This window comes from Eleutherodactylus coqui, chromosome 1 (assembly GCF_035609145.1).
Source record: "Eleutherodactylus coqui strain aEleCoq1 chromosome 1, aEleCoq1.hap1, whole genome shotgun sequence".
In the NCBI taxonomy this organism is placed as follows: domain Eukaryota; kingdom Metazoa; phylum Chordata; class Amphibia; order Anura; family Eleutherodactylidae; genus Eleutherodactylus; species Eleutherodactylus coqui.
Genome location: NC_089837.1, coordinates 520,329,058 through 520,401,146, shown reverse-complemented (window position 1 = coordinate 520,401,146; position 72,089 = coordinate 520,329,058).

Genomic DNA, 72,089 nt, shown 5'->3' with positions numbered 1-72,089 from the left:
GTCTGACCACTGGCACTCCCACCGATCATGTGAGGTCCTGAGCATCCTCAGCTGCTGCTCCATTCATTTCAATGGGACTGTCAGTGATAGCTGAATTCAAGTGTTTGCCTGTGTCCAGCAGTCGCGTAGAGATGAATGAAATGGAAGCCCATGCACTTGACCACTTGTCGGTTCATTCAGAGATGTGCAGGGCTCCCATTCTCATGAATAGGGGACTCCTAGCGGTCAGACCCCACCGATCACCTACTTATCTATCCTGTGGGGGAACCCAAGCGTCCCTGAATAAATTGACCGATGGTCATGTGGGTGGCCTAACGTACCATTAATTTCTGTGGGTCTGCTAGAGATAAGCGAGCACTTGAACTCCGTTATGTCTGGCACTTCCATTGAAATGAATAGTGTGGCAGCGCACTTGCTTGACAGCAGCTTCATTCAATCCGGGAAGCCTGGGACCCTCATTCTCGCAAATGGTGGGGGTTGCAGTGGTCAGATCCCTACTGATCAAACACTTATCCGTTACCGTGTGGCTACGGCAAAGGTTCTTCACATGGGACAATCCCTTTAAAGGGGGTTGGGCCAAGTTATAAAGTTATCCCCTAACCATATTGGATTGGTGGGGGTAACTTTATGATTGGTGGGGGTCTGCCACTGCTGGGACCCCCACTGATCTTAAGAATGGGAGTCCATTCAGTCCCGAGTGAATGGAGTGGAAGTTGCACAGGCGTGCCGCTACTCCTTTAATTTCAATGGCAGCGCCGAATACTGGTGAAACACTTAAGTTTGGTAATCTCCGGCACTGTCATTGAAGAGAAAGGAGTGGCGGCGCACTTGCTCTACCTCTTGGGATCATTGGGGCTCCCAGTGGTTGGACACCCACCAATTGCTAAGATTTTTTTTTACCCCTTTAAGTCCCATTTTCTCTCAGCAGACAACATGGCGGCCTCCGTCACTATGAAGACACTTAAAGGCGCAGATCCTAAAAGGCTAAGAACTGCAGGAAATTTGTCCGTTACATTATTAATGGGTACAAACAGAGAAGCAATTAGTAAAATTATACCGCGGTGACACGCGATCCGCCCTGGCGCTCTCCCCACAAACCGTCTCGCTTACTTCTGTTAGCTGACTCTCGCTTCTCGTCTCTTTCTCGAGAACTTTGTTATATCTGACCGCAGAGCTATCCGGTTACTTGCCAATTGATTCTGCTACCTCAAAGAGATTCAGGGAGAGCGAGAGAACCGACAACACTTGAAAAAGAATCTGGCGGGATGGAAAGCGAGCGATCGCAACGCGGAGTAAAGAGCGTTCCCACATGCAGGATAAAAGTCACCACGAAATATACATTTTCCTCTTCTGTCAAGTTCTTAAAAAAAGTTCCTTTCAAGTATTTCTTAGTCCTACGAAATCTAGGTGGCAACCATTATGGCCACCATTACAGCTCTTATGGGTTGTCACCCAGCTTCCCCAGACCCTAGCATGGTAAATCTTATGTATTGTAACTCTTGAAACCTTACCTAACAAGGCAGGATGGCCAATCAGGGGTCTTGAAAAGCTTAGTGTCCGATGTAATGGCGACCATATTGCTTGTTACCCAGCATTCCCAATAACGGATATACATAAGGGGGGGCAGGGGAGAGAATATTTTACCTGTTGTTTTCTGTTGAGTTGTTTTTAGGAAAAGCTATATGACCCCCACTGAATACCCCTTTGGGTCCCCGAACAGCAAATATGACCCAATAGGTAGTTTTACAAAGGTGAAAAATGTATCAGGTGATTTTTCAGATTTCCGAAGTCTGGGAAAGCGGGGTTTGAAGCCATCAGAACTCTAACTGTGGTTGTATTAGTAGTCACCCAGCTTTCCCAGAAATAGATTGACTTTATCACTTCTGCCAAGTTGTTAAAATCTATCCATTTCTTAGTCCTATCTGGAAAAGCAGGGTGACAACCAATATGGCCACCATTAAGCTTTTTAATACTCCTGAATAGTAAATCTGCATTGTTACAGTAAGTATAGTATATCACTCAACCATCCCAGATTCAGTGGGACAGTCCTGGATTTTGGGGGCAGTGCCAGCACCCTCCGAGGTAAGAGACGTCTGGGAATGGAATAAAATAATAAGCAGCCTGCCGCTCCCCCCTGCTCTGATCCTTGCCACCCGCTCACCTACTCACTTCCAAAGTGCTGTCTAGCTTGTGATTGCTGTGGCCAATCACTGGCCTCAGCTGTAATGTACCAATTATGTGTTGCACTAGTTGGAGGTGAAGAGGGGCCCGCAGCGGACCCCACTGCAGCAGGGGAGGGAAAGAGGTGAGTATGTTCTGTTTTTCTATTCTCCTGCATAAAAGGGGGCATTGTTGAGCAGGAGCAATTATTACTGAATGGGGCATACAGAGGCATCATTACTGACAAGGGACTTGAGGTGGCATGCAAAGTATTCCTGCTGAGCGGAGCATGTGGGGTCGTTATCGGGGGGGGGGGGCATTATTTCTGAATAAGGCAGGACTACTGGTGTATCTTGTCTCCACCGGAAGAATGGGTGGAGACAAAATGCACGCCCACAACTTCATTGTCTGGGCAGGAGAATGGGTGCCCATCTTCCCGGCTGCAACATCCCATCTCTGCTACTGCCGACCCTGTCACTCTCCCCACGCCGGGGTGTCATGTGTGCTCTTGCTGCTCACGACCCTGTAAGTGACTTTTCTTGCTGCTCTCCCATTATTCCCTTGCCAGCTTCAGCTCTCCCGTACGCTCTACCATCTCCCCTCCTGCCTCCGGTGCCCTACCATTCTCCCCCCTTCCCTCGCCATTCCATCTCTGCCGCTGTAACATCATCTCCCCTTCTGGAAGTTGTCGCCTACTGACTCCGGCGCAGTGCGTTCCCAGTGGAGACTCTCCCCGCCAGCCTCCCATCAGGGCTGCAATGTGTCCGCCGCTTACATACTTCCATCCCTTCCACCTGTCACTGACCCCGGAGCTCTGCCTTTCCCCTCCCTGCTCTGGCGCAGTCGGTCAGCCGCTGTCAGTCTCCTCGCCGGCCAGCCGGCCTCGCATTATGGCTGCACTATGTGACGGCAGCAAGGAGACTGACAGCACAGGACCTGGGAAGCATATATTGTATTTCAGACGCACTTCAGTAGCGGTGAGCGATTCCAGCAACCTCATTGGGGGGTTAGGCTTTGCGGTTAGGGTTAGGTTTAGGGTTAGGTTTGGGTTTAGGGTTAGGTTTAGCGGTTATGGTTTAGGGTTGGGTTAGTTGCCGACCCTCCTACGGCCCTGCTGCTGCTTATTTAACGGGCGGCCCCCTCGTGCATATCTCCAAAGGAGGGGGGGGGGGTGTCCCCAACAACCAATGAGGTCGCTGGAATCGCTCACCGGCTGAAATACAAAATATGCACCCGGAAAGGGGAAAAGGGAGAACAGGGGAGGGGTGAGTGACAGGAGGCAGGAGGGCAGATGATGGGCACCCATACCCCTGCCCAGCCAATCAAGTTGTGGGTGTTGGTTGTGGGCATGCATTTAGTCTCCACCCATTCTTCTGCTTTTATTGCTCAGGGGGCATTTGGGGGGCCTTATTCCTTGCGTGGGTATGCAAGGGCATTCTTTATTCAGCAGATGACGGAGTCTTATACCCTGGTGGCCATGCAGGGAATTATTACTACGGGGGACATGTTGGAGCAGCACACAGGGGGCATTATAACTGAGGGAGACATGGGGGGACATTATTACTGAGGGGCGTGCGGTGCATTATTGTTGGGGGGCATGTGTCGGCATCATTATTATTGCTGGTGTTATGAGGTATATTGTTACTATGGGGCATTATTACTTGATCACTGAGGGGGGTGCAGGAGTAGATTTCTACAAGGTACTATTACTGTAAGTGGACATAAAGGGCGGGGCTTACCTTTAGTGGGTGTGGCCTAACATTTCTAAAATTTCATATTGAGCCCTGCACGTGCTGCAAGAATCCCCCCCTCTTCATTGTTAGGCCGCTGTGAGGTGCTACACAATGGGGGCAGATTGATGTCCGTGGCCATCACACAGCTGTCCTATAATCATTCACTCTTTTCCTTGTCTAATAACTAGAGACATTTTCCATTCAGGAGTCAAGAAAAGCTGAGTTCTGTCTCGTTCTTCAGTAATGCACAGCCTGCTATAGTAATACTACATGACAAGACATTCAGGGGTCTAGAATCGTTAGCTGACAACTCCTGAGAGCTGTAATGGAGGCCCTCTTGGTTGTCACCCAGCTTTCCCAGGATAATGAACGTCATTGCTTGTGTTATAATGCTGTATTTTCCCTTCATGCTGGATAATAAGTGTAAGATTAATGGCGCGGCTGGAGCCCTCGGAGCCGTCTCTAAGGGAGTGTGAAATGAAATGAGGGATGTCAGGTGTGTAGGCAGCGGTGACGACATTTGCCCTCTGTGCCGAGTGTCTGCGCCACCTCTGCTTATTAATATAGGAATGCCCGGGTAGGTGACAATCCACACTTCAAATACATGGTGACATGGAGGCGGAAAAAAGCTAATTTTCTCCTGGCATTTAGCGGGACTGAGAAGTGGCGGAGAGCAGAAAATGATTTAAAGGAACAGTGGCCCTTATTTATGGTTGGCTTTCCAACAGATTTGTGTCTAACACAGTGGCTGAATTAAGGCGCCCAGCATTCTAGATAGATTTACAAATAGCTGTTGCCAAAAAGAAGAAAAAGATCCGACACGCTCGACACCGGGGCTCTTCTTCTCCCCCTATACTGAATGTATGGTCCAATGAGAACCACATACCCAAGGACCCCACTGCTATACTGGATGGATACCTAGATAATCAAGAAAAACTATGTTGTTGGATTTGTGCAAAAAAGTGAGTCAAAATGAGCGTGTGCCAAAAAGTTGCCCTAAATGCCTTTTCATTCACACCCACTTTCATTAGGTTTAATTAGCGCCAGTTTTTACTAAGACTTTCTTGTAGAATTTAGCTCTGCTAAACTGTCTCTCCCTTTCCACTGGCTGAGCAACTAGCTCCTGTCCCGCCTCCTCCCATTGCAAACAGCTGGTAAGGGGCGGAAAGGAGGGAAGGGGGTAGCAGTTTAGCAGACACACTGCTTAACTCCTTCCCACCTCCCTTCTCCAGCAGCTCCCATAGGCTCCCATAGGAGTCTATGGCAACCGCTGCAGGAATTTAGTTCCAGAACTATCTTTCCTGGCCATTGTAAAAGCACCCGGCCGAAATGAGCTATCTTGGCCGACCGGGCGCTTTTATGCTGCAGGAATACGCCCATCTGAACTGATGCGTTGTAAAACAAGCATCAGCTGGGAGCGTATATCGATCGGCGTGAAAGCGCGACTGATATATGCTCGTGTGAATGAAGCCGTGGGCTGGATTCCCACGAACGTATATCGGCTCGGTTTTCACGCCGAGCCGATATACGTCATCCTCCTCTGCGGGGGGGGGGGGAGGATGGAAGAGCCAGGAGCAGGAACTGAGCTCCCGCCCCCACTCTGCCTCCTCTCCACCCCCTCTCTGCCCCTCTGCACTATTTGCAATGAAAGGAGGCTGGACGGGGGCGGGGCTAAGTTTAGCAAATTAGCCCCACCCACCTCTCCCCATTGCAAATAGTGCAGAGGGGCGGGAGCTCAGTTCCTGCTCCTTGCTCTTACATCCTTCCCCCCCCCCCCCTGCAGATGAGGACAACGTATATCGGCTCGGCGTGAAAACCGAGCCGATATACAGTCGTGTGAACGCACCCTTAGATTGATTCTTATTGTATTTTTTAAAAGGCAGATAAAAGAAAAATAGCGATTCTGGCGTTAGTTTTTAAAATGATTATTACGGCGTTCAGCATGTGCAATAATTAACAAACTATTTTAATTTTTAAGACTCATTACCAATGCGGCAAAACCGATTATGTGTTGGTTTTTTTTTTTTAAATATTTTTCAGGGTATTTTATCCATTTTAAAAAGTTTTTTTCACGGTGGAAAAATATATGTATTTTTTCTTAAAACTGGACTTTTTTTTCCTTTCAGTTAAGCTTTATTGCACTTTTTTTTAATGTTATGTTTCAGTCCCTTAAACGAACTTGAAGATGTGATCGTTTGATCACTAGAATAGTACACTGCATTACTTATGTAGTGCATTCTACTAAGCACGTGACAGCAGCCTATCAGACTCTGCCGGGGGATTCTGGTACTTTAGAATCGCATTGTGTGCTGCCAATGGGTGACAGGAGGTGCCCTTTCGCCCTGCTATTTGTTTACATGCTGTAGTTGCTATTGATGGTGGCATGTAAGGGGTTAAACTGCCAGGTCCTGAGGTTCTTCTCCTACTGGTGGTTACAGCAGGAGTTTGCCTGTAAGTAGTCAGCCAAGCCACCGCCTTAACAGATGTATGTGCGGGTTTAAAGTCCGGTAGTGAAGTCTGAAAAGTTTGCCGTATTGCACTAATATTCTCTCTCCGCGATCATGTGATCAGAAAGGGTTCGCGCAATTTTTTTCCGAAATAAATGCCTCTTAAAGGGGTTGTCCCGCGGCAGCAAGTGGGTCTGTACACTTCTGTATGGCCATATTAATGCACTTTGTAATGTACATTGTGCATTAATTATGAGCCATACAGAAGTTATCAGAAATTTTTCACTTACCTGTTCCGTTGCTAGCGTCCTCGTTTCCATGGAGCCGTCTAATTTTCAGCGTCTAATCGCCAAATTAGACGCGCTTGCGCAGTCCGGGTTTTCTTCTTTTCTCAATGGGGCTCCGTGTAGCTCCGTGTAGCTCCGCCCCGTCACGTGCGGATTCCAGCCAATCAGGAGGCTGGAATCGGCAATGGACCGCACAGAAGCCCTGCGGTCCACCAAGTGAGAAGATCCCGGCGGCCATCTTCACCGGGTAAGTAAGAAGTCACCGGAGCGTGGGGATTCAGGTAAGCGCTGTCCGGTGTTCTTGTTTAACCCCTGCATCGGGTTTGTCTCGCGCCGAACGGGGGGGCTGTTGAAAAAAAAAAAAAACGTTTCGGCGCGGGACAACCCCTTTAAGTGAATCAGTAAGAAAAAGTTTGTCCGCAGCCAAAACACCGGAGCCCTGAGCTCCATTTCACATAATACATCCAGACAGAGGAGATAAAGAAAGTTGCCGTTACTCAGAGTGTTCTTTGTTCTTTTCAACTTTTTCCCAACATGCTCTCTTTTTTCACTTTTCAACTCTTGTATTACAGGCTGAGAGGATTCATCATAGTCACACAGGGAAGGCCTGTGCACAGAGATGGGCGGACGCAACGTTCACAGGCCGATTCATCAAAGGCAAAGCAACGAAGCAAGTCGCCATTTAGCTCATTAGCATTCTGGGAGAGGACTGCGCTACAGACGCCGGAGACGGTGCACAAATCAGTGCGATCGGAGGTGAAGCATATGATATCCCAGCCGTTTGTGGGTGGTTATAGATAATATAGAACTGATGTAGTTGGAGTCATTGAATTCTACAGCACCAGAGGAGGACAGCCATGCAGCTGCTACGGGCCCTGCTGGCTGGGTTCAGCCGCAGTCATGTTAGTGTTGACAGCAGATGGGAGGGAGTAAGGCATGATTGCAGGTTCAGACTACACAGGGTTGTCTTTAATGGGGTTGTCCCACTTCTAACTGTTTTGTTGCAGAAAGCAGACAGCTCTGTACACTGCGCAGTGGCCCGGGTTGGTACTGCAGGCACTGCTATTTAAGATAGGACTCAGCCTGCAGAACCAACTCGGGCCACTGCATAATGTACGGAGCTGTCTGCTTCCTGCTGCAAAACATACAGAAGTAAGAAAACTCCTTTAACCATGGAGACACATAGCTCTGCTTAAGAGTTGTAAACAAAAAACAAAAATCAAAGAAATTGCAAAAAATAGCCTCATTTTAGCGTCTGTTGTTAAGAGACACCGGACAAAATAATTTGGCCGTGTTCTTTTTTGCAGAAGTGAAAAATGGCTGCAACATAAAAGTAAAAAAAAGGGCATGTAGACATCATATGAAACTACATATAAAAAAACCTCTGGTTTGGTGGATGAATTATTATACGCTTGTGTGACTTCACACTCATCATCATCTCTTCAGTAATTGCTCTCTGATAATATACTGCAGGACTTCTCTTTGTCATTATAATCCATGGCAACCCATTGGTCCTCTGTGATTGGATGGTGGAGGGACAATGACGTCACAGGGGGGATTCACTCCCAATGCTAACTGATTGCATTCTGTGATCAACATTATGGCATGTAGAGGATTAAAGGCGGGGATCAGAGTTCTCTTGAATCCCCGCTGCTGCAGCGGGACCATGGCTGTCAGTTACAGCCGACTCCACTGCAGATAGCACCAGCTTATCTCCTAAGCCTGCACTATCTATATAGTACCCGTGATGTACATGTATGTCATGGGGGTAGAAGAGGTTACAGGGGTTGTGCCATGATTACAAGTAATGCCCTATTAATAGCATAGGGAATCACTTGAGGATCAGTGGGGGACGACCAGTAACATCCCCACTAAATCTGAGAACGGGACCGCAGTATGTCCCGATGTTGGATACCAATTGAAAAATCCGGAACCGGGGTTTATGCAGAGGATCCGCAGCAAATCGTCCCCATTGATAGGCATGTAAAATCGTTTTTTCCGCTCACATTCGCTAATATGAATTGCGTTTTCTGAGAGCGGAGGAAAAATCACAACATGCTTTATTTTGCTGCGGACTCAGCACTGATGGCTTCCATTGAAGTAAATGGAGGCTGTCTGACCTAGAGCCCATATGCAATTAACTTTGGCGTATGGGTCACGGGTACCCGCAGCATTGCTAAGCGACGACGTGAGAAATAAAAACAGTAAAAAAAAAAAAAGAAGCTGTACAGTACATGACCGACGGCGAGCCGCCACGGTCATCCGCAGTACAGAAGTCACGGGTATGCAGGGGCGCTGGCCGGGCTCACAGCCGGAATCTGCTGCCGGCCTCCTGCATGCGTAATCCGGCACGCCCGTCTGAAGCCGGCCTGACATTGTTCTGTAGCCAACTGTTCGGTAGGGTTATTTTGCTAATCCATGACCCATACAGTAGTTGCCCAATAGATGCCCACCCTGCTGCAACCTACAATATGGCTGTCAGCGATGCAAGGACATTTGTAACTCATTCATAGTTAGGTACCAACTCAAGAATCTAAGTCAGCAGCATACTGAGGATCCAAATCCACTGAAAACCTGATTTTCTGCATGAAGCTCATGAGCTAATAGTAAATAATTACTATTTCTTAGGATAAAATATTTCTTTCTTCTCTGCAACAGAAGCAAACACCTGTAAAAATAGATCTCCTGCTGGGTGTTTGGACATATTGCTGAAGAACTGACTCATGTTCGGTCTTAGAAAAACATCATTTATTTTTAACTTGACGCTGTGTGATCGGCAGGGGTGGATGAAATGCAGCTTTGCAGTAATTCATTCACTCTACTAATGCGAGCAAAATCAAACGGGGCGACGGCTCGCAGTTACGAGACGTTTTCTGAGAAAACACATAAAATATTTTACCGAGTACTTTAATCTCCTCGCTGCTTATAATAATAAGAAAGTGACAGAAAAAGACAAAAAATCTCTGAACCTACAATGCTATTTACATAGTAATACGGCAGGCAGTCCTTTGTTTCAACACAACTCCAGTCACAAATACAGATTCCTTTGTTAAAATCCACATACACAGAGACTGTACAGCAGTAAAGGGACTATAATACCGCCTCATATGTACAAGAATATAACTACTATAATGCTGCCCCCTATGTACAAGAATATAACTACTATAATACTGCCCCCTATGTACAAGAATATAACTAATATAATACTGCCTCCTATATACAAGAATATAACTACCATAATACTGCCCCCTGTGTACAAGAATATAACTACTATAATACTGCCCCCTATGTACAAGAATATAACTACTATAATACTGCCCCATGTACAAGAATATAACTACTATAATACTGCCCCCTATGTACAAGAATATAACTACTATAATACTGCCCCCTATGTACAAGAATATAACTACTATAATACTGCCTCCTATGTACAAGAATATAACTACTATAATACTGCCTCCTATGTACAAGAATATAACTACTATAATACTGCCCTCCTATGTACAAGAATATAACTACTATAATACTGCCCCTATGTACAAGAATATAACTACTATAATACTGCCCCTATGTACAAGAATATAACTACTATAATACTGCCCCTATGTACAAGAATATAACTACTATAATACTGCCCCATGTACAAGAATATAACTACTACAATACTGTCTCCTGTGTACAAGAATATAACTACTTTAATACTGCCTCCTATGTACAAGAATATAACTACTATAATACTGCCTCCTATGTACAAGAATATAACTACTATAATACTGCCCCCTATGTACAAGAATATAACTACTATAATACTGCCTCCTATGTACAAGAATATAACTACTATGATACTGCCCCCGTGTACAAGAATATAACTACTACAATACTGTCCTCTATGTACAAGAATATAACTACTATAATACTGCCCCATGTACAAGAATATAACTACTACAATACTGCCTCCTATGTACAAGAATATAACTACTATAATACTGCCCCCTATGTACAAGAATATTACTACTATAATACTGCCCCATGTACAAGAATATAACTACTACAATACTGCCTCCTATGTACAAGAATATAACTACTATAATACTGCCCCCTATGTACAAGAATATTACTACTATAATACTGCCTCCTATGTACAAGAATATAACTACTATAATACTGCTCTCTATGTACAAGAATATAACTACTATAATACTACCCTCTATGTACAAGAATAGAACTAATATAATACTGCCTCCTATGTACAAGAATATAACTACTATAATACTACCCTCTATGTACAAGAATATAACTACTATAATACTACCCTCTATGTACAAGAATATAACTACTATAATACTGCCTCCCATGTACATGAATATAACTACTATAATACTGACCCCTAGGTACAAGAATATAACTACTATAATACTGCCCCCTATGTACATGAATATAACTACTATAATACTGACCCCTAGGTACAAGAATATAACTACTATAATACTACCCCCTATGTACAAGAATATAACTACTATAATACTACTCCCTATGTACAAGAATATAACTACTATAATGCTGCCCCTATGTACAAGAATATAGCTACTATAATACTGACCCCTAGGTACAAGAATATAACTACTATAATACTACCCCCTATGTACAAGAATATAGCTACTATAATACTGCCGCCTATGTACAAGAATATAACTACTATAATACTGCCCCCTATGTACATGAATATAACTACTATAATTCTGCCCGCTATGTACAAGAATATAACTACTATAATACTGCCCCCTATGTACAAGAATATAACTACTATAATACTGCCTCCTATGTACAAGAATATAACTACTATAATGCTGCCCCCTATGTACAAGAATATAACTACTATAATACTGCCCCCTATGTACAAGAATATAACTACTATAATACTCCCCCCTATGTACAAGAATATAACTACTATAATACTGCCTCCTATGTACAAGAATATAACTACTATAATACTGCCCCCTATGTACAAGAATATAGCTACTATAATACTGCCGCCTATGTACAAGAATATAACTACTATAATACTGCCCCCTATGTACATGAATATAACTACTATAATTCTGCCCGCTATGTACAAGAATATAACTACTATAATGCTGCCCCCTATGTACAAGAATATAACTACTATAATACTGCCCCCTATGTACAAGAATATAACTACTATAATACTGCCCCCTATGTACAAGAATATAACTACTATAATACTGCCCTAGCGCCCTCACATAGTAATACTGCCTCATAATTGAGCCCCACCACAGTAATCATGACCCATGAGATACCGAGGAAATAATACATTCACCATTTTGCATGGTTCTTTGGGTTACCCAGGAAACACCATGTGGAGGTAACCATGCGACGTTTCCTTCATATAAAAATGACGTCAGGAAGTGAGAGAATTAGATTCCGTATGTAGATTTGGACGCTAATTCTTTTGCACTTAGAATTGAATAATTGAGTTGCGGCCCCCGTTACTTATCCTATTTATGACATAATCAATGCTCGTGCCAAATTTCAAGTTTTTATGACATTGAGAAGTGAGAGAATTAGATTCCGTACATAAAATTTGGACGCTAGTTCTTTTGCGCTTAGAATTGAATAATCGAGTTGCGGCCCCCTTTACTTTTCCTATTTTGGACATAATCTATGCTTGTGCCAAATTTCATGTTTCTACGACATCAGGAAGTTGGAAGATTAGCGGCGAGTCAGTCAGTGAGTCAGTAAGGCTTTCGTCTTTATATATATATAGATTGCCCCCTAAGCCCCAACACAGTAAACACATCACCTTCTGTGATGCATTTATATTAGTGTAGGGACCCACTACAACGCAAGGAACCGTGAAGTGGTTAGTGGGCTCATGTATCTTGGCCAACATCCAACCAATTCCTTGCATTTATAATCTATCATTCACATGCAGCGTGGCATTAAGACTCCAGGGGGAGCCCAGGCAGTACCAATGTGGTTCACTGATGGATATGCAGGGCAACCCGCCGAATTATCATGGCGTCATTAATAGGTTGCTGGTCTGCATGGTGAACTACATATATCAGAATGGTCTGTCACCCTGTATCCACTATGTGTGGGAGTGTACACCAAGCATCCATCCCCCTCATTATCAAGAGGCAGTGTGAGTGGTTGTCTTATCGGTGTCTTGCACAGGTGTTATTGGCTCCTCCATTTGGTAGTCAGCTACCTGCATGGTGAGAGGAGGATGCATCTATATGCACTCCTCAGTCAGTAAGTAACGGCCATTTTTTGTGATTGCCAACACAGTAAACATGCCCTGCTAGTATCCTCACATAGTAATACTGCCCCCTAATTAAGCCTCCAAACAGTGAACATGATGCATTAGCACCCTCACATAGTAATACTGCCCCCTAATTGAGACCCAGCAAAGTAAACTTGCCCTGTTGGCACCCTCACATAGTAATACTGCCCCCTAATTGACCCCCACCACAGTAAACATGACCCATTTGTGCCCTCACATAGTAATACTGCCCCCTAGTTAAGACCGAACACAGTAAACATGCCCTATTAGTATCCTTACATAGTAATACTGCCCCCTAATTAAGCCCCAACACAGTAAACATACCCTGTTAGCACCCTCACATAGTAATATTGCCTCCTAATTAAAACCTAACACAGTAAACATGCCCTGTTAGCACCCTCACGTAGTAATATTGCCTCCTAATTAAAACCCAACACCGTAAACATGCCCTGTTGGCACCCTCACATAGTAATACTGCCCCCTAATTGACCCCCACCACAGTAAACATGACCCATTTGTGCCCTCAGATAGTAATGCTGCCCTCTAATTTAGACCCAACAAAGTAAACATGCCCTGTTAGTACCTTCACATAGTAATACTGCCCCCTAGTTAAGACCAAACACAGTAAACATGCCCTATTAGTATCCTCACATAGTAATACTGCCCCCTAATTGACCCCCACCACAGTAAACATGACCCATTTGTGCCCTCAGATAGTAATACTGCCCCCTAATTTAGACCCAACAAAGTAAACATGCCCTATTAGTATCCTTACATAGTAATATTGCCTCCTAATTAAAACCCAACACAGTAAACATGCCCTGTTAGTACCTTCACATAGTAATACTGCCTCCTAATTAAGCCCCAACACAGTAAACATGCCCTGCCAGTACCCTCACATAGTAATACTGCCCCCTAATTGACCCCCACCACAGTAAACATGACCCATTTGTGCCCTCACATAGTAATACTGCCCCCTAGTTAAGACCGAACACAGTAAACATGCCCTATTAGTATCCTTACATAGTAATACTGCCCCCTAATTAAGCCCCAACACAGTAAACATACCCTGTTAGCACCCTCACATAGTAATATTGCCTCCTAATTAAAACCTAACACAGTAAACATGCCCTGTTAGCACCCTCACGTAGTAATATTGCCTCCTAATTAAAACCCAACACCGTAAACATGCCCTGTTGGCACCCTCACATAGTAATACTGCCCCCTAATTGACCCCCACCACAGTAAACATGACCCATTTGTGCCCTCAGATAGTAATGCTGCCCTCTAATTTAGACCCAACAAAGTAAACATGCCCTGTTAGTACCTTCACATAGTAATACTGCCCCCTAGTTAAGACCAAACACAGTAAACATGCCCTATTAGTATCCTCACATAGTAATACTGCCCCCTAATTGACCCCCACCACAGTAAACATGACCCATTTGTGCCCTCAGATAGTAATACTGCCCCCTAATTTAGACCCAACAAAGTAAACATGCCCTATTAGTATCCTTACATAGTAATATTGCCTCCTAATTAAAACCCAACACAGTAAACATGCCCTGTTAGTACCTTCACATAGTAATACTGCCTCCTAATTAAGCCCCAACACAGTAAACATGCCCTGCCAGTACCCTCACATAGTAATACTGCCTCATTTAAGAATGCCCTGCTACCTAAAAAGAAGTGAAGGGATAGACTGGGAGGAAGGCTGGGTGTTATCCCCCTTCTGCCAGTGAGGACCTGGCCTGGCTGGTGATATGGGCCATGACGCTTTATTGAAAAATTCAAACCCTACGGTCTTTACTGGTACCTGAACCATTACTGGAGTCATCGTTGCCTTGTCACTGTACATCGACAGTGGCATGAGGTGACTTTTATGTCCAGTTTCCGGCCACTCCAAGTTAGGCCTCAGCCAATGCTGATACTCTTTGAAATACAAGGACTGTGGGGATACAAAATAAAGGTGGTCTTCTCCGGCATTGTGCTCAGAAAACTTTAACCCTTTCCAATCCACTGTCTGACCTCTGAAGACAACATTTAAGGCTGTACAGCTCCGATGTTGGAAGACGTCCGTCGGGGTTCTCTTACTGTATATTGCCAGCCTCTCTGCTGTCGGAGCCTATCCTGCGAGTCACCTCATGCAGTACTGGCTTTAGCCAGCAGATAGCGCCGTTGTATAATGGCAGAAAAAGAGTAAGCTCCCTAGGAAAACCAGGATACAAATTAGATTGGAAAGGGTTAATACATAAATTCAAATGCAATGGGCTGTAATAGGCCGCAACAACAAGACCGTAACTCCCAGGAACTGAGTTGGTGGGTATAGTCCAAGCTCTTTAGCAAGTCCGGTTAACCTGGATTAATAAGAGTATTAGGAAAAGAAGGTATTCAACTCTGCCCAGAGACAGGTATACTGAAGGCCGTACATCTTAGGGTTGCACCCACGGTTGACTGTACTTTGGGTGGGCACAGAAGGAAGAACTCTGAAAGGAAGTAGGCTTTGGCGTAAATTAGGATGGGTAATTATCTGCCCTTTGGCTGTCTGTGATCTGTAGGACCATCCTGCTTCCTCATTTCTCCTAGCTTCTCTTAGATCAAAATCCTATACCCCGCTCTACCACTTCCAGGTTCTGGAAACATGGAGTCCTGCTAGAAACAGCCCCTCCCAGAGTCCTTCACACCACCCCTAGGCCTTATTCACACAAGCATGTGAAGCATTGGATTCCAATGCATGCATTCACATGGGCGATTATGAGTCACGTAAAAGAATCTGGCCAGCAAAGATAGGACATCGCTGGCCAAACACGCCTGCCGATGTTTTGATGCGTCCGTCTTGCCCTATCTTTCAGCCACGATCAGCTGGCAGCTCCCGTAGGCTTCTATGGGAACTGCCGACAAAGGGAAGGGGAGGGAGTTTAGCAGCGGCTGGCGCTGCTAAACCATGTCCGCTGGCTCTATTTAAATAATAAAAGCCATGCTGACCATTTATGCCAGCCGAAGGAATGCCAGGGTGCGGTGTATCTACACCACACCCGCCCGTGTGAATGGACAAGAAAACGCAAGATTTAGCGGCACCTTGGTTGTGGCCTTTTCTCGTTCATGCAATTTTCGGCTGTGATGAGCCCGGCATAAAATCGCAACGCTCGTGGGAGTGAGGCCTTAAAATAATAGTCCCACAGAACTAAGTGAAGAACAAAACAATAGCGCCCCCTTACAGAGGTATCAGGACTTTACCTGTGTGGGATGGCACCCATCCATATGTACAGTACCATTTAGAATGTACCAACTAAGTAGCACACAACTTCTATTTTTCCCGAATGGTCCTAAAACCGTATCTGAAGCTAGACGCGCGCCGTATCTTACAATCTATGGTTTCTGCTGAGCGCGGTTTTCCTTTAAGCTAAAAGAACATCTTTTTCTGCTGTAAGATTTGATCTCTGTGCTAAGAAGATTGTCCTAAACTCCGGGGAATAAGATGACCAGAAGTCATAAACATTATGGTCTTAGTCAGTTCCTGCCTATCTGGAAGGTATATCACAAAATCAATAGTAGATGGGGTGCTCAGGCAACGGTTACAGCGGAATGCTCCAGCCATAAAGTGAGTCGTTAAAAAACAATTATTACAGCAACAATTAACTTTTAATGATGTTTGATATTTAGTTTTATTGCATAATGCAGTGGTAATAAATATAGGTGCTATAAATGCCCACAGTAAGTATGTGCCCCCCTGAATACATTATCAGACTGCTGGACCTAGAGTAGCTGGGGTTATGAACGTCTAAGAGGCTGGGAGACATTGAGTTATGTGAGACGTCCCGCAAATCACATGGGAAAGCGGAAGGAAGAAGTCTACAGTCTGCGAAAAACTAGGCATTGCCCGCCTCCGGGTGGCGTCATTTCATACAGGGGATTCTGTTGCTTGAAAACCCAAGCGTTCTTCAACAAGTTTGTAATTTTTGGATTGATTTGTGTTTACTTTGCATGTTGGAAAACGAGGATTGCCACTCCAGCATCCCAACACTTATGTATGTGAGTCTGCATGTTGGAGAAGATATGTTAATGGGACATTGGTAATGGCAGCGACATCCCGCCATGTTGCGTCTTTAACCCCCTAAGGACCAAACGCGGTAAATACACAGTGCTTAGTCCAGGGCTTTAATCTTAGCAAGATGGCAAAAATATGGCACGGAATTAAAGCCTCTTCTCCTGCAATCAAGCAGTTGCAAGTTCTCAGCTGTTAGCCACAGCTGAGAACCCTGAGGAGAAGGGAGAAGCTTTTTTTTAAGACTTCTGCCTTCTCCTTTCTCTACCCTTTAATGCTATAGAATGTAAGTTTATGTCCTGGCTGCCTGGTACTTAAAGGGGTTTTCTGTGGAAAATACAATTGATTACCTATCCTCATCGCCTTGTTGGACTTGTGTTCATTCCAGGGATTCTCAACGTGGATCAGTACCTGAATCTCCTGTAGACCACCGTGGATGACGTCCTCGATGACCGGCCCCTATCGTACCAGAAGGAGGCCAGTTCAAGTATGCTTCACTTCAGTCATAGCAGCAGTCCCACGGGACATACAGAGATGCGGAAGGCGGATTCCTGCTTCTCACATGCTACTCTTCAACTTTACAATTGGGTTTTACTCTTTATCTCTTACAGGAGCCACAACACAAAACTGAGATCCATGTTCAGTGGCCCCCTAGGATCTGTGTGCCGTACCATCATGTAGCGCATCCATGCCTTCCTAATCAAGTGCCCTATTGTTATCTCATTGACTGCCTCTATATAAAAGTTACTTCTGTTTCAAGTAACGTCAGTAACTCAGGAAATCTTTCAAACTGCAATAACACCACTCTTATCCACTGCAGACATGGAGGAGCTGCTGACCAGGGTACATCTATGCCCAAACTTCCGGTTACCCATGTACACGTGTGCTGCTTTCCGAGAACAGCGAAAGTGCAGTAAGCTGTATGCCTATGCACGGACCTTGTGTTCTAAGTAGCTGCTCTCACCAGTAGTTATATGACTCTGTATAAGGCGCTAATCTGTACAGTGCAACAAACTTGAGTCGGCAGAGAGTAACTTGTAACTGGTTATGCTAATCCTGTCCTTATCATGATGGTTGCTACTCTGCCCAGAAATAGCGTCTCGTGCAGTCAGCAGATTGCAAAAGGGCCTTCGTTGGGGCAATCGGTAGTTAGGGTACGTCCAATGTGACGCCAGTGCCTCTTAGTGTTGTGCGACAATGAAATAAACAGTCCCAAGTGCTTTAGTGGAACTGGAGACACACAGTTTACTTGTAGCTTGGAAAACAGGTCAAAGTCCCATACAGGTTGGGATGATTGACAAGACAGAGTGGGTTAGGGTGAATTGTGCTCAGTCATACCCAGATTAGACAGAGAAGGCACCAGACATTGTACTTTGAGTGACCCAGACAAGGCCAATGGACACAAGTTAATACAATTAACAATACACCCAGACATACATATACACTATGTGAGGTAGCTAATACAGTGCGGTGGGGGCCCTAACTCAGGGCCACTATACCAGCAGATGAAGAATTAAAGATGTTCTCTGACCAGGGTCCTTTAAGAAGATCTCAGAAGACAGGAGGGGATGTGACTATGTTGTTTTATTACACTTAGTCAGTCTAGTTGCAAAAGCCTGTAACAGAAGATGTGCAGGCACTGATATTTGATAGTTGATATGATACAGCTATCAAGACGATAAAGACCAGACCACAATGTCCTAATACTAATAATAAATGAATGACATGGTTCAGCCTTCGCCTTATACTCTTAGCGCCGCTCTAGATGTTCTGCAGTTATTTACAGTATATGGCAAATCTTGCATCCTAGGGAGTACATTCACAGATGATGAGCAGCGATTGTCACAATATATTTTTGCTGGTACTATAAAAAGGTGTCATGCTGAGGCAGATTTTCTCTTTTATATCCGAGTGTACTAACAAGCATCTGTAACGTAAGGTTCCTCAACTTCGCCAAACTATTTAATGTAAAAAGTTTTCACATTTTACTTTCCTACAATAAAGAGGCTGATGGAAAGTTTTAAAAGAGGTTCCATTTTTCATGAGTACTAAAATGCCAAGTCATGCAGCATAATGCAGGTTGGGTTCTCGGTAGCACTGGGCATGACCCATGGAAAAATGCCCTCAACTTCAGCCATATCTGTTGGCTTTTCAGTGGTTGGTTGGAAATAATACTTATGGGGTTGCCAAGTTTAGAAAACCCTTGTCATTTGGATTGGGATTCAATGCTTCTCATCATGCAGGTTGGGTTCTGGGTTGAACTAGCCTGTCCATGACTCACTGATTATTAGGTAACCTAATACCAGAAGATGCCAGCCTATTTGGGCTGGAGGTCAGTTTTTATAGAAAACGGTAGTTCTCTATCAGCCGGCACCTCAGGAAGATTACCATTCTCCATCGTATCACCATTGGCGAGTCAGAACTGAAAGCTCTCCATCAGTTCAGCTACTTGGGGTATATCATCTCCTCAGATGCTGAGATTGATAAAGAGATTGATAATAGGTTGGCAAAGGCAAGCGGCGCAGACTATACAAAAGAGTATGGTGCAATAAACACTTGAAGACAAGTACAAAGATCAGTTCATAAAAAGCTGTCATATTGACAACTCTTTTATATGGCTCAGAGGCATGGCTCATCTCTAGACGGAAATTGCCAGTATTGAAGCCGTGCCATGGAAGGTGTGATTATGCCAGGCTGGACATATTTCCAGGATGGAGAATCACCATCTGCCCAAGATTGTGCTGAATGGCAAGCTCAGAACTGGTCACTGAAACAGAGCGGCATCAAAGAAGAGGTATAAGGATTCTCTGAAGAAGCTGCTTGAAACCTATTATATTGATAGGAATGGATTGCAGAGCTTGGAGGCACATCATATACCGAGCTTCTTCCTCTTTTGAGAATACTCATTAGACTGCTCTCGAAGACCAGAGGAGACAGAACCAGATCGCTGCAGTACTGAATTCACCACAAACCTTGGCCCGTATGTGCTTTGGACAGATCTGCCTATTTTGTATTGGACTCGTCAGCCACCAAAAAGCCTGTAGTAGACATGGACAGCCCTCTACCTAAAAGTTCATTCGCAAAGCCAAACCATACATAAAAAAGTGCCACGCTAAGACACATTTTCTCTTTTATACCCAAGTGTAACATAAGGTTTCTCAACTTTACCAAACTATTTAATGTTAAAAGTTTTGACTTTCCACTTTCCTATATTTATACAAGCTCCTAATGGAAAGTTTTAAAAAAAGTTTTATTTTTCCTGAATATTAAGGAGCAAGTTGTAAAATGTAGTGCAGGTTGGGTTCTGGAGTCACTGTCTATAACCCATGGCTTAATGAAGTAATGTTTTAAAAATTCACCCAACTTATCAGTTGGCTTGTCGGTGGTTGGTAGGAAATTACAGTTATGGGGTCTAATTTGGAGAACCATTGTAATTTGAGTTGGTATTGAATGCTTCTCATCATGCAGATTGAGTTCTGGGCTGCACTGGCCTAGTTGTGACCCATGGATAATGAGGTGACATAATAAAAAAAATTCAATTTCAACCTCTTGTCATGATGGTTGGGACTCAAAAGTCCTTATCTTGCACGTTGGGCTTTTCGGATTCATTGGCTATCACCCCTGGTTTGATGAGGTAAAAATTCGCTCAACTTCAAAAATATGCACAGCAAACTTTCTTTCACTTGTCAGTAGTTAGGCGTAAATTATAGTCATACGGTTTTCTAGTTTGGAGAACACCCTTTTCATAAAGGTTTTGTTATGCACTTTGGGGTTATGGTGTGCATTTTCCAGGACCAATGGCTAAACGAGGAAACCTTAAAGGGGTTGTCCCGCGGCAGCAAGTGGGTCTATACACTTCTGTATGGCCATATTAATGCACTTTGTAATGTACATCGTGCATTAATTATGAGCCATACAGAAGTTATAAGAAATTTTTCACTTACCTGCTCCGTTGCTAGCGTCCTCGTTGCCATGGAGCCGACTAATTTTCGCCGTCTAATGGCCAAATTAGCCGCGCTTGCGCAGTCCGGGTCTTCTTCTGTTCTCAATGGGGCTCTGTGTAGCTCCGCCCCGTCACGTGCCGATTCCAGCCAATCAGGAGGCTGGAATCGGCAATGGACCGCACAGAAGCCCTGCGGTCCACGGAGGTCCCTGCATCGGGGTTGTCTCGCGCCGAACGGGGAGGAGGGCGGGGGGGGTTGAAAAAAAAAAAAAAACGTTTTGGCGCGGGACAACCCCTTTAAGAAAATAACCCAGTCTCAAGTATATCCACAGCAACGTTCACTTGACTTGTCATTAGTTAGACAGAAATTACATCAATGGAGCTCTCTAGTTTTGAGAACCCCTTCTCATAAGATTTAGAGGTCTTTACAGTGCATGTTGGGGTTCTTGGGTACATTGGCCATGACTGATGGCTTGATGAGGTAACTGTTGCGTTCACGAACGTGCAACCACAATAACATAAATCAAAGGCACAACTGTGCAAAAGGAAAACAGAAACTAAAGGGGAATGCTCTCCCTATCGTCCCCTAACCCGGGAGGGGACCCTGCCTACTTGGCAGACTAACCGCGCTGAGAAGTGCGCGCCCACACTCGAACCTGGGCTACTGACCAGTCCCTAACTGGGAGCCCTAGCGCAAAACAAAAGGAGAACAAAACCAAACAAAACAGCAAAGAACTTAGCTTATCCAGCAGAGCTTCCACCACACTATGTTGCTCTGTCGCTGTCCAACATGGAACTGCAGAGAATCATTGATCAGCACAGGAGTAACCGTTAGCCCTGCTTAAATAGCAGCAGAGCTACTTAACACCAGGTGCTGACTGACATTAATCTTATCACTACCACACCTCTCAGCTCCAGGAGAGGTAGGAATGCAACTAAACCCTGGTTTGGCCTGACAGCAAGGTGGGAACCTCAGGACGGCTGCAACAGTAACATTATAAAAAATTCACCGAAGTTCAACTATATTACTTCTATCCAATAACACTTATTTGATTTGTCATTAGTTGGTCGGAAACTATTGTTATAGGGTTGTCTGGTTGTCTAGTTTGGAAAGCCCCTCATCACAAGGTTTGGGATTTAACCCTTTCCAGTCCAATTTGTATCCGGGTTTTCCTAGGGGGCTTACTCTTTTTCTGCCGTTATACAACAGCACTATATGCTGGCTAAAGCCAGTACTGCATGAGATGACACGTTGGATAGACTCCGACAGCAGAGAGGCTGGCAATATACAGTAAGAGAACCCTCATGGACGTCTTCCAACATCGGAGCTGTACAGCCTTAAATCATAATGTCTTCACAAGTCAGACAGTGGATTGGAAAGGGTTAAGGGTACTTAATATGTACGTTGGGAATTTGGCTTAACTAACAATTTCCCATGGCTTATTTAGGTACCCTTATTGAAGTACGTATCCAAGTCCAACCATATCCACATGACATTACCCATCACTTGACTTGTCATTAGTTGCTAGATAGTTCTAGTTATTGGGAGGTCTAGTTTGGGGAACATCTTGTGATGAGGAGTTCTTCTCATGCACATCGTGGTTCTGCTGCGCACTGGCCATGACCCATGGTTTTGATGAGTTAACATAAAACATTCGCACAACTTCAACCATATTGACAGTAACACGCAATTAGTCATTAGTTGGTCGGAAATGCTCTTCTGTTCTAATACTAAAAAATAGAAATTCCCATTTCACTTACATGAAACTCGCATTTACATGGGAGTGCGATACAATTTTTTTTTTGCTCCTCTAGTGAATAGTGGGTGATTTTTGAACAGAATCGCCAAAAAATGATATGCAGAGATTTTTTTGATCTCCCACTATCAGTACAAACAAAAAATCGCTCATGTAAATTAACGTATTGAGATCGATGGGTTATTTTCCAGTGCGAGTTCCACCCATATCGCAATCGGACTAAACTTGCAATCGCTCGTATGAATGGACACTCAATAGAGCAGCAGTTTGTACTCCAGAGCTGTTATCTCTACCAGAGCTGTGGAGAGGGAAATGGTAACCTGGATGAAAACTCCATATGGAGTATCTCCTTTCACTTTTCACTAACTCTGTATCGAGGGACCAGTGGGCGACGGAGAGCGGCATTTTACCTTCTTGAAGTTTTTCCTTTATGTTTCCGGTCTAGTCAAGCTGGGCAAACCCGCTTAATTGTAAGAGTACGGTACGAAAGGGCTGCATATTATCTCAATAAATAGGCTTAATATAAAAGGATTGACAAGCTGTGATTTCCTGTTCAATCATCTTACAATTCAGCAAAATGAATCTGCTGATCTGTCATAATGCAAGAGAAACAATCTTAATTCTCTCGGTTTCATTTGCATCCGACACAACGTAGCAGCTCTGAGATCATCCGGCTATACCCCAATGTCTGCGGCGCAGTCCTAATTGGAAGCAGAGGCTGTTGTAAAGTAGGGAGTGAGGAATACTTGATTTATTGAGACACAGATAGATACTTAAACATTCATTAACAATCACCTTTATCTATATAGCATATGCATATTTCATCACTTGACATTGGACTCTGTCCCCATTGGGGCTCACAATTTATGTTCACTTGTTTGTATGTTTTTAGAATGTGGGAGGAAACACATGCAAACATCATACAAACTCCATGCAGATGTTGTCCTTGGCAAGATTTGAACTTAAGACACCAGAAGTGCCAACGACCGAGCCATCATATATGACAAGACCTATGGATGCAATTGAAACTGGACTTCTGGTCAGGCATCGCATTGAAGATCACTACAGTCAACCTCTCCCCAGCCTAGAATGGCTGATATCAGGGAACAATAAATTGCTTTCAAATATGGGAGAAATGCAAATGTAGGTGTAGTGCTCCTTTAAGAATACATTGTGTATGGAGGGCATAGTATGTGGTCTTACCAAAACAATGGGGAGGTGTGTAGGCAAGACAAGAGCAGCCTATGACGTAAGCACAAAGAAGCTTGGAACAATAATAAAGAAGAGCACACTTCCGTAGCCGAGATCTGCATAAAGGACCCTAAAACTGGCACCTGGGAGCTTACTGGGAACACATATCATGGATGTATGCATTTAGACAAAATTGATATCATGGTCAGAAAACCCCTTTTATGATCCTGGTTGAGAAGTTCAACTATTTTCCTGTTCTTTACCAACAGTCCTCTAAGGAAGTTTGGACTCTTCTACAGTGAAGACCCCCAGCATAGCCCCTCTGAAAGAATACTGGAATAAGAGCAGGAGTGAGTACAAAGAAATGTGACTACAGCTCAACATAATGGACAAGGTCAAAGCCTAAAACATGTCAAGGTCAACCGATCATTATTATTCAGACCAAACTAAAGCCAAGGAATCAAAAAGTGACGCTTTAAGAACAAGCAAGACAACAACCCTCAAACTATGTTACAGGACTACTGCTGCCTATTAAATGGCCCATAATTGGAGGGTTCTAGTTCTATATAATATCAATAGGGGGTTTATGGACAAAATTGCACTTCCTAAATTTTCAGTTTGAGACCACGATATTCTATAATACCTAATTTTATGTATTATATATGCCTTTGGTCTCACGCATCTTTTCCTTGCAAACGTCTCTGGCCATTTAGTAGCAAGATGGTTTTTGAGCCCTTTGATGCTTTGGGAGTACTTCAAGAAAGCGGAAAGATTCGAGTAATAAGTGGAACACTTTTTCTGACCCCATCAAGCAAATGTGGAGAACACAAGAGCTGGACAGTAAGATGATCTAAAGACCCTACTTTATTCCCAAACAGTAGACTGGAAACTAACAGCTGGTCAATTAAATAAGTGACTCACTATAATGGGGTTGCATCATGAAGAAACATGTGAATGTCACGGGGAGGGGTGTCCTTTGTGCGAGAAAATCTTGTGGCCTTTCATGGGCAAAGTCATTTGTTTGCCAAGGGATGCCAGGAGTGGAACTTTGGGTGATCATTTAATCGCCATATGTAACTGTATTCTGGGAGTGGTTGTGTCTAATGAGACAAGATCATTAAATCATGTCAACATGGCAGTGATAATATCACCAATCCAGGAGAGCAGGGGGGTCTTGGTTCATGCTACGAAATCCAGCACCCAATTGAAGACCAGCAAAGTTCATTAAAAGGTTTGTTGAAGTTATTTTTTATTTTAAATGTCTCCCCCTCCCACCCCCCCCCCCCCCCGCCCTAAACTGTGCTTTATTAATATACTTATCATGGCACCTCTTGGGTGCATCTGTGCCACGGCATTTGACAGGTGATGTCTTTGGGTCTTCTGGCCTGTTGACGCCCTGTAAACATGTCACTTGGACTTCTAATGTAGAAACCCGGGCCTGTTCACAGGATGTAACTGATGACGTCCTGTTGCAGGCCTACTATTGGCTGCAGTGGTCACATGGCAAAACAACCATGTGACCACTATGGAGAAAGAGTTAACAAAGCTACAGTAGTTAAAGGGGTTGTCCCGCGCCGAAACGGGTTTTTTTTTTTTCAAACCCCCCCCCGTTCGGCGCGAGACAACCCCGATGCAGGGACGTACAGAAAGCTTACCGGAGCGCTTACCTTAATCCCCGCGCTCCGGTGACTTCTATACTTACCTGTGAAGATGGCCGCCGGAATCCTCTTCCTCCGTGGACCGCAGCTCTTCTGTGCGGTCCATTGCCGATTCCAGCCTCCTGATTGGCTGGAATCGGCACGTGACGGGGCGGAGCTACACGGAGCCTGCATTCTGCACGAGCGGCTCCATTGAAGAGAGCAGAAGACCAGGACTGCGCAAGCGCGGCTAATTTGGCCATCGGAGGGCGAAAATTAGTCGGCACCATGGAGACGAGGACGCCAGCAACGGAGCAGGTAAGTATAAAACTTTTTATAACTTCTGTATGGCTCATAATTAATGCACAATGTATATTACAAAGTGCATTATTATGGCCATACAGAAGTGTATAGACCCACTTGCTGCCGCGGGACAACCCCTTTAAGGCTACCATTAAGGCCACCATATCTAGTGCAAGTTTTGGGTGTTTGAGCGCAGCTAATAGAGTATTCTTTAATGGGACATTGTGAAGATAAACCGTATTAGAGTGCTCAACCATGAGTTACATGATGCATCTGCGTCCCAGTGCAATGGGACTGAACGATGTATAGTTTCCTTGTTACTATTCTGCTTGTTACCGCTGTTGCTTCATTCAAAATACTATGCCGCCCTTATACATGGCGGAAGCGCTGCAGAAATTCCGTAGCATTTACAATACAGGCCATGTGGGGGGGATTTAAAAAATCTCCTCTAAGTGATGTGGATGTTTTCCATCACAAATCTGTAGTGTTTTAAAAAAAAACACTGCATGTCCTAAATCTGCGGAATGTCTATTTGAAATACAGGGGTTGAATTCCACAGCTGTTCCGCAAGTAAAAACGCGGCCAAAACTGCACCATTTAGGTCACTGCGGAATTTTTCCGGAATTACTGCAAGTATTCCATTGCAGAATGCCCGCAACGATTCTACTATGTGGGAATGCGGTCTTCGTAATCTTAGGATCTGGTCATCCGTAGTTAATATTACGTAAGGGCTCTTTCACATGAGCGTATATCGGCCATCGTTTTCACGGCCGGACGATATATGCTACAGTGTGAGGTGTAAAAACTTGTGCATGGGCGCACAAATCTAACGTTTGTTCACCCGTTCAGACGGCATGGGTCCCGGCGCATGTACGCAGCCATGCTATTGCCCCTTCGCTCCCCCTTGCCGTTTCACCTCCTCTCTTCTCCTCTCCGGCTGATTGCAATGGGAGGGGGCAGGACAGGTGCATAGCTAAGCGCTGGCCTGTCCCGCCTCCTCCCATTGCTGGCTGCAGACCAGGGGCGGGGAGGGGATGGGAGCTCAGCTGCTAAACTCCCTCCCACCTCCCTTCTCTCGCCGCTGTCATTGGCTCCCACAGGAGCCCATGCATCGGCCGATGTATTGTGGCCCAAAAGATAGTTCCAGGACTATCTTTTGGGTCCAACATGAAAATGCCCGGCGCTATATTTTTACGGTTTTACGTTGCGGGAATACGGCCATGTGGAATCCAATGCATCAGATCATAGCGTATATCGGCCAACCGTGAAAACGGCGTCCGAAACACGCTCGTGTGAAAGAGCCCTAAATCTATGGTAAAAGATAATTGCTCATTTGTTATTATACCTGTAGTCACATGCATCATTTATAAATAAATATGAAGTATTATTGTAACTCCTTCTGCTGCATCGTACCTTGATTCTGAGCCACGATACCACCACCTGCGGCACTATGATAGTCTTGTACTGTATAACCCTTTTTTATCCAGAAGGCTCCTGTATACGTCACCTATAGCAAACACTGACCATTAACCAACACAAACCTGTTGTATCCCTCCATGCCAAGATCAGATAAGAAGACAAACTCCATTGTGGACTCCACTTTCCAGTAGCCATAGAAACCTGCATCATTATTGGAGAAAAATCGAGAGACCCACGAGGAGACGGTTTTGCCGAACAGAATCCTTCATCATGCATTCAGCCTCTGGGTCTCTGTAGCTAAAGTTCATGATCCTGCACTTTTAACTGCTGAATTGTACTTGCCAATCCATCCTTCTAGATTACAAAGGACGGATTTTCCACCCCCCTCGTTCTCTCCAACCCTTTTGCAGCTCTTTGTTATAATCTGCAAATTTGCAACCTCTCGAGAAGAAAAAAACATCGCTATTGAATTTCCGCTATCTTCTATTTTTACAGCATTTTCCACAATGCAAAAAAAAAAAATCATCAGTATCCTGTCGAGTGCATCCAAAGCTAGCCGGCCCGGCGTGAATAATAATCTGTGTGCATCCTACTATTGTGAAGGCAGCAAAATCAATTAGAAAACTATTTTGCCAATAAAAGGTAGCGCCTTCCCATTCAGATGACGGCGAATGCGAGATTATCAATGTTTAATGGATTTCTTGAAGACAATATTGCACAAACATTACCATCAGATGCATGCTTAATTAAGCTCAATTATTACATGCAAAGGGCAGGGAACAAGTGAACTGAAAGGACTCCCGTGGGACTGCATTCATACTTAAAGTGGCTTTCTTAATTGCACGGCTTCAGTAACAGAACTGCAAGGCTCTTTTCTTGTTTGAACCGCAAATCAATGGATGTTTATCTCGTACATACCAAGGGGCAGGCCAGGCATTATGGTTGCTGCAGCAACTACACCGCATGTGTCTGACTAGTATAATATAACCTCACATGTGAGAATACAACGACTAGTATACCACGTCCTATGTACAAGAATACAACTACTATAATAGTGCCCCCCTATGTACAAGAATATAACTACTATAATACTGCCCCCTATGTACAAGAATATAACTACTATAATACTGCTCCTATGTACAAGAATATAACTACTATAATACTGCCCCCTATGTACAGGAATATAACTACTATAATACTGCTCCTATGTACAAGAATATAACTACTATAATACTACCCTCTATGTACAGGAATATAACTACTATAATACTGCTCCCTATGTACAAGAATATAACTACTATAATACTGCCCCCTATGTACAAGAATATAACTGCTATAATACTGCCCCCTATGTACAAGAATATAACTACTATAATACTGCCTCCTATGTACAATAATATAACTGCTATAATACTGCTCTTATGTACAAGAATATAACTACTATAATACTGCCTCCTATGTACAAGACTATAACTACTGTAATACTGCCCCCTATGTACAAGAATATAACTACTATAATACTGCCTCCTATGTACAAGAATATAACTACTATAATAATGCCTCCTATGTACAAGAATATAACTACTATAATACTGCCCCCTATGTACAAGAATATAACTACTATAATACTGCCTCCTATGTACAAGAATATAACTACTATAATACTGCCCCCTATGTACAAGAATATAACTACTATAATACTGCCCCCTATGTACAAGAATATAACTACTATAATACTGCCCCCTATGTACAAGAATATAACTACGATAATACTGCCTCCTTTGTACAATAATATAACTGCTATAATACTGCCTCCTATGTACAATAATATAACTGCTATAATACTGCCTCCTATGTACAATAATATAACTGCTATAATACTGCTCTTATGTACAAGAATATATCTACTATAATACTGCCCCCTAGGTACAAGAATATAACTACTATAATACTGCCCCTTATGTACAAGAATATAACTACTATAATACTGCCTCCTATGTACAAGAATATAACTACTATAATACTGCTCCTATGTATAAGAATATAACTACTATAATACTGCCTCCTATGTACAAGAATATAACTACTATAATACTGCCTCCTATGCACAAGAATATAACTACTATAATACTGCTCCTATGTACAAGAATATAAGTACTATAATACTGCCTCCTATGTACAAGAATATAACTACTATAATACTGCCCCCATGTACAAGAATATAACTACTATAATACTGCCTCCTATGTACAAGAATATAACTACTATAATACTGCTCCTATGTATAAGAATATACAGTAACTACAATAATACTTCCTCCTATGTACAAGAATATAACTACTATAATACTGCCTCCTATGTACAAGAATATAACTACTATAATACTGCCTCCTATGTACAAGAATATAACTACTATAATACTGCCCCCTATGTACAAGAATATAACTACTATAATACTGCCCCCTATGTACAAGAATATAACTACTATAATACTGCCTCCTATGTACAAGAATATAACTACTATAATACTGCCCCTATGTACAAGAATATAACTACTATAATACTGCCCCTATGTACAAGAATATAACCACTATAATACTGCCCCCTATGTACAAGAATATAACTACTATAATACTGCCCCCTATGTACAAGAATATAACTACTATAATACTGCCTCCTATGTACAAGAATATACCCACTATAATACTGCCTCCTATGTACAAGAATATAACTACTATAATACTGCCTCCTATGTACAAGAATATAACTACTATAATACTGCCCCCTATGTACAAGAATATAACTACGATAATACTGCCTCCTTTGTACAATAATATAACTGCTATAATACTGCCTCCTATGTACAATAATATAACTGCTATAATACTGCCCCAATGTACAATAATATAACTGCTATAATACTGCCTCCTATGTACAATAATCTAACTGCTATAATACTGCCTCCCATGTACAAGAATATAACTACTATAATACTGCTCCCTATGTACAAGAATATAACTACTATAATACTGCCCCCTATGTGCAAGAATATAACTACTATAATACTGCCCTCTATGTACAAGAATATAACTACTATAATACTGCCTGCTATGTACCAGAATATAACTACTATAATACTGCCTCCTATGTACAAGAATATAACTACTATAATACTGCCTCCTATGTACAAGAATATAACTACTATAATACTGCCCCCTATGTACAAGAATATAACTACGATAATACTGCCTCCTTTGTACAATAATATAACTGCTATAATACTGCCTCCTATGTACAATAATATAACTGCTATAATACTGCCCCAATGTACAATAATATAACTGCTTTAATACTGCCTCCTATGTACAAAAATCTAACTGCTATAATACTGCCTCCCATGTACAAGAATATAACTACTATAATACTGCTCCCTATGTACAAGAATATAACTACTATAATACTGCCCCCTATGTGCAAGAATATAACTACTATAATACTGCCCCCTATGTACAAGAATATAACTACTATAATACTGCCTGCTATGTACCAGAATATAACTACTATAATACTGCTCCTATGTACAAGAATATATTAAATACTGCCCCCTATGTACAAGACTATAACTATTATAATACTGCTCCCCTATGTACAACAATATAACTACTATAATACTGCCCCCTATGTACAAGAATATAACTACTATAATACTGCTCCTATGTACAAGAATATAACTACTATAATACTGCCCCCTATGTACAAGAATATAGCTACTATAATACTGCCTCCTATGTACAAGAATATAACTACTATAATACTGCCTCCTATGTACCAGAATATAACTACTATAATACTGCTCCTATGTACAAGAATATATTAAATACTGCCCCCTATGTACAAGAATGTAACTATTATAATACTGCTCCCCTATGTACAACAATATAACTACTATAATACTGCCCCCTATGTACAAGAATATAACTACTATAATACTGCTCCTATGTACAAGAATATAACTACTATAATACTACCCCCTATGTACAAGAATATAACTACTATAATACTGCCCCCTATGTACAAGAATATAACTACTATAATACTGTCCCCTATGTACAAGAATATAACTACTATAATACTGCCCCTATGTACAAGAATATAACTACTATAATACTGCCTCCTATGTACAAGAATATAACTACTATAATACTGCTCCCCTATGTACAAGAATATAACTACTATAATACTGCCTCTTATGTACAAGAATATAACTACTATAATACTGCCCCTATGTACAAGAATATAACTACTATAATACTGCCTGCTATGTACCAGAATATAACTACTATAATACTGCTCCTATGTACAAGAATATATTAAATACTGCCTCCTATGTACAAGAATATATTAAATACTGCCCCCTATGTACAAGTATATATTAAATACTGCCACTATTAAACAGTAGATAGCTCTCAGCAGTTGGGATCAACCCGAAGGTCTCACTGATCACCTGGAGCCCCGTTTTTATCTCTATGGATTTTCTGTATATTATTGCTGCCCGGATCTTTATCATATGGACTGTTGTTAGTGGTTATGTAAAGTCCGCATTTATTACACATAGTATTTCTAAAGATGTTCTCTGCCGTTGAGACCACAACCTAAACCTTGCCGATGCCAGTCTGCACAGTGTGCGGTGGATATAGAGGGACAATATGGGTAATGTATAGGAACTGACAAGGATACATGCGCTCCAGCTGTGTGATGTTATCTCCAGTCCTGAGATGCCCACAGCGGTGCCGGAGCTTAGTTGTGTTCGGCAGTAAATACAGGTGGTTCTGTCAGATTGACTGAGACGTGGCATGATCCTCTTGTCAGACGCTATATCACTGGGAGAATGAGCTACAGATATTCTGTATCATAGACAGCACATCGAATAACCAAATAAAGCCTCCTCATACACAGCGCCAGCGAAGGCATCCCACGGGAAATAATGGGTAATATTGCTATACTGTACCTTGGCCAAGAGAATATCTAGTAATCAGGAAGCCCATTAACAACACTTGTAATTTGTCCCTCACTAAGCTCGCTCATTAACAGGTAGGCCTAGCCACAAAAATCAGAGAGGAGAAGAAAGTATAACCCATTCCATACCAAAATGAGCTGCCAGCTATATATCTACAATTGATATAAGTCCTGGGGGTAATGTTTCACCATGAGGATATAGGGAGGCTTATTGGCCATGTGATGCTCCATGGGAAAAAGCTATGTAAATAAGTGGTTTAGTAATCCTCCACAGTGCCACCTACTGGAAGGTAGCTGCCCTATGAATTAAAATCCAACTTTTTTAATAGGCCTTTCAATCTGAGTAGAGGTGTAGACCAAACCAGAATACTCGTCTACAGGCAGCTGGTTCGGGGTTATTACCCCTCATTAGTGCCCAGTAGGATTCTGGGTGGCTGGGTGAGAGGTCGTCAATGTGAGTTTGGGGAAGGAGGCAGAACCCCACAGGAGATAGCACCAGAAGGTTGAAAGGACTCTTTGTAGGCCATATTGCAAGGCCTGTTAAAAGTCTGGCTATTGACTCATACGTTAAATACTTTGCAATAGGCGGCACTGTGGGGGTATTATTCCATCACTCATTTGCATATAATAAGTATAGAAAGGAATCCCAATTCTGTGTTTCTTCATCTCAAGTTGGTAGCATTAAAGTCATTGTCTAAGATAGGAAAACAATGGCTGCTTCTTTTAGAGAATGGAGTAACGGCTGTCCACAAGGTGAGTCTGGTATTTTTGCATTTACTTCCATTGAGCTGATCCATAATACTGGACACAGTCCATGGACAGGTGTGTCACTGTTTTGGGAAGGAAGGTCCCATGCTTTTCTAATCATGTACAATCCCTTTAACTTGTTGATTTCCTTCGATTGACCTCTGATCAGCCTCCAGTCACTGTCCAAGTGGCAGATGCCACAGAACTAGTGTTGTATCCTTAACACAATAGACATTGGATGAATACAACTTACTTATCACTTGCTTATTACCCAATGGGAATTGGAATAAACAGGAATTTTTCCCACTTAAGAACCAGCTTCCAAGTCTGACCTGTAAATGTTCCTACTGATCGGGTAATTACCCATCAGGAGGAGCCAATTTTTTTTGTACTATACAATAGCATTATAGATGACAATCGTAAAAGTTTGCAACATCAATTTTATTCTTAATGTCTATGGCCAACTTTACACTAGATCTGGCTATAGGCTTATACTACTTTCTCAAAGCATTATTTCACCGAGGGTCGATTACATCTCAGGTTTCCATTTTTTATGCTGAAAATGGCATGGAAGTGGAAACTTGGATAGAACCATAGGTTTTATGATGTGAGATGAAGACCTCTTTAGTTTTCGTTTCATGAGGTTTTTGTCCCTGTCAGTCGTTTTAGCTAAATAGGAAAGCAACGTCCATGGTGCTTTTTGATGCAGGTAAAAAGACAGATAGGGATGGCAACTGTTAGGGCTATGGATGTGGAACCACTGGGTCAACCTACTGGGTAGGCAGAGGACCGATCCAGCGAGGTTGACAACTGACCCTTGGAGATCGGAGACAAAGATACCAGGGAAATTTGAAATAGTCCAAGCAGGAGATGATGGATGGGATACATGGCCCTCCACTAGTATAGGAGAGGAGGGACAGCCATGCCTAGAAGAAGGGCTAGCGTCCTGATAAGAACAACCCCACTGTCTTCCTCTAGGGCCTAGCTGACCCTGACAGGGCATAGGACAAAACAATGCAAAAACCAAAAGACAGACCAAGGACAGAAAAAGAGCAGAAACAGAGGACTGGGGACAAGCGAACTAGAATAGGACAGAGAAACAGGCGAAGAGCTACATGACAGGTAGCATGCAGAGGCAAGAGCGCAGCAAAAAGAAGAAAATTAGACAAAACAGGATACGCACAGAAGACGGACCTGAGCTTGGTGGCAGAGAGAAAATTACAACAACAACACTGAGGCAAAGGAAAGGATTCCCAGCTCAGTTAAATAGGGCAATGATTAGCCATGCCCTACAGCTGAGCTAGAATACTTGGGAAGGTAACCATTAATGTGCTGGAAGAAAGTATGTGGAAGCTCAGGTTGAAGGAAAAGCAGGGCAATGCCCACGTCTGCCAGAAACAGGGAGAGGAGAGCAAGTCTGAATAGTGGACCTAACAGTAACCTAGTGAAATGTAGACCAAAGTCTCACGCTATCATTCCATCCAGGTTTATGTGTTATGCAGCTTTTATTGCATAAAAGACAGAAACTCAAGACGAATGAGGGGAGCAAAGATGCCATGTGAAAGTGCCTTATAGTCAAAAAACTTAAGCTGAACTATGATGCCTAACACAAATGAGTTCACTAAAGATGTAAACCACTATGGTTGAATATTATTAATTGGAAGGACAATGAGTCACTTCTGAGAGGCAACAAAAATTCAACCCAGACAAAGTTTCAGAAAAATTCACTTGATATTTACAGTACTGTCAGATAAACTGTCAACACTATTCTTTTTACTAAGATAGACTTTCTTCTACTGCCTGTGCCCTTTAGAGTTTGTTTCTTCTCGTTAACCTAGCGGAGAGATTTCGGTAATTGTCGAAGGTGCAGAGCTCTGGTACAACCTTGAGGGCAATGTGTTGAACAATGATGTACTTTACTGATATGATCAGCAAGGCAAAGTGAGGAAATTTCCATCTGCAGTCATCTCCTGGGCTACAGATAGCAGATTTTTTGTTGATGGGTCTCTAATTCATTGCGCTCTATATAGTTTGAGTTCCCTTAAATGACAACAATCTTTCCACTAAAAATTGGTTGAACTAGATACGTATTTATCTGTTTCCAACGTTGTTGAATACTTTGGACTGCTGAAGAAGTACAAAGTACTAATTTTCTGACCTTTCTTCTGGTCAGATTCCTGTCAATGTAGCACAGTGGCACCCTATCAGAACTAAACTGATCTGAGCCACCGGATCTATTGAATACTGCCTGAAATGCCAATTAACGGAGCAGAAGAAGTGACATATGGCCCGAACTGGTTTGAAATAGGTGAAAAAGAGCTCACAGGTCACTCCTTTCAATACAGTGCGGAAATGAAAAGAAGAGTTGAGCATACTCGGACTCTCTTGCTGGGGGCGCTGTATGTTAGGCACTTTCTGTATAGGACACTATAAATGGGTGGACTCTTTGGATTGGATACTGTAAATGGGGTTCTCTCTGGCTGTGGCACGGTATATGGGGGCCAGAAACTGTATGTTTCAAAATTTTCCTCTGCTATTGATTCTCAACCATTGTCTCCAGTTCAGCAAAGTGTGAGCAGCTCAAATAGGATAGCTCTTCATTCTGGGTCATCCGTGGTTGTCCCGAATATAAGACCCTATAATGTCCACATGGTATAATATGGACTGGGGTTGTCTTCATGGAAAATTGGGTGGGATTTCAGCCAGGTAGGGGGGTTAACAGAGTATTCCATCACTAAATTAGTGAAGACCTATCCTTAGGGTAAGTCAGCAAGTCCAGAGTCCAGCAAGTGTCCCAGTCAGGCCGTCTGCACACAAACACATTTCTGCTGCGGAATCCACAGCGAATACCGTCCATAGTATGCTATGGAAAAACACTTTTCCCTTCACACTCGTGGAAACCAATTGTGGTTTCCGCAAGTGGATGGAAAATACAGCATGCTCCATAATTGTACGGATTTCATGCAGACGGCTTCCACTGAAGTTAATGGAAGCTGTCTGACCAACAGCCCATCTGCAATTAACATCGCGGCCAGGTTGCAGATTCCGTGTCATTGCTAGGCGACGGCACGGGGGGAAAAAAAATCTGCGCTGCGCATGTCCAACGGCGAGCCGCCAGGTCCATCCTCACTACAGATGAAGAAAAGAAATAACAGGTACACGCAGATGCCACTACTGTCAGGGTTGGATTCTGCTGCGGGCTCCGGCTCTGCCGTGTGCAGGCGGCATCAGTCTATCAACATAATCTTATTATACAGTGATTGTTGAGAAGTTAATGGTCCCCTTCCATTGTCATGTGTGAATATATTGTGGATTCTACTGGTTGCCTTACCAAGCGTCGTATGAATTGTACTCAACTTGCAAATCTAAGTAAACTGTGTGCCTCCAAGTTTATTTTACCACCATCTGACTTATCTCCTTATTCCACTAAGGGAATACCTTATTGGCGTCATGATAAACCAACACCAATTCATTTAGCCAGAAACCCCTTTATCGTCCACCCTGCAGCTCAAGCTACCCTCGTAGGCAGAGTACTCACCACCATAACCAGGCGAGAGTTGCCACCACAACTCGCTACTCTCTGTTAACTCCTGTTCGCTGCAGTCCATAGCTTGTGATCCCGACCGATCAGCTTAATGAAGTGACCACAGCACCTGGGTGAAAGTCACTGTCATTTCAGTCCATAGCATGCACAGTGACATCCATTGTATTGTGGCAGTTCTTAGTATAGCAGCTCAGTCCCATTTACTTATGACCAATAAATGTGAAATCACTGGCATAAGAAGAAGCTGCAGTGCTCCATGGCCTCTTCAATCGGGATATCGAGCAGCGGACCCCGCCAATCAACTATTGAACACCTCTCCTCAGGATAGCTCATCAATAGTCTAGTCCTAGAAAACCCCTTTAAGGCACTTTCACGCAGGCAGAATTATCCCACAGGATTCACTGCAAGCTGTGGTAAATTCCACACCAAAATTTGCATGGCTCAGTGCATTTTTTGATGCAGAACTGAAAATGGCGTAATTCTGCCTGTAACTCCACTTCAAAATCCGTAATGAGATTTATGGATTTTGGTGCAGAAGTCACAGCGGTGGATTAACCCTTTCCAATCCACTGTCTGACATCTAAAGACGTTCTGATTAAAGCCTATACAGCTCCGATGTCGGAAGACGTCCGGCAGGGTATTCTTACTGTATATTACTGTCCGCTCTATTGTTGGGGGCCTCTCCAGCATGTCCCATACCGCAGTACTGGCTCTGGCCAGCAGATGGCACCATTGTATAATGGTGGAAAGAGAAAGCCCCCTAGGAAACCCTGAATCCAAAATTGGATTGCAAAGGGTTAAGGTGCATAACACCAGCTAATTATGGCCATGTGAAGGCACCCTTAAAGGGGTTGTCCCGCGAAAGCAAGTGGGTCTATACACTTCTGTATGGCCATATTAATGCACTTTGTAATGTACATTGTGCATTAATTATGAGCCATACAGAAGTTATAAGAAGTTATTCACTTACCTGTTCCGTTGCTGGCGTCCTCGTCTCCATGGTTGCCGTCTAATTTTAGCCGTCTAATGGCCAAATTAGACGCGCTTGCGCAGTCCGGGTCTTCTTCTCTTCTCAATGGGGCTCCGTGTAGCTCCGTGTAGCTCCGCCCCATCACATGCCGATTCCAGCCAATCAGGAGGCTGGAATCGGCAATGGACCGCACAGAAGAGCTGCGGTCCACGGAGGTAGAATATCCCGGCGGCCACCTTCAACCGGTAAGTAAGAAGTCACCGGAGCGCGGGGATTCAGGTAAGCGCTGTGCGGTGTTCTTTTTTAACCCCTGCATCGGGGTTGTCTCGCGCCGAACGGGGGGGGGGTTGAAAAAAAAAAAAAAACGTTTCGGCGCGGGACAACCCCTTTAAGTGGCTGGAATCTTGCTATAGACCGCACTGTCTAAGCTCTGGTAGGTGGATTTGCCCTTTAACAAAAATATTTTCTCCTTGCCGATAACTATATAAAATATTCCCAATTGTAACCCTAACAATAAAGACTAAAGAAACTAACTAAACCAGCGAAAAGGGAAAAAAAAGCACGAAACAAAACCTGACAATAGCTGTTATTCTCCCCATACAACTGCAGAAAATGTCAACTAAATAACCACATGACATGAAATATACCAGGCGGAAATGCCAGGTCACATAGCATCACCCAGGCATTAAAAAAAGGGGTTAAGAAGGTTGTTAACAAATGCAAAGTCATGGTTTTGTCCTTTACAAGACGAAGAAGAAGAAAAAAAAAGAAAAACATGTTTTTCACACATTTCAACCCCGCTGTATAAATGTGCCATTTACTTTGGAAGAAACCATGGCTTCCTTTTTAGTTGGAGCCTGCTGTGCCGCAATGTCACTTCGCTTAACAATGCCAGGCAAAGCGTTTTGACAATGTCAGGTGTCATTCACGGAAGAAAAAAAAAAAAGAGGTCTTTGAATGTCTCTGTTGAATGCCACCTCGTCCATTCAATGTGTTCAGCAACTGCGCCATCGGAAAGTTTGTGCACCCCTAGTCAAAGTGAGGCCTTTGCTTTGGTTGTAAGAAAAAAAAAAAAAAACTTTGTACAACTTTTTCTTTCTCTTTTTGTATCTTTGGATTTCAGTAACCCCAGCAATCTTTCAATTAGCTACTAATGAGTAGACGGATAAGACTTCGCTCGTTAGAGGTTCGGTCGAGAAAGTGTTGTCGCCTTTATTCCTGACAGGAATCAAATCAACACGCAGAAAAAAAAAAAAGAAAAACAAAACTTGACACAACTCAGCTGCAGTTTTTGGAAAAGCTGATTTGAGAAAGGTCCCCCGCCATGTGTTAGGTTTGTCGCTGGGTCTAGGAGTCTTTTGAGATACACAGCTGGTGCCTTTGATGACTCTGGATGGAATTTAAATTTGGTAGATATGTGCGGCAGCGGGGAGGAAAATCCGAACATTAAAGTCAGCGGCAGATGTTGACACGAAATGAAACACGTTGAACAATATGTAGGAAATATTAGGGGAAAAAAATGAACTAATTCGCCTCGTTGTCTGGTAGGACGTTTTGCAGGTGGATTTAATTATTCTGCTGTCACTTCTTCACATTTGGGTAAAACTAAGGGAAACCACATGAAGGGACATTCCGTAAGTGGCAGTTCTGTTGTGGATTTTCTTTACAAAAGGTTTAAAATGTTCCAAAATTTTGCATTTGAGACACATTTTTGAAATACCTCTCTCTTTTAACCAATGTTTTTGACATTCGAGGGTCAACCATAGACATGTGTACTGGGTTGACATGAAAAGATGTCCCTTCTGCGTTTCTTCACTTTTAAGAGCTGTGAGATTGTGCAATTCAGTTTTTTTGTGAGCCAAAACCAGGAATGGGTCCACAATATGGAAGAACTGCAAATCTTTCCATTTATACATTCTCAAAACTTCTGGTTTTGGCTCCTTAAAAAGTGGACACAAAAACTGAAAAACATGGCTGCTTTCTTCCAAAAACAGTGCCCCATCTGTCCGTGGGTTGTCTCTGGTATGGCAGCTTACTCTATTAATTGTAATCCACTCAAAAATCTCAAAATATACAGTTAAACAGGGTGTAGCTACAAGGGGTGCAAAGGTTGCAGTCACTCGCAGGTCCTGGTGCCCAATGAGGCCCAAAGGTCACTCCTTTACATACAGTAACAACACCAGTATTATAAACTACAAATGGTAAGTGGGGCCCATAACTGACTTTTCTTAGGCACCCAAATCTTAAAGAGGGATCTCAAGTCCTTAAAAGGGTCCTGTCACAGCTTTGAAGCTATGGCCCCTCTATCAGCTGTTTTCTTTTCATCTCTGTTCTCTCACACTGGAACTTGCAATCTGTCAAGTGGGCGTTTCCCACAAATCTGGTATTACCCATTAACAGTCAGCAGTTTTGACCATCCATGTGATAGCTTACAAGGAGACAAAATTAACTATAGCCTTTGTAAGAGAATGGGAGTATGAAGAAAATAAAAAAAGGGGAGTCAGTGGGGCCATGCATGCCTCTTCGAATCTATTTCATGATGCCTGAGGAAGGACCCTGAGAGGTCCGAAAGCTCACAATAACATCCTGCATTTTTGTTAGCCATTAAAAGGTATCATGTCTACAAGATTACTTGGTTTCTCTCGCTGGGAACAATCACATTCAGTTCCTTTTTAGGTTACACCTCTGTAGTTAAAAAGAGCTTTCCTGCACTTTAATACAATAGTGGGTTTATAATGGTGTAAAATAAAGAAAAATGGATACTGACTTACTTTAGTGGCTCCTTCCCCTGCTCTGGAGCCCTTGTAGCCTCTGCGTGGGCAGTCATATCCCAGAAACTGTGCATGTGACCACCCAGCCAATCACAGGCTTCAGTGGCAATGAAAGAATCACGGCTGAAGCCTGTGATTGGCTGAGCAGTCACTTATGCTTTTTCCTGGTCCCAAACGGCGGGAAACTGGGCTCCTGCAGTAGCTGCTGGAACGAGTATCTATTTCTCTTTAATTTACACTATTTTAAGTCTGTATATTCTTTTTAAAGTCCCAGAAACCCCCTTTAAACAGGATCTCTGTATATACCCCATCATGAACCCTATCATGAACACAGGAATCCAGGAAGCTCTCATGGTATGCAAGGTCTTATTATCGGGGAGAGGCTTCAGCTTTGCCTACACTTGTCTCATTTCCTTTAAGGGGTGTTCTACTTGCAAACCTTATCACCGACCCACTGGCAAACATGCGACCACTGGGAGCTTCATGGATTGGTAGAATGGTGGCCCCTGGTACTATGTCCACAGTGAGGAGGAGTTAACTTCATCCAGACAGCTCCTACTTGCATTATTAGGACATATAGACATCATAAGGGCTCCTTCCCACGGACGGATTTCCGCCGCTCAATTCGCGGCAAAAATCCGCCGCGTTGCCCGCAGCTATTAGGTTCTATTGAACCTAATAGCTCAGGGCTCACGGTGCGGAATTCCATCGCGGAATCCCGCACCGTGAAATCACCCGTCCTCACCCGCGGCATGCTCTATTTGCCGCGGGTGTACGAGGGATGGCTTCCAATGGAAGCCATCCGTTCACGCTATCTTCCGCTGTAGCACAGCGGAAGATAGCGTGAAACCGCTTCCCCGCCTACCGCGTCATATGCGCGGCCGGCGCATCATATGACAAGGCCGGCCGCGTCATGTAACACAGTGGGCGTGTCATGTGATGTGCCCGGCGTGTCACATGACGCTGCGGTGCGTCACGCCGAAGTGTCATGCAGGAGCGAGGACGCCGGATCCGCAGGTAAGTTTGGGGGTCTCTGGGGGGGCGCCGTGATGGGCGTGTGCAGCCGGCCTAAGGCACAGGTGTCAAACACAAGGCCCGCCGCCTCATTTTCTGTGGCCCACCGGCTGTGCAGTAAGTTCCTTCACCTCCGTGCTGCTGTCAGTAGATGATCTTCTCTCGGCTTGTTCTATCTAGTGCAGACAGTAATATAGAAGTGCCGATAGCAGACTGACAACGGCCGCGGAGGAGGGAAGAAGACTGCAGATAGGAGAGCAATGCTGAGGAGGAGCAGCTGCAGAGTGAGAGCCTGGTCAGCGCTGACCTCCTCTCACCGGCCCTTCCTCTGTTCATGGCTGCAGGCCTGGGAGACATCAGGGGCCCAAGAAGGACTGAAAGCAGACAGTGCACCTGCCAGTGGGACAGTACTGGATGCAGGTAAGTATAAAAATATGTATAAAAATGCATAAGTGTCCTTATATGTGTATATATATATATATATATATATATATATATATATATAGTGTGTGTGTGTGCATATATATGTATAAAAGTGTGCGTCTGTGCGCATGTGTGCGTAATAGTGTGCGCCTGTGAGCGTAATAGTGTGCGTCTGTGCGCATGTGCGTGTAATAGTGTGCGTCTATGCACATTTGCGGGTTATAGTGTGCGTCTGTGTTATATGTGTGTGTTACAGTGTGCATCTGTCTATATATATATAATATATATATATATATATATATATATATATATATATATATATATATGTATATATATATATATATATATATATATATATATATAATAGTTTGCACCACTGGCCACTATGGGGGACCTTATTACCAATCCGGCCACTGTGGGGTTCAGTTCTACTATACAGTCTTACAATTAGAATCGGCCCTTTGAAGGCAACGATAAGGCTGATGTGGCCCTCGGTGAAAATGAGTTTGACGCCCCTGTCATAAGGGATGGGGCAGTCCTGGCTCAAGACTTCCATCTATGTGCTACTATGTAGAGTCGATCAGGTGCATCCATGAATTTGACAACTTTTTGGATTTAGAGGACCAGTTACAGGAAACCTTTTATTGTGAAGCTCCTACCGAGAACTCTGCTTCCTAGACAATAGTCACAGGGATCTAATGAGGAGTAAACGATCATCTTTACTAATAGTGAAACCTGAATATTCATATTTTAGTGGAAGTTATTGATGTGAATTACTGGTTAGGAAGGGTAGCAAATCCGACCAGGAGGCGCAGTCCATGTGAGAAGTCCCAGCCACTTTCACCGGTCAAAAGTCAAAAATTTCTTCGGACCTCAAGTCAAAGATAAGAATATATACATTATACCGGGGACAATGTATTTGGAGATTACTTCATATACTTCCGTCAATTCACCTTTAATACTCGGAGTATAGATAAAAATGTAAAGCCTGGAGGCTCCGGAATCCGCCACCCTCAAATCCTCTTTAACTAGACATCTTGACCTCATGGAGAAAAAAATATAGCCCTAGGAAGATTTAAAGCAGCGCTGGCTTGTTCAAGTCATTTCATCTCCATTTGCCACTCAAGGGATTGATGAAAAACTATTACATGCAAGGTGAGATATGGCAGCACTGAATGCCAGCCTATTTGCTGAGAAGGGATTTCGAGACGAGTGGGTCTAACAAAAATCTAGATTATCATCAATATATTTCTATAAACTCCTATCAGAATATGTGGTGGAGGTAGATTCTACAAGCCACGAATATTCTGTAGCTCGGTAGTTTTGTATTCATGGGGATTGGGATGGTAATGGAAGATTATCTTGGGTTGCCTATTTCAAGTGCCATAACGGTGATTTAAAGGGGCTGTATCATGAAAAGTTTGAAAACTGTGACCATATAGGAGGGGGGGGGGATATATTTTTTTCAAACTGTATGCGTTATATTTAACTCCTTAAGGACCAAAGTGATTTTTTTGGGTGGCTAAAATTATTTTTGCTGCATTTTTTGTGACATATAGAAGTAATTTTAATTACCTCTTTTCACAGAATTTTTTTTTTTTATAAGGGCTTGGTCACACGGGCGCATCCGGGCGCCAATGCGCCCGTCTTCCTGTAGGATGAGTCGGCCGCACTGCAGGTGTGGAGAAAGAACACATGACCGGCTCCATTGCCAGTCATGTGTTCTTTTTTCCGGCGCTGCGGAGAGACGTCCGCACCTGCATTGCAGCTGTGTTCTTCATGCAGGTAGACGGGCGCATCGGGGCTCGGATGCGCCCGCGTGTCTAAGCCCTTGGGAGTAATATGTACAGAAAGTTAAAAAAAATATTTGTTAAAATTTACTGTATGGATTTTTATATTTAAAATTAGGTTATTTACATCAAAGTAAAGTACAGGATTGGGTTCCCCAGCTTGTTTTGGACGTTTTGCTATATAATTGCAGGGTGGATTGCAGGGTGGATTCGGTGGTGGTTTGGGTTGGTGTTGGCGGGGTTTGTTTCCTTTTCTTTATATATTTGTATTTTATTCTGTATTTTTCTTACTTATTTTTGTGCCATTTTTTTTACATTTATGATGTCATATAAACGTCTGAGATACATTTATAATGTCATGTTTTTCATTTATTTCACAGGTTTTCACTGTTACTGGGGCATATATAGGAGCAGCATCCATAGGGGCCCTAGTTCAGGGGAAAACATCCACCCATTGTGACAAAAGTCATTGGCAGAGCTGGGCTGGGGTCTCTTGAGGTTCAGCAGCTTTGCCATGCCAGGGGTCGCTAGCAATTACATGATTGCCGGGTCCAATAGAGGAAATGGCACTGCCTATTCCTCTATTCCCTACATAGCGCTCATTGATGCCAGGTAGGCTAGTAAAGAGAAGCCAGAAGCAGTTATAATCCTCTTCTCCTCCGGGTCTTCAGCTGTCTCTGACAGCAGAGCACCCGACCTGCTTCTGCAGGAGCAAGAGATTTAATTAGTGCTGTGTATTTATGATGGAGAGGAATTAAAGCCCAGGACCAATCATCATATTTATGACACTTGATCCTTATTGAGTTAAAGGGGTTGTGCCAAGATGCTCAATGTCTTTGAGAATGAAAAGCGTGGGGCAAACAGATGATCGCCCCAAATCCTGTTCTTGGCACCCTTGGCAAAGAGCTGATTCGAAACTTCCCCCACAGTGACTGCTGCAGAGGAAATGTAGTATCACAGTATGGCCATTCACATGAATGGCCATCTTGTAATAAAAAAAATGGCAGAAGGTCCACCAGGACAGGAGCCACTCTTAATATGCGTCTCTCTATTCTAGGTCATAAAGTGGGCACCCAAGGGGCGCTGCTCTATGATATAAATATGCCCTAACAGGGCATATAAACGGGATGCCATTGTAAGGGACTCATCCCTAATGAGCTTCCCTAAAGACTTAAGTTGCTATGAACATGGGAAACTAGTGACCTCTAGTAGCCATTTTGAAAAATTGCACCCAGATATTGCCTTCTATATGCTGTGCTTTGATTGGCTGTCAGGAGATCACATGTGGGGAATGTCCTAGAACTTTCCCTTGGAATGATGTCAGCTCTATAAAACGACTATTTCATGCTGCATCACAGGAGAGAGCTCCGGGACTATGTAGAGCAGAGGTACTGCTGCTGACAGGCAATGTATACAGAGTTGGCTGCTGCTGCCAGAGAGGAAAAAGCGGTGGGAGCCTGAAAGTCTGTATGAGAGAGGACCAAGCAGATGAAATTGGAACTGCCTGCTGCAGAGAGTACGGGACTGACTACGTTTCAAAGCACATGGATCTAAACATATAAATGACATTGAGGAGTTTGTCAGCATTATGCCGTAAGTGAGGGCGGCCTCAGCAAAAGCTGTAGATGTGCATACTACTAAAAACAAAATAGTCAGCAGGGCTGCTGTGAGTCAGTATAGGGCCTTCCTTGAATGTTAGTTATTTGGACAGTAGCTGCGAATTCTTGGCTTCAGCAGTCAGGACTGGACTATTATTGTGGCATTAATTGGAGTTGAGCCTTGTTCAGGTTTATTCAAACTGTGTTCCTGCCTTACCAATTTACGAATGTTACTACTTTGGCAGCAAACCACATTATTATGTTTAACTGGCATTAGAACTGTTTCATGCTAAGAACAAAGTATTACTGTTTTCTCAATGTGCATAAACTACTAATCTCAGGATTTAGTTAGCAAAGAGTAAATCTACGGTAACCGCTCAACTGTTTCTGATTTTATAGCATTATTCATTCTGATTTCTTTGTTAGCAAATAAATATTGTATATTTTGTAATTCCGCCTGCTGTATTGTATCCTGATACCATCTCTCGTGACACCATCTTGGTTCAAACCCTTTAAGTAAGTTGAACCTCTCATAATCCTGACCATAGAGCTATCCACATCATACTTCACAACTCTCCTAGAATGTCCACAAGACTCCCAGAAGGTCCCAAACTATTTGAAAAGTCAGAAAATCTGTGACTTTGCCCCAATTCCTACCATAATTTTTTCATGCCAGCAGCAATGCTCTGTCACAGATACCAGCATGCCAGCCAGATCGCACCTATGTCAGTCATTATGCCACTTAGAGTTCTACAAGTGTCCTTCGGAGCTCAGTACATGGTTACCTCCTAATAATAATAATAATAATAATCTTTATTTGTATAGCGCCAACATATTCCGCAGCGCTTACATAGACAGGGGAAATACAGAAAGACAAAAGTACAAAAAATTACAGAACCACGGTTACATAGTAATCAGCTGATGGAAACAATAGGGGTGAGGGTCCTGCTCCAACGAGCTTACATACTACAAGTAATGGGGTGATACAGAAGGTAAAATGGCTGGAGGTGTGCACAGTATCGCGTGCTGGAGAGTGAGGGATGCTATATACAGACAACAGTCAGACATTTAGCTATGCGACGGCAGGATCAATATGACTACAGGAGCGGTTTATGATGGCTAGCAGGGATTGCAGTCAGTAGGTCAGGGAGCATGTTATCAGGCGGAGTACAGAAGGGTTTGTTTAGGGAATGCGGTATGCATCCCTGAAGAGGTGCGTTTTTAGAGCACGCCTGAAGTTTTTCGAGTCCTGGATTGCCCGGATGTTCTTTGGTAGTGCGTTCCAGAGGACCGGTGCTGCTCTGGAGAAGTCTTGGAGGCGGGAGTGAGAAGTTCGAATTAGAGGGGTGTGCAGTCTAGTTTCGTTTGCCGAGCGGAGAGCCCGGGCTGGGTGATGGATTGAGATGAGGGAGGCGATATAGGGGGGCGCTGTACTGTGGAGGGCTTTGTGGATGAAGGTAATAAGTTTAAATTGAATTCTGTATTTAACTGGCAGCCAGTGCAGTGACTGGCACAGGGCAGAGGCATCTGAGTAGCGGCTGGACAGTAATATGAGCCTGGCTGCCGCATTCAGGATGGATTGTAGAGGGTAGAGTCTGGTGCAGGGGAGGCCGACCAGCAAGGAGTTGCAATAGTCGAGCCGTGAGTGGATGAGGGCAACAACAAGCGTTTTCAGCGTGTCCACAGTGAGAAAAGAGCGGATTCTTGAGATGTTCTTTAGGTGCAGCCGACATGTTCGGGCCACTGACTGGATGTAGGGAGTAAATGAGAGATCTGAGTCGAATATGACCCCAAGGCAGCGGGCATGTTGTCTAGGAGTTATGGTGGCGCCACACACTGAGATGGAGATGTCAGGAGGAGGTCGGTTGGTGGAAGGAGGAAACACCAGTAAGTCAGTTTTAGAGAGGTTTAGTTTTAGGTAGAGAGAGGACATGGTGTTAGAGACAGCAGACAGACAGTTGGTGATGTTTTGGAGGAAAGGTGCAGAGATGTCACGGGAAGAGGTGTATAACTGGGTGTCATCAGCATAGAGGTGGTAATGGAGGCCAAAGCTCCTGATGGTTTGTCCAACAGGGGCTGTGTAGATAGAGAAAAGGAGGGGGCCAAGGACCGAGCCTTGGGGGACCCCAACAGCAAGGGGAAGAGAAGGAGAGGTAGAGCCAGCAAAGGAGACACTGAAAAAGCGGTCAGATAGGTAGGAGGAGAACCAGGAGAGAGCAGTGTCCTTTAGGCCGATGGAGCGAAGCATACTGAGGAGGAGTTTGTGGTCAACTGTGTCAAATGCTGCAGAGAGATCGAGGAGGATCAGTAGGGAGTAGTCACCCCTCGATTTGGCTGACAGTAGGTCGTTTGATACCCTTGTAAGGGCAGTTTCTGTGGAGTGTTGGGGTCGGAAGCCAGACTGTAGGGGGTCGAGGAGAGAGTTCTCTGATAGATAGCTTACAAGGCGGGAGTGTACTCCTGCACTCTCATCCGGTTTGGGATCTGAGAAAAAGGAGTGGTCTGTAGAATGGAAGGTTCTGTTCGGAGGACTATTTACACCGATGGTCTCATCTGGATTTAGTATTTTAGGGGTCTTGTCTGGGGTCTGTATACAGGAGGGTCTGACTGAAGGTCTATATATAGTGGGGTCTGGCCTGGAAAAAGAGCTACCATGCATGAAGGCACACAGAGGAATGGAAGGGAACCACTGGAATCAGAGGTGGAATGGGGTCTGTATACAGGAGGGTCTGACTGAAGGTCTATATATAGTGGGGTCTGGCCTGGAAAAAGAGCTACCATGCATGAAGGCACACAGAGATGAGGAATCAGAGGTGGCCTGGGGTCGAATGCTGTACATCATGGGATTGTTGGCTGCTAAATCGCCCAACAGCCGTCTCAGTGTCGATCCCTCCTGTGCAAGGATTGCTCAGTGAATGTAGGCAGAGCTGGCTGGAGATCTCCTCTGGGCGCCTGCCTCTATTCGCAGTGAGCAGGCAGTCATTCAGAGATGAATGACCGCCTGTTTAGACTAAACAATGCTGCGGCAGACCAATGATGATTTTTGGGTCTGCATAAATCAGCGATTTATCGTCACTCACTACAAGCTCTCATAGCTAACAATTATCGCATAAACCACTCAACGAGTGGTTTGCATGATAACTGTGCAGTGTAAAAGAGCATTTAATGACCCAGCCTGCGTCCTCTGCTCTGTTAACGAAATCAGACTGAGTGCCCCTTTAATATGAACTTCTCATTCCTGCCTTCAAGACTTCTCCAGAGCAGCACCAGTCCTCCGGAACGCACTACCAAAGACTATCTGGCCAATCCAGGTCTCACAAAACTTCAGGCGTGCTCTAAAAACGCACCTCTTCAGGGAGGCATACCATATCTCCTAAATCAAACCCCTCTGTATGCCGCATGATAACATGCTCCCTGACCTACTGACTGCAAACCTTGCCAGGCACCATCAACTGCCCCTGCAGTCATACCAATTCAGTCGCCACATGGCTAAATGTCTGACCATTGTCTATGTGTATAGCATCCCTCACTCTCCCTCCCGCCATACCGTGCACATCTCCAGCCCCTTTACCTTCTCTATCACCCCATTACTTGTAGTATGTAAGCTCGTTGGAGCAGGTCCCTCACCCCTATTGTTTCCATCAGCTGATTACTATGTAACCGCGGTTCTGTAACTTTTGTACTTTTGTCTTTCTGTATTCCCCTGTCTATGTAAGCACTGCGGAATATGTTGGCGCTATACAAATAAAGATTATTATTATTAAGGGAGTGCAGCAGTACAGTATATCTTTGGACCCATTATCAATGTGGTTACTGCTTTAATCCTATTTTATTCTTTCCTCTTGTATGAAAAAATTATATAATTTTTTTTAACTTTATTTTAGATTTTTTTGGTATTTGCTGTTTTTTAAATTGTAGAAGTATTTTTTTCTATTACAATCCTGAGCTAACTTTCTGTTCCTGAGTAGATACAGCTAGTATTGTGCTGCCAACACTGTGACGGCTGACATGTGTTGGTTATTTCAGGACTGGATATAAAGGCCTCCGCTTTTTTAGGCTGTGATGCCTTTTCTGCAGCTCCAGTGTTCTACATGTGAGGTCTAGTTGGTTCATGACATAAAATGTCCATTACATTGGTTAAGAGCAAATTCCTCTTGGCTTAAAACAGTCAGGAAGTGCCCCTGTGGCATGCTCAGCCTCTGCTGAAACACATTGGCAGTAGGCGCCTACCCTATAGTGACTTCATTATTGGAGAGCTCAGGACAGAACGTATACCTGCAAGAAAAGGCTTTATCTCCTTAAAGGATGGAAGCAGAAAATAAGCTGGCAGAGGATTTTCCCAGTAAACCATTTATTATTTCCATATACTAATGCTTAGTGGGGCTCCTTTGACCCTACTGACATCGGACACTCGCTGTGGCATACTTCAGCTGGCATTTACCTCCATTCATCCTGCAAACATCTGGTGAGTTCTCTCAAAGAAGATGGACACTGTTCAGATCGGGACTCTGTTCAGACCAGTCCAATCGTGAACATCCATATCCTCAAACCAACACAAAACAGTGTTAGATGTGTGACAAGTCACGTTGTCTATTTGGAAGTATGGCCGACCCAGAGTATTGCCACATTGTCGGCAGCACATTATTGTCTACAATGTCAGGGTCACCTCCGTGTTCGTGATTCTTATCACTATAACCAACAGACCAAGACCATGCCACGTAACACATCCCCAAACCATAATGGAACCTTTGCATACTTAACGGTTGCCATATCACACACAGGCAGAAGGTGTTCCTCACTATCCTCCACACCCAAGTACATCCATCTGATCTGAAGATGGAGTAGCGTGATTCACCACTCCATAGAATATTCTATTGCTCAACTGTCCAATGACAACACTCCTTGCACCATTGTAGATGGACTGATACATCATTTTGAGAGAACTTGTCAGACATTTGCAGGATGAATGGAGGGAAATACCAGCTGAAGTGTATCAGAAGGAGCCCCACTAAGTATTATCATAAGAAAATAAATACTACTCTTTATTCTTGTTCAGGTCTCTCCTATTACTTTTGGTAGGATAACGTATGTACATATTTATGGTGAAATATATCAAAAATGCTACCTTATCGAGAAGACCACCTTTGATCTCAGGGTGGATTCAGATGAGCGTGTTTATATGCGTACAATGTGTGCCTATTAGAACCATTGGTTCCCTATGGTGTGTTCACATGTCCATGTTTTACAGGGGTGCAAACGCACATACCTGCAAAACACAGGACATGCGTGCACCATAGGTCCGTGGTGAGAGTCAGTATTCCCAGCACTGTCATAGTGTTCAGTGACAAGGGGACTCTCCACACAATCCCCTGTCACAGCTGTGGCAGAGGATTTCTTCATGCCCCTGGGGATGTATTCAGCATCAAGGGGACTCCCTGCTGAGATGAAGAAATCCTCTGTGACAGCTGTGGCAGGGCATTCTTTACTTTATGTACACAGCAGTGGCGCCCCCATTGAAAGTGATGCTGCAGGGACCTCTATTCATGCCTGTTTGTGTACGTACGTACGTAGGTGCCGGTTTTGTGCACACCAATGTACGCATACGCACATGTTCGTGTGATCGCACCCTCAAGCTGATTTGGTTGTCTTCTTGAGAGGACAACTACTCTAGAAGACTGTACAGCAAATTCCTTCCAATTCCTGTCAATCATCACCAGAGAAATTGTTACTTTTGGCAAACTCTACTATGTACTAAATCACCCATCTTGATGGAGGGGATGTAGTTCAGCTGCCAGTTAGGGGTTTAAGATGATGCTGGGAGATCCTGCTGAAAAAGGGGCAGACAGAGCTTCTCCATTCACAGTCTGGACACAGAATGATCACATGGCACCTTCTAACATGTAAAGGGTAATTTTTTTTTTTACAAAGTACAATATTAGATTCAAAGGCTGGATTAGTGGGCACCCAGTATCTACTAAACAGCATTAGATGGCTACATTTAGCCAGTTCTCAATGCTCCTTGACATTAGCCCATTGTTAGCTTGTCTGGATGTAAATTTAGCTGCTAATTTGGGGTTTGAGTTCATGCTGAGATTTACAACTAGAAGAGAGGCAGAGAGAGCTTCCTTTTCACAGCCTGGATACCGAGCTGTAGAACGGCTGTTCTTAAAGACGAGACAACCCCTTTCAGAATGCAGCACCATGGGCGAATAGCTGACAGCCCTGGGTTCTGTTCCCAGTACTGCCATCAAAAAACTGATTGTAGCCACAGCCAACCGTCCAGCCAGAAATGTACTTTTATGACCTTTAGACAAATGGCAATCCTGAAATACGAGAACAGCTCAAAATCCACTGGAGTGAAAACCATTCTTAAAGACGTCTCTACATTCTGCATCATCGAGGGGGTCCTGAGCACTATTTTGCTTTAAGGATGCTTTCACATACACAGAGTTTTTCCATTAAGGACTGTCCACACCGAAATTTGCATACAATGTATCTATATTTCTTTAGGAGTGCACGATTTTATTATGTATCGCTACCAGTTCTGGTCCTAATCCTTACGCAGCCCCCCTATTTCAATATTATTTTGCAGTGCCAGCTTTCTCTATTATCTGTTAATATCTATGCTAGACATGAAGATCTTGGTGCAGATAGCTTCCATACAACAAAACAAAAAAAAAAGCAACGTGTGAAAGCACACTAAAGACGATATCTACTTTTGACACTATTTTTTTGCATGAGAGGTCTTCCAATGATATGTTGTTCACAAGATACCCTACTGTGGGGGACCCCTGCGATAAACTGAAAGCTGCGAGGAAATCTAGTAGTAACTGTTCAATTGCTCTGTAGCACTCCCACAGGTAAAATGATGCATTGCAAGCTGCTCTTTGAAATCAATGAGCTGTTTTATGTTTCATGGACATGCCAAATCCTCCAGTACAAGAGATTCTTCCTGTTGCTGCTCATTACTCTAATTAATAGATGAAGACCCTGAACGGGGACCCCCCCATTAAGCTAGAACAAATTTTTGAGCATGGGTTTTCTGAACTAGGCAATCCCTTTAATCAAAATGAATTGGTTTTTACTTTTATTAAAATACAGCTGTGGAAAATATATTCAAAGGTGGGATAATATATTAGAAGGATATATAGGAAGTTTAAGGGGTGCCGCGGCAACAACTGATGCTTGAAATAGCCCCAAATGTCCTTCTGTCCAATAGGAGGAGAGCAGTACTATAAATGATGCATGATAGTTCGGGGGCCTTGTCCCACTTTTTCCATTGGGACCCAAGAGTTACACCTCTGGTTGGCCATAGATGCATAAAAACTGGGATCACTGCCGGCTTTACCTACAATCTTGTCCCTCCTTGCTGGGACCTAGCACCTCACAGGATGACCCTAAATTGGATCATCGATACAACATATGACCCCAATAAAAATCACATTCACGCACAATACAATTTTGTGACTTTCTTGCCTGTTATTCATCTTATTTACAGCCGAGAAAAGTCTTCCTTACATGCTGCCAACCATCGCAACTGAATATTCAGAGTCACAGAAAGTTCCCTTTGTCTGTTCCCCAAGTGCTGGATCCTATCAAGTTCTTTGATCAATGAGAGTCCTTGCTAAGACCAAGTGGTGACACTGTGCTGAACTTGGCTGATCGGGCCAGGAACGTGTCAAGACAGCTCGTGATTACATCTTCATCCGATGGACAAGATTGCCATCCCATTCTACTCGCTGCCACTCTCCCCAGACGTTGGAAGACTTTGAAAGCTTCCCAGAGTGTTGCAGAAACATGTTTTGTCCCGGAGCCAGATCTGTAATGACTGAGTCTTTAATCCTGCTGTTTTATTTTTTCTCTCTCTCTTGGCACTTTCCAATTGATGGACAAATTAAGAAGCCAAATTCAAGGGCTTCCCAGTCTTTCATTATTTTTTTTTTTGTCTGTGAAGGCTGTGATGGCGATAATTAATCTCTCTCTGTCTGCTTTGACTTTAGATGTAAATCACTACAACCCCAATATCAGCGAAAGAGGAGATCTGTTGATGATATCTACTAATCATAATTTCACACAAGAAGGCCTACGAAGCCGTGTCAAGTGAAAATATCTCCTGACGTGCTTCATTGACAATACATGAAAATACTAATACGCGTGGTAATAACAACATCCCAGAATCTCTCCGAGAGCCCTTCAATGTCATCGAGATTTACAGTTAAACAGAAAAATAAGCTCTCGGATGCACAAATAAGTGTTATAGATTCATGAGCTCAAGAAGACGTTTTTAGTAGAACCTTAGTGAGTGCCCTTTAGGTTTAACTCCAAGCATGAGCCAAACGATGCCCTTGAATTACCCAGCAGTGCCCCCACAGCAGAGACACATAGAGCACACACAGTTGTGACTTCTTGTATAGTTGATTCGGTGAGGCCTGGTTCCCATATAACCAGACGTCTGTTGTAGTGAAACAGGTACTATTACTAATCCCATAGCTTTATATGATGTATTGGGGGTGCCCTTATGTAATTTTGATTGTTGTTAGGTGCACTGTTCAGACACAATCTTCTGCTTTTGTGTCTGGCAGACATGGGCGTTGTCCCATTCTCTCTGTTACCTGAGCTTATATTCAAGCTCTCCCAGCACTCCTAGCATTAATAGCTTCTGGTCTCCTGTTCAGCTGATGCTTCTTTTCTAATCACCGCCCTATATAGCTGCCCTGGGCCTTTTAGACCTTGCTGCAGTGTTGTTGAGAGTTTGTTCCTTTCACATCATGTCCAGCCGCTGCTTCGGCAGCTACCTTGCTACCTAGTGTTCAGTGTTCTTCGTTCGTGTACTCTGTAGTCTGTTATTCCCATTGTCCGCTTCTCTGTTTATCCTTGTCCGCTTTTTCCTCCTTTGTTTCTTTACTTCCCAATGTTGTTCTATCTTTGACCTATAGGTGTTCTGGCCCACCAGGGTAAGTCAGCACCTAAAGGAAGACCATGGGGTCGTCCTTATCGGGACTAGTACTCCACTTGTAGGCAGGGGTCTCCCTCTCCTGGTTATCAGTTCAGGGCAAGATACCTTCCCTAGTTTCCATCTATAAACGGGGCTGTTAATCTGGTATCTTACCACCCACATTGCGGTTGGCTGTCAGCCGTGCTGGATCGGATTTTCACCTACCTGGTAGGTTGACACAGTGACCTCTTTACTCTTGTGCAGCCACGTGTTGCCCGCATTTCCACCCTGGGCCTGTGTGGCATATCCGTGTTCTTGTCTGCAATGGGACAGTTTATTACATCTGACGCATCCATTTTGATGCTAGATGCTTCCCTTCTCAGGTGCAAAAGGTGCACCAAAATGGTATCAGTTGTCTCTGGCATGGAACAACTGGCTGGACACTGATAAATGGTAACCTAGCTATAATTAAGAAGTCTTCTAGGCTAGTGTTTCTCAAACTGCAAGGAGCTTCAGTGTTCTCAATGAGGCTCAATTCTGATGTCCTAAGAGATTGTGCTTACGTACCTGCAGAGGTGATCTATCACAGATCACTTCAACTCAGACTGCTATAGAAACTGCTGAAAATCATGTTAGTGTTGGTGAAAATTGTGTTAGTGTTCACTGGTGGCACACTAGCTTTTGCAGAAGGCATTATGGCTGGCATTGAGGGACGATGGCTAGCACTGATTGAGGGGCACTGTGGCTTCTACACTTCCTATGGCCCATTTTTACAAGACTAGATACAACAAGATAATTAGAATATAATTCATTTATTAGATTTCTTTATAGAGTGCTTATCATTATAGTCTTTGCATAAATCTATATATTTGAAAGTGATTTTTTAAATATATATTACTCTGTTTGTTCTTCATAGGCTCCTACATGTCTTGAGGGATCTCAACTAAACGTGCTACACGTATTCTTCATAATGGAACTTAAATTAGGGTCTGGGGGAGTTCAAATGTTTGTTGCTCATAGCAAATAATATGATCAACAACTTAAAAATGAGTGGGAAAAAGTCAAGGGCTGCAGAGACCTTGGTACAGCATCAGAATTTAAGAAAAGAAAGACAGAGCTAATGCATCAATGCCTGCAGAGACACTGGAACAGCATGAGACCCAAATTAATAAAAAAGAGACAAGAGCCAGGACATCAATGGCTGTAGAGACTCTAAAATAGAAAGAGGCCTGAATTTAAAGTGAGAGAAGAGCCAAGACATCAAGGGCTGTAGAGATCCTAAAACAGCATGAGGCCCGAATTCAAAAAGAAAGGGGAAGAGCAAGGACATCAAGGGCTGTAGAAACCCTAGAACAGCATCAGGCTTGAATTTAAATGAAAAAGAAAGAGCCAGTGCATCAATGGCTGCAGAGACACCAGAACAGCATAAGGCCAAATTCAAAAAGAGAGTAGAAGAGCCAGGGTATCAAGGGCTGTAGAGACACCGAAACAGCATAAGGCCAGAATTTATAAAGAAAGGAGAAGAGCAAGGAAATCAAGGACTGTAGAGACCCTGGAACAGCATTAGGCTTGAATTCAAATGAGAAAGACAGAGCCAGTGCATCAATAGCTACAGGGACACTTGGAACAGCATGAGGCCCAAATTCAAAAAGAGAGGAGAAGGGCCAGGACATCAAGGGCTGTAGAGACTCTGTAACAGCATGAGGACAAATTCAGAAAGAGAGGAGAAGAGCCAGGGTATCAAGTGCTGTAGAGACACTGAAACAGCATGAGGCCTGAATTTAAAAAGAAAAGAGAAGAGCAAGGACATCAAGGACTGTAGAGACCATGGAACAGCATCAGGCTTGAATTCAAATGAGAAAGACAGAGCCAGTACATCAATGGCTACAGGGACACTTGGAACGGCATGAGGCCCAAATTCAAAAAGATAGGAGAAGAGCCAGGACATCAAGGGCTGTAGAGACTCTGGAACAGCAATAGGCCCGAATTAAAAAAGAGAGAAGAGTCAGGATATCAAGGGCTGTAGAGACACCAGTACAGCATGAGGCTCAAATTTAGAAAGAGAAGAGGAGAACCAGGACATCAAGGGCTGTAGAGACCATGGAACAGCATCAAGCTTGAATTCAAAAAGAGAACAACAGAGCCAGTGCATCAATGGCTGCAGTGACACCAGTACAGCATGAGGCCCAAATTCAAAAAAGAGAGAAGAGCTAAGACATCAAAGGCTGTGGAGACCCTGGAACAACTTCAGGATTTATTTAAAAAACAGAAAGAGAAAGCCAGTGCCTCAAGGACTCATTAGACAACGTTTTAACAAAAATATATAAATGTTAAAAATGGTAGATATTTTTCTTTACCTATCTTATTGGGCCAAAGAGAGCAATGATTATTTCAAAATGAGAAATAACATTTGAATATATATATACTTGGGCAATACTAGGTATATAAGCTAGTCAATAGTATAGATGAAACTTTTTATTTGATGTTGTTATGGAAAATATCATCTTCTTCACCTTCCAGCAACCTGTAGTTTCCATTGCCTTGTCTGCAGTCTTTCTATATTTGTTCAGAGAGGAGGGGGAGGAAGGGGATGCAGCTGCAGTTGTCACAACAGGAGTCCGGGCAGGTGGAAGTCCCCAGTCCTACCCGCAACCCCTGTCCTTACCTACTTGCCCCCCTAGGCTAGGACCTAGGGCGACAACTGGACGACAATCCCTAGGTTCACTAGAGATGCGGGGCAAAAGTCAGACTTACAGACAAATACAGGAAAACAAACACAAAAGCAGGTCAGGTAATCCGGGTCGGTAACAGGAGAGAACGCGGTACAAGAGTTAGGCGAAGTCAAAGCCAGGTCCAAAGCAAGCGAGTTAAAACAGGGCATCAATTCAAGGTAACGTGGGTGTAGCTGGAGACCAAGCATACACCTGCAAGGTCAGAAGGAAGCTGAGCAGTTTAACTGCTGTCACAACTCCCGCCTCAGCAGCTGATTGGGGCGGGGAGCCTGACAGCAGCAGGACCCAATCACAGGACGCCGGGAGTGAACAGCCTGCTAAAGACAGGCAGAGACAGAGCAAGCGCGCCCGGATGTCATGGCAACAGGGACGCGGTGTGGGACGATACCTGCCGCGTCCACAGCAACCCGGCTACCTAGGCGCCTACTCCCTGAGCAAGGAAGTGCGCACCCGGAGTCGACGTCCAGGATTATGGTGGCCAGGGGAGGTCACAAAGACCAGGGCTCCCCTGCGCTGCACCCCTGCAGCCCGGGTGATAGGAGCAGCGGTGCGGGCACGGAGACCCCGAGAGACGCCGGTCCTGACAACAGTATTTTGCCTCCATGTTCGTGTGAAACTTTATGATGAACATAGCTATATGGAATGAAAAGGGAACTAAACCAAAATAAAGGCAAATATGGCACCAAAAAGATTAGGGCCACTCTCACACACCGTTTATTACAGCGTTTAATGGGGCTTCTCAGAGGAACATTCAAATGCCGAGATTTTCAAACGCTGTTTGCTCTATTTTTATGCGGTTCAGCGATTTTAAAGCACCTCATCACCCATTGGAATAATAGGATGCGTTAAAAAAAATGGTATGTGCAAGAATGACCTCAAAACCCTTTATCAAGGCCAGATGATCAGGCAAGAATGTAATTAGGAACGTTCGTTTACCTGATTGTTTGTGTGTGTGATGGTACCATCGATCACCTGACGAGGCAGCAAACGCTTCTTCATCAGGTCATCTAATATTTCATCATCAGCAATCACCAGCAATCTGTCCCAGTATATGAACATCCTGCTACGTCATCCAACTCAACTCCTACCTGAAAGCTAGCTGGAGACCCAACTATCGTTGGGCTACCCTTCATGTTACATCCCTCATAATTTAGGCATCAATGCCATCTCGTCAATCCTTGCAGAAGATGATTGTGTCCCCTTCACACAAGAGAACTTTATCATAGAAAGTCCATGTTTCATTTTTGAGAACAATTACTTTTCCTCCAATCCCACCACATTCCAACCGGTTAGAGGGACCGCGATGGGTACAAGATTTGCACCCAGTTTTGCGAACCTTTATGTAGGACATTTTGAGAAAGAGCAAAATCTTCTCCCGCCACAGGTGGTCCGACAAGATCGTTTTCTATAAATGTTAGACCTGGCCTTCATCTGGGATGCTCCAGAGGAAAATCTTAATGAGTAGATTTTGTATTTGAATTACGTTCTTTTTTAATTTTTTTTTTAATCTCCTTTTTTCTCCACTTCCCTCCACAGCGTTTTGCTCCCCTCTCCCTCATCTTGTCTATTGTGTTTCTTCTATCATTTTTTTAGGTACCACCAACGCTCTTGGGTATTCCCACAGCCCCAAGAGTTATGATGAGTCTCATTCCTGGCATTTCCGCACACCTACATGCAGCCCCACAGGCCTTTTTCATCTTACCCACCTTTTTTCCCCCTACCTTGCCTTTCCATTATTTTATGCCAATGCCCCTCTAAGCGCTAGCAGTTTGCCGTCCACCGTTTGGTAATGGTCATATCTTACGTTTTACTTTATGCTTCATTTTATTTTATGTTATGCACATTCTATTATTCACACTATACATATTGTTATTGTTGTTACTGCACATAATTGACATTTTCCATCTTTATATATTTTACATCTCTTAAGTACAAATATTTTATTCACGGTTTATATGAATGAACTTTAATGTCCATGCGCTAAACAATTACGTCATACACCAGTTTTATTTATATTGTGATATTTACGCATCATTTATCAGCATTTATTTGTACCAAATGCTGAATTATTTTTATTTGTTTGTGTTCCTGCCCTCTTCCTTCCTTCCCTTTGATCTGACAACCCAATGTTTTTTTTCCATTTCTGGTTATCTTTATTTCCTATATGAAGTCTCACCCAGCCTGACTGATGAAGTTGCCGACCCCGAAACGCGTATCTGCTGGTTTTAATTAATAAAAAGAGAAGTTGGATAATTCTCTCCCACTGTTGTTGGAATTCATTGGAGAGCAGCGCCGAATTATCAGTTGTGTGTCTCCACCTGCTGCAGTTTGACTACCATCTGGTGGATCTATCTGGTTGCCCTTAGTGAAATTAGTTTCACATACATGAAATCTTTTTTTTATCTTCAGCTCTATGAGTCCTCCGGACCCTGGGTATCCTACCGGGCCCCAGATGCTCATATAAAACGGGTTTGCTCCACCCCTTTTCTATCTCTTTATCTAATATTTCATGTACCACCAAAAATCTTCATTGCCAGCAACACACCTCCCCATGTAAGCAGGGGTTTCGCACTTTTTTTTCTTGGTGATGGAGTGACCAAAAGGCGCAATTCTGGCATTATGTTTTTTGCTTTCTGTACAGGACTAATAATGTGATATTTTAATAAACTGGACTTTTATGAATGCCACAATAGCAATTTAAAGGGCTTGTCTGAGTTCTATTTTTCCTACCTCCCAGCTCCCCCTGCCATAAAATAACAAAGAGTTATATACGTACCTCTCCTGCGCCGCCGCTCGGTCCTCTGTTCCTGTTGGTTTGTAGGTTGCAGTCCAGACTGCTTACGAGATGTCGGAGGCTGCTTCAGCCAATGACAGAGCTCAGCACTCGAACACTGAGCCCTGTCATTGGCTGCAGTATCCTGTGATGTCCTATAAACAGGCTGGGGCAGCCTGTAAATGTGACGTCACAGGAGAGATCCAGAGCTGAGTATATCACTCTTTGATGTTTTATGACAGGGGTAGCAGGGTTTTATAGAAAAAAAAAGATCTCGGACAATGCCTTTAATTTTTTTCTTTTGTCTAAGACAGTCAGTAGCGCTGTGTACGGAAGTGATCGCCTCGTCCTGTATATGTCCTAACTGCACGGGGTATCTTCTGTTGAGATTTAGATAGCCGTATGGTTGATGGGAAGGGGGTTAATAAGTAAATAGTAGTTGTGGCAAACTTATATTTTAGTCCTAATTTAACAGTGTTGATCAAAAAATTCCATAGATACAAATTCGCTGAGGTTACCGCCAACAAGGAGCATCTGTGTGGGACGGGAAGACTTTTTGTTGAATTTGACAGCTTAGAGGGTTTTGTCTGATTAATTACTCTGGGAATTGATAAACGAAGGAAAATAATAAACAAAACGCCCTTCGACACCCATCCGCTCCCCTCCAGAGAAAAACTCAGGAACACAAAAGATAAATAAAAAAAAAATTTAAAAAATTCTAAGAAAAATTATTTCAACAATTCTGAGTTTAAGGATTTACAATATTTGGAAAAAGTTTTAAGCTTTGAAAAATTAGTTTTGAATGAAGCCACCGCTAAAGGGGAAAAAAAAACTTATATGCTAATGTTATTATGAAGCAAGAGGAAACGAGCTGCGAGAGGCAGTCAGGACTGAAAGTTCATTGTTTTACTCACAAAGAAGCGATCCCGATTGAGCCGCACTTGTCACCTGTTTTGCATATTCTTTATTTCTTTTAATTGTCATTATGCAAGAAACTTATCTCACGGACCATGGGAACTAAAAGGCAGGCCTTTCAACGGGCACAGTCCAATTAAAGCACAATTATCCATCTTTTACTGTAGTTGCCTTGTCTGAGGGGATGAAATGCCGGAAAAAAAGCGATCAGCTCTTGTCTGCGTCTCTCATAAAACTACAAGTAAAACAGCGAAAGAAGACGGCGCATGGAATTAAGCTATTCAAGGCCTCAAGTGGATGAGCCGGGAAGTGTGACGGCGTATTCTCCAGCGGACAACAGTTCCCAGCCCTGACGATGGAACACGCTGCCGTGTGAGCTGGGAAGTACATACTGTACCAGCAACAAGGACAATGGGGGTGAAGGGTAGGGATTGCCAAGAGAGGAAAGTTAGCTGAAAGATTCCACGCCAGTTGTTTTCTAGGATAGATAAATAAATCTAGTGTCGGACTGAGGTTCTTTGGGCCCCCAAGAAGAGATGATGCGGAGGTCCACCTGTTATCTACGCTGAACATGTGGCCATCCACTATTACATCATACTCCTTGCTGTTATCATTGTACACACAGGATGGATCATCAAATAAGATGGCTATGTGTGATCATCCCATAAGTAATAGACCCTCGTGGTAACTGAGTGCTTCAAAGTCACATCAAGATGAGGTTGTCACCTGCTGCTGGACCCTTAGATACCATTATTGGGCCCAACTGAGGATCCTGTAAAAACTACTGGGTCGGCCCTGCCATGAATGAGCCTATGGTAGTAAACAAGACCTAAAGACTCATAAGAAAATGTATAGAACTGCCGGGTTCAATATGAAGAATAACAACAGGAAATCATATAAACTCTAGACTCGATGGTGAAAACATCACATGTATCAAATATCTATCTATCTGGATCATCTATCTATCTCTCAATCAAATATCTATCTAATATGTATGCATGTATCTATCATGTATCTATCTACCACTCTATCTATCAATCAAATAACAGTCAATCATCAATCTATCTAATTCATATCTCTCTATCTCATCTCTGTCTCATATGTCTTTATCTCATATCTCTCTCGTATATCTATCTATCTATCTATCTATCTCATATCTATCTATCTATCTATCTATCTATCTATCTAGCTATCTATCTCATATCTATCTATCTATCTCTCTATCTCATATCTATTTATCTATCTATCTAATATCTATTTATCTATCTATTTATCTCATATCTATCTATCTATCTCCTATCTATCTATCTATCTATCTATCTGATATCTATCTATCTGATATCTATCTATCTAATATCTATCTATCTATCTATCTCATATCTATCTATCTATCTATCTATCTCATATCTATCTATCTCATATCTATCTATCTCATATCTATCTATCTCATATCTATCTATCTCATATCTATCTATCTGTCTGTCTCTCTCTCTGTCACATTTGTCTATCTAATTATCAATCAAACAGCAGTCAATCAAATATCGATTTATCTATCTCATTTGTATCTATCTAGCTCTCATATCTATCTATCCATCTATCAAATATGTATGTATATATGTATATATCATGTATCCATTTAAATATCAATCAAATCTATCTATGTATCTACTATATCTAATATGTATGCATGTATCTATCTCTGTATGAAAGATTGATAGATAGATATCTCATATCTATCGATCTTATGTGTATGTATATATGTGCGTCTATATATCTGATATCTATCATCAGTCAATCAAATATATATCTCTTTCACTTATATCTTGTTCATAGATAGATATCAAAGTGAGATCGATAGATAGATAGATAGATAGATAGATAGAACCCCCTATCTATCTAATAGCAGCCAATCAAATATCTATATAATTTCTATCTTGCTCATAGATATGAGAGGGGGTTTTATCTATCTATCTATCTATCTCATATCTATCTATATATTTATCTATCTCATATCTATCTATATATTTATCTATCTATCACATATCTATCTATATATTTATCTATCTATCTCATATCTATCTGTCTATCTATCTCATATCTATCTATCTATCTCATATGAATCTATCTCATATCTATCTATCTATCTATCTATCTATCTCATATCTATCTATCTATCTATCTCATATCTATCTATCTATCTATCTATCTATCTATCTATCTCTCTATCTCTCTATCTATCTATCTCCTATCTATCTATCTATCTCCTATCTATCTATCTATCTCCTATCTATCTATCTATCTATCTATCTATCTATCTATCTATCTATCTATCTATCTATCTATCTCATATCTATCTATCTCATATCTATCTATCTCATATCTATCTATCTCATATCTATCTATCTATCTATCTATCTATCTATCTATCTATCTATCTATCTATCTCATATCTATCTATCTATCTCATATCTATCTATCTCATATCTATCTATCTATCTCCTATCTATCTATCTATCTATCTATCTATCTATCTATCTATCTATCTCTCTATCTATCTCTCTATCTATCTATCTATCTATCTATCTATCTATCTATCTATCTATGTTTTTATCATATATCTATCTACCCCTCTATCTATCTATATATCAATCAAATATCTCTCTATCCACATTTCTGTGCACTAGGGGGCACACTAACACACAAGTATAACAATGTAAAATATAACTGTATGCCTCTAAAGCAAGCCTTAAAAAAATATAAATTGCAGACAATAAAGTACAGCTCCCATTTTGTCCAGCTGACTGGAACATGAAACTATCAATGATTCCTCTTTTTTTACTTCCTTACATTAAAGCATTCATAAAAAAAATAACTATGCTTATCCTCACTGTAGATTGTGAAATAGTCTTGGACCCACCTACAACTTCATCATAGATTCCACAGTTATCTCTTCCCCCTGTGCTTTACACTGCAGCTTTACTTGCTCACATTGGCTGCTCAGTAGCCCTGCCAGCCTAGCTGAAGCTGAGCAGGAAATCAGTACATGAGAACTCGACTCTATTATGAGAAAGGCCCGTTTACACGGTACGAATGTCAGACACTTGTCCCCGGACATACATGCTCTCTGCTGCACGGGAGCTAGTATTGCTGGCTCACAGAGGGGCAGCAGGAGAAGATTTCTCTCCTTGCGCTCCCCCGCCCCTCTTCATTCACTTAACATAGCGGACGTTCAGTACTGAGCGGCTGCTATTTACACTGAGCGATCAGCTCATCGTCCATCGTTTATGCTGAAGGCTATAATACAGGCACCTTATAGCACGTGCATTCCACGTGAAAACTCCAGACCTCCCATAGTTCTACTATACTGGTTGAATAGTGAACTAAATCCACTTCAGTTGAACCCCGGGTGATGCTGACAACAAGCAGCCAAACCGAACATCCAGCGGGGAACAAACCCATTAAGAGCTACAAGAGTCTCGGACTGAAGAGAACAGATGCGGTGATGCTTCCAACCCCCGGTTTTCTAAGAGAGATGCTTAAATATTATAATGGAGACTGAGCGATGCTAAGATGCATCAGTAAATTATTAAGCGTGTTTCATTGCTGGTGCAGCCGGATTATTACAATACAAAGTCAGAACAATGTATTACATGAAGATTTAATAATTCACAGAAAATTATTCATGTTTTAAAACTTTTACCTTTCCTTTGCAGAATTCAAGAGTTACCCATTCACCACAGGCGACTCTCCTCTTCTAATTATGGAAGTCTACCTGCAGGAAGACCAAAGAGAGATAATTACATCTGAGAGGTAGATATGAAATACATATATAGATAGATATGAGATAGATAGAGAGATATGAGAGAGATAGATATTGATAAATATGCTAGCACTGATTCGTTTTGGAGCCTGGAGGCCTTGCAATGAACAATTACTTTTTAACCAATTTTACTTGTAATACCATGACTGACCACATGGTGTGCTCATGTCCTATCTATTAACCTATCTTTACCATGTTACTCTAAAAGTGCACTAGTGGTAGAAGTCCAATTTTATTCTCTAGGGCTAATTTAACACAGGCGAGTGCGATATCAGGGCATGGAACTCGGCCCGATTTTGCACTCAGTAACATGCAATTTGCCAGCGGATGTGAAGCATTTGTGAGTCAAACGCCTTGCATCACTTTGAGGAAGCAGTGATCCTTTTCAAAGGGAAATCATGCATTGTATCGCAGTCACGTGCACCTCGCACGATGGCACCATGGAAAGTAATAGGCGAGGCATTCCAAGGGAACGCTCATTTAAAGAAAAGTTGTTCATGTATGTGATCTAATTCAAAATAATGAGGCTTATATTTGTGCAAGACTTGCGTGTTTCACAACGCACAAATGTGGTGCGATTTTGTCAGCCATGTGAAAGCAGCTTTAGCAATACATATACCAGATTCTGTTGTGTTTGTGTGCGGGTATGTGAGAAAAAAATTACATACTTTTGTTAGTCTTGGAAAAACTCTTTAATCCCTTCATGCGCCAGGGCATACAGTTACGTCCCGGGTGTGTGGGGTTTGTATGGAGCAGATCTAGGTACTGTTGTATCTTGTCTCCACCAGAAGAATGGGTGGAGACAAGCTGCATGCCAACAAGCAACACCCACAACTTGATTGGCTGGGCAGAGAATGGGTTTCCATTATGTCCCCTCCCACCTTGTCATGCCACTGACCCCACAGCTGCTCTCCCTTGTGCCCTTACTGGCTTCTGCACTAGATTGCGCCAGAGCAGGGATGGGAGCAGAAGCAAGAGTGCTGAGGGCAGTGTCAGCGGGAGAATGCAGCGGAGGGGGGGTTACAGCGCTGATGCCGGTAGGGAAGGTCGACGGGGGTTGTATCACTGTGGACCTACGAGCCCACAGCAGTGCCGGCTTGAGGGATTGCCGCCCGGGAATATTGACAGCAGGGGAATGAAATGAGGGAGAAGGAGAGGGGGGGGGGACACCTTACACCGCTGAAGCTGGTAGGGAAGAAGGTCGCCTGGGGAATTATGACAGTGGAGCTAGGAGCACAGACCAGCGGATTCTCCAGCCCAGCCAATCAAGTTGTGGGTGTTGGTTGGGGGCATGCAGCTTGTCTCCACCCATTCTTCTGGTGGAGACAAGATACAACAGAACTGCAGATCCGTGCACAACAGGTGTCCGCCATCTTTGACAGCTGACAGCCGCGATCTGACAGCAATTCTGACAACAGCATTTAAGAGGTTCTGAATGACCCCTCAACAATGAGATCACAATGTGCTGTTCGGTTGCCATGGTAGCCTGGGGTCTTCAAAATAAAAATTAAAAAAGTTATTTGATATTGTTGTGTCCGTAAAAGTCCAGTCTATCAAAGTAGAGCATTATTTATTCTGCACGGTGAAAGTTATCAGAAAGAAAAAGTACACAACACAAGAATTATGGTTTTTTTGGACACCCAGTCCCCAAGAAAAAATGTAATACAAAGTGATCAAAATGGTACTCCAAAATGGTTCCAATAGAAAAACAAGCCTTCACAACAATATTGACAGAAACTAAAAAAGTAATGGCGGCAGAAAATAATTTTATTTTTTTCCAAAGGTATTTAATTTTTTTAAAGTAGCACAGCAACAAAAAAAACAATATAAATTTGGTATTGTAGTAATCGTACCGATCCGCAGAATAAAGTTATGTCATTTTTGTTGCTTTTTTTTAATTCACTCCACTTAGAAATTTTTTTAACGTTTTCCAGTATATTATAACATTAAATCATATATATGATACATTAAATTGAAAAATGCAACTCGTCCCACAAAAAACAAACCCTCAGATGGCTACATCAATAGAAACATAAGAGTTATGAATCTTTGAAAGTTGGGGGGGGGGGGGGGGGCAAAAAAGGCCACAGCATTAAGGGGTTAAAGGGGACCATACACATGAGACGAACTTTGACCCAACTCATTGATTTCAGCAGGTCCAGACAAACATTTCATATGCATAGAGATATCCCAACTTTCCCCTAAGGGGGAAGTCAGAGAAAAGAAATATCAGGCATGTTGGATTTCAATATGCCTGATCCTTTTGTCCTCAATGGAGATGCTGAAAACTGTTGCCAGAAGTATCTGGCAATGGCTTATTCCCCTTCTCCTTATTGAGAACAATAGGGGTTGGAAAGAAGGAATACAGAAGCTGTCAGTTGGAGTAGAGTCCAGCAGACAGCTATCTAAAGGCTGGTTTACACGGGCCGATGATCGCTCAAAAATCGCTCAAACGACAGTCTCAGTGACAGCTTTGAGCGCTCATTTTGCATAAACTTTTAAGTAGCTACTTAGCTACTTAATAGCAATTAAGTGTGCAAATGAAGCCTTAGCTGAAAGCAGTTAATAGCCTGAGGGCTCTTATCTCCATTCAGCTCCTTTGTTCTCCAGCGGGAAACAATGCTATTAGCACTCCCCGTGGAGAACTGCTGATAAGGTTGAATAACGATTTTTAGGTTGGACTGAATTTAATGATCAGCTAGCAGTGCCCGAAAAGTGCACGATGGACGCACATTTAGGTGCAACGATTATTGCTAGAACGATTGCCTTTTAGTGTTTTCTTAGCGATCATCGGCTGGTGTAAATGGGCCTTAAGGTATATGACCACCTATTGGGTAGACCATTAATGTTTGATTAGGACGGAGGTGTCACACGGGACCCCCACTTATCAGATCAAATCTGCAAAACTACTTGCTGAAGTCCTCCGGCTCCTGCGATTTTCAAGACACAGCTCAATCCTTCAGATTACACTGATTCTATTATTTAAAAAAAAAAAAATTCAAATAAATATAAAATTTAAGAATTCAAAAATACAAGATTTAAAAAAATTTCATTCAAAAATGTAAAGTTCATAAAACGACAGATAGTCCAGGTTTATTCTGGGACACCTTGTGCAATTCTCACGTCTGTCAGAGTCACGTCCGCTCGGAGGATTTTCAGTAGCGCACGATCTTGCTTCAAAGGACTGTGAAATACCAAATATTGGTTTTTAAATGAAAACTAAATACTAATATGCCACTTCAAAGGCAGCCGGGGTCCGCACTCATGTGACTGACACTTTGTGATTAGGCTCCTTCTAATCTTTCATGAGTCCGGGGAACAATTAGGTCAGTAATTGTGCTGTCATACAAATGTGTTGCTCTACAGGGATGGAAAAACATGTAAAATTTAAAAAATATATATTTGATTCCCGGTGGAATTTTTTTGACAGAATTTTATTTCTTTGCTTCTATTTTTCCTGTTTTAAATAAATTATTGAGTTTTTCATGTCAAGTAAAATATTCTGAAGGATGCAGGCCGGGGGTGGAATTTGTAACACTTGACATAACCAATTTTTCCCCTTTATTACTATGAATATTTCAATAAATTAGCTTTAGCGGGAAAACAGAAAACCTATGAATATGCATCGCCATCATCATCTCACTAAGGTGTTCAAAATAGGTGGCTGAAAGGATAACCAAGGGCACAGAGGCGTAGCTGGGCCCCGTTGCAGAAGCTCTACTTATGCCCTTGGGTACACTATTTAGTTTATTCATGTTTGATAATATTAAAGTGTACTATGCCTTTGAATGAGTTGTCCAGTTGTAAACTATTGATGGTCTATCCTCAGGATATTCATCAATAGTAGGTCTGTGGGGGTCCGCCAACTGGGACCCCCATGATTAGCTTTTCTCTGGGCCAGTTCACTAATCTACTGAGCTAATTTCTGCAGGAAACAGACAGCTCTGTTCCCACTGTAGTGGCCAGGCTTAGTATTGCAGGCAAAGTTCCCATTCACTTCAATTCCTGCAATAAATACCAAGCCTGGCCACTGAAATGGGAATGGAGCTGTCTGCTTCCTGCTTTCTGCTCAGTATACGAACACACCAGCTCAGAGGACAGCTTATTGGTGAGGGTGTCATGCAGCAGACAATCGCCAATCTAATATTGATGACCAAGCCTGAGAATAGACCAGCAATAGTTTAAAACTGGACAAATTCTTTAAGGCTCTGAGCGTGGGTGCATAGGGAGAAGTTCCAGCAGTAATGTGATCTTCCGGGGAGTGGCTTCTGGCAAGAAGTGAGAGAGTACAGGAGAGAGAAGAAGTGACTGCCATTGGCTCCTGCAACCTTGATTCACACTGATACTTGGTGCTCCACCCTGCTGGTGGTGCCTGGCGCTACGGGCTTCGCTTTCAACTGAGATGTAGACTCCTCAATGGGGGGGTCAGCTTAAACTGGAACTAAACATTGAGCTAAAAAGAACGGCATTCAACCATACTTGGACACATCACCATTAGGGCTTCTCACTTATTTCCAGTGCTCAGGGCCACACTGAACCAGGAGATGAAACCTGTTACTTTTCTTTTGCCTACCCTACAACTGCCGAAGCTTGTTAGAACTGTGCCTGTTCTGTTCTGGTAAAATGCAGTAATGTGTTGGTGAGCAAGAACTTAGTTGGAGCTTGTATCTAAAGCATGTGGTCAACACCTGTCAACCCCCCCCCCCCCTCCCAAACCAACCGCAGCGCTAAACATCCCATACTGTGGGGATACTTGGCATGCACTAACATCACCGGGACAGCAGACGATGATTCCATGCCCGGCTACCTGCTGTCCCTATTTTCACCCCTGCCCATCTGGCCCATCTCCGGACTATTTTTCATCCTTGACACATATAATAATGACAGGTAATATAATACCCGACAGTAAAAACCAGATGCATTTGATTTCCAGCTAGTACAGACTTCCTAGGTGGTCTTGGTAGATAATGCCGATTGCTTTAATATAAGTGTAGGTCAAAACCTGAGCCTAGGGCAATCATATAGGTTCTCTTTACAAAGGAGCATCAAGACCTAAGACTGTTCACATTCCTGATTTCCATCTTGACTTTTTGTCATAATGCCAAAGAAATCGCAGAGCATTGCTATATTTTCTGGTAAAATGGTGGAAAACATGACCGGAATAAAATGGAAAGCCATAATTTAGATCAAGTACACCAGAGCAATCTAACAGTCCATCGAAATGATCCCAAGACCTCAACCTCAGTCAAGCATCCTGGAGATCACATATCCTGATGGCCAGATGGATGACAAGAAGAGGACAGCAATAAAGCAGTCAACCCTTAGGGCCCTTTTACACGGGCCAATAAGTCCTTAAAGGGGTTGTCTCGCGCCGAAACGTTTTTTTTTTTTTTCCATAGGCCCCTGTTCGGCGCAGGACAAACCCAAGGGATGTGTTAAAAAAAATATATATATATTACTTACCCGAATCCCCGCTCTGCGACTTCTTCTTTCTTCCTACTTCTTCCTTCACCAAGATGGCCGCCGGGATCTTCACCCACGATGCACCGCGGGTCTTCTCCCATGGTGCACCGTGGGCTCTGTGCGGTCCATTGCCGATTCCAGCCTCCTGATTGGCTGGAATCGGCACACGTGACGGGGCGGAGCTACGATGACCAGCTCTCCGGCACGAGCGGCCCCATTCACCAGGCAGAAGACCGCACAGCGCAAGCGCGTCTAAAAACGCCAGAAGAAAGCGAAATTAGACGGAGCCATGGAGACGAGGACGCTAGCAACGGAGCAGGTAAGTGAATAACTTCTGTATGGCTCATATTTAATGCACGATGTACATTACAAAGTGCATTAATATGGCCATACAGAAGTACTTAACCCCACTTGCTGCCGCGAGACCACCCCTTTAAGATTCCTGCATCCAGTAGGAATCTGAACGATCATCATTCAGTGTAAACTCATGCCTGAACTGAACCAGGAATGAGAATTTGTTCGCTTCTGGTTCGTCATTCAGTTTCCACATGCATAAAACTGAACGACAGATCGGCCCACTGTAAACAGGCCGTCATTTAATTATTGACGATCCTTGGCCCATTCCACCTCCATTCACACATTAGAAATAACTTAGAAACACTTTAAGTTGACTTTGCTTCCAAAGGGGTTACGAGAAGCACAGGTCTAGTATTCTACTCCTATCAGCACCATGCCTGGCCCACCGCCTTGTGCAAGTACTATAAGAATATATCAATGAGTGACAACAGTAAAAGGGGTAAAAGACGCAGAAAATACCGTACTAGACTCGCTCCACTCCAATCCACACTAAATGCAGCAGCTAGGCTCATTTTTTATTCAGTCGTTACTCAGGCGCCTCTGCATTATGCCAGTCACTGCAGAACTAAATTTAAACTCCTCACCCACAAAGCTCTCCATGGTGCTGCGCCACCATACACCACCTCCCTCCTGTCAGTACACCACCCAGCCCGCTCACTCCGATCGGCTAACACACTCAGACTAAACAGCCCTGTAATACGAACCTCAGGACTTCACCAGAGCAGCACCCATCCTTTGGAATGCTCTACCCCAAGCCATCCGGACAATTCCCGATGCACGAAATTTCAGACGTGCCTTAAAAACGCACCTCTTCAGGGAAGCATACCAAATCTCCTGACCTAGTCCCCTGCCCCTCACTATGGTGCTCCACCCTGTTTGCCTTCTGATAAATGATCTGTACATAATATTTCCTATTGCCTGTGTTCCCCACCCCCTGCACCTCCTGTACCACCCCCAACCCATTTGTGTCTAACCCAATGTATCTCACATTGTAATTGTTGTATTGTTTTGCATTTATCCATGCCTGAAAGCGCTGCGGAATAAGTTGGCGCTATACAAATAAAGATTATTATTATATATGTAATAGGGGCACCATTATTATAGAAGGTAGGAAGGACAAGTTAGACCAATTTGAAAAAAAATATTTCCTCATATCAAAAAGCGGAGGCAAACTTACCAAGAACAACAAGTCCAGCATCTAAGAGCAGAGATGTACATGACGGTCTCTACAGAGCCATCTTCTATCTTACCTCCCAACACCTCTCACCAGAAGCCCTCAGAAATTGTCTGCCCCGACTACAAAGAGACTTTGTGCAATGCACAGAAGAGCTTCAAAGGAATCTAGGTGGCAAAAATGCAAACGACCAATTAACTAAAGAGATAAACAAACTGAAATCTGAATACACATCAGCTCTCCGGAGAATACAAAGAGCAGTACAAGAACTGCAAAAAGAAAAACGGCAAAGCTCAAACGATAAATAGAAAATCTAAAAGCATTGACAGCCCTCAAACCAGGAAAGAGGGTTGGGAGAAAAGGAGGCTGCAAGAAGGACAGCAAATGGTCAGGACACCAATGTACCAAATACCCCTGACACAATGGGTACACCGAAAACCAATGAAAACAAACCAGGGATCAATAACTCAATACAAGTGGAGACAGAGAAAGAAAACACAATCCCTACTGTAAACCAGAACCACAAAGAGTAACACAACCCAAGAGCATCAGACAAGAAGAGGCGAACAACAAAACCACCAGTCCAGCACCGCAGCCGCATTCAATACGATCACCCAGCGGTAACCAGGAAACCAACATCGAGCAACGAGTGACCATTAGATCACAATGCCCCGATACCATCCTATTAATAGGCTCTGATGGGAAATACCTAAACACCGGGGACTCTTATACATCCGGGAACAACCAACCTCCCAGACCAGCGGCGGCAGATCATAGAACAAATGACCCAGCTAGCAAAGACTGTGCACCAAAAGTTC